This window comes from Papio anubis, chromosome 20 (assembly GCF_008728515.1).
Source record: "Papio anubis isolate 15944 chromosome 20, Panubis1.0, whole genome shotgun sequence".
Lineage (NCBI taxonomy): Eukaryota > Metazoa > Chordata > Mammalia > Primates > Cercopithecidae > Papio > Papio anubis.
The window spans coordinates 30,457,603-30,529,691 of NC_044995.1; the positions used below are offsets into that span (position 1 = coordinate 30,457,603).

At 39.6% G+C, this 72,089-nt stretch overlaps 1 protein-coding gene across 1 annotated transcript; it reads right to left on the reverse strand.

Annotated features, from left to right (window-relative positions):
* Positions 1–13,170: 13,170 nt before the first annotated feature.
* Positions 13,171–52,104, reverse strand: LOC101018793 (zinc finger protein 676). The gene is made up of 4 exons (XM_031660326.1): positions 51,471–52,104; positions 31,977–32,103; positions 27,106–27,201; positions 13,171–15,136 (listed from the first exon to the last, which is right to left on the reverse strand). Exons 1-4 carry the CDS (start codon positions 51,471–51,473, stop codon positions 13,284–13,286), a joined length of 2,079 nt encoding a protein of 692 aa, XP_031516186.1. The 5' UTR covers positions 51,474–52,104; the 3' UTR covers positions 13,171–13,283.
* Positions 52,105–72,089: the final 19,985 nt, after the last annotated feature.

Sequence of the window (72,089 nt, forward strand, 5' to 3'; positions counted from 1 at the left end):
AATAAAGTGAGAAGACAAGGTTAGGGGAAAAATAGTAAAAAGAAATGAACAAAGCCTCCAAGAAATATGGGACTATGTGAAAAGACCAAATCTACGTCTGATTGGTGCACCTGAAAGTGATGGGGAGAAAGGAACCAAGTTGGAAAACGCTCTTCAGGATATTATCCAGGAGAACTTCCCCAACCTAGCGAGGCAGGCCAATATTCAAATTCAGGAAATACAGAGAACGCCACAAAGATACTCCTCTAGAAGAGCAACTCCAAGACACATAATTGTCAGATTCACCAAGGTTGAAATGAAAGAAAAAATGTTAAGGGTAGCCAGAGACAAATGTCAGGTTACCCACAAAGGGAAGCCCATCAGACTAACAGCGGATCTCACAGCAGAAATCCTACAAACCAGAAGAGAGTGGGGGCCAATATTCAACATTCTCAAGGAAGAGAATTTTCAACCCATAATTTCATGTCCAGCCAAACTAAGCTTCATAAGTGAAGGAGAAATAAGATCCTTTACAGACATGCAAATGCTGAGAGATTTCATCACCACCAGGCCTGCCTTACAAGAGCTCCTGAAGGAAGCAATAAAAATGGAAAGAGACAACAGGTACCAGCCACTGCAAAAACATGTCAAACTGTAAAGACCATCAATGTAATGAAGAAACCATCAATTAACCAGCAAAACAAGCAGCTAATATAAAAAAGACAGGATCAAATTCACACAAAACAATATTAACCTTAAATGTAAATGGGCTAAATGCCCAATTAAAAGACACAGACTGGCAAATTGGATAAACAGTCAATACCCATCTGTGTGCTGTATTTAGGAGACCCATCTCACATTCATATACACACATAGGCTCAAAATAAAGGAATGGAGGAAGATCTACCAAGCAAATGGAAAACAACAAAAAAGCAGGGGTTGCAATCCTAGTCGCTGATAAAACAAAATTTAAACCAGCAAAGATCAAAAGAGACAAAGAAGGATATTACATAATGGTGAAGGGATCAATGCAACAAGAAGAGCTAACTATCCTAAATAGATATGCACCCAATACAGGAGCACCTAGACTCATAAAGCAAGTCACCAGAGACCTACAAAGAGACTTAGACTCCCACACAATAAAAATGGGAGACTTTAACACCCCACTGTCAACATTAGACAGATCGACAGAAGGCTAACAAGGATATCCAGGACTTGAACTCAGCTCTGCACCAAGCAGACCTAACTGACATCTACAAAACTCTCCATCCCAAATCAACAAAATATACATTCTTCTCAGCACCACATCACACTTATTCTAAAATTGACAACATAATTGGAAGTAAAGCATTCTTCAGCAAATATAAAATAACAGAAATCACAACAAACTGTCTCTCAGACCACAGTGCAGTCAAATTAGAATTCAGGAATAAGAAACTCACTAAAAACTGCAAAACTACATGGAAACTGAACAAGCTGCTCCTGAATGACTACTGGGTAAATAATGAAATGAAGGCAGAAATAAAGATGTTCTTTGAAACCAATGAGAAAAGACACAACATACCAGAATTTGTGGTGCACATTTAAAGCAGTGTGTAAAGGGAAACTTATAGCACAAAATGCCCACAAGAGAAAACAGGAAAGATCTAAAATTGACATCCTACAATAGCAATTAAAAGAACTAGAGAAGCAAGAGCAAACAAATTCAAAAACTAGCAGAAGGCAAGAAACAACTAAGATTAGAACAGAAGTGAAAGAGATGGAGACACAAAAAACCCTTCAAAAAAATCAATGAATCCAGGAGTTGTTTTTTTGAAAAGATCAACAAAATTGACAGAACACTAGCAGGACTAATAAAGAAGAAGAGTGAAGGATAAAATGGATGCAATAAAAAATGATAAAGGAGATATCACTACCGATCCCACAGAAATACAAACTACCATCAGAGAGTACTATAAACACATCTATGCAAACAAACTAGAAACTGTAGAAGAAATGGATAAATTCCTGCAAACATACACCTTCCCAAAACTAAACCATGAAGAAGTTGAATCTGTGAATACACCAATAACAGGTTCTGAAATTGAGGAAATAATGAATAGCCTACCAACAAAAAAGGTCCAGGACCAGATGGATTCACAGCGGAATTCTACCAGAGGTACAAAAAGGAGATGGTACCATTCCTTCTGAAACTATTCCAATCAATAGAAAAAGACAGAATCCCCCCTAACTCAATTTATGAGGCCAGCATCATCCTGACAACAAAGCTTGGCAGAGAAACAACAAAATAGAATTTTACACCAATATCCCTGATGAACATTGATGCAAAAACTCTCAATAAAATACTGGCAACCCAAATCCAGCAGCACATCAAAAAGTTTATCCACCACAAGTAAGTCAGCTTCACCCCTGGGGTGCAAGACTGGTTCAACCTGTGCAAATCAATAAACACAATCCATCACATAAACAGAACCATCGACAAAAACCACATGATTATCTCCATAGATGCAGAAAAGGCCTTTGACAAAATTCAACAGCCCTTCATGCTAAAAACTCTCAATAAACTAGATATTGATAGAATGTTTCTCAAAATAATAAGAGTTATTTATGACAAACCCACAGCGAATATCATACTGAATGGGCAAAAACTGGAAGCATTCCCTTTGAAAACTGGCACAAGACAGGGATGCCCTCTCTCACCACTCCTATTCAACATAGTGTTGGAAGTTCTGGCCAGGGCAATCAGGCAAGAGAAAGAAATAAAGGGTATTCAGTTAGGAAAAGACAAAGTCAAATTGCCCGTGTTTGCCGATGACTTGATTGTATATTTAGAAAACCCCATCATCTCAACCCCATGTCTCCTTAAGCTGATAAGCAACTTCAGCAAATTCTCAGAATACAAAAGTTTTCAATGTGTAAAAATCACAAGCATTCCTATACACCAATAACAGACAAACAGAGAGCCAAATCATGAGTGAACTCCCATTCACAATTGCTACAAAGAAAATAAAATACCTAGGAATACAATTTACAAGGGATCTGAAGGACCTCTTCAAGTAGAACTACAAACTACTGCTAGTGAAATAAGAGAAAACACAAACAAATGGAAGAAAATTCCATGCTCATGGAAGTTCTTGCCCATTCCTACATCCTGAATGGTATTGCCTAGGTTTTCTTCTAGGGTTCTTATGGTTTTATGGTTTTAGGTCTAACATTTAAGTCTTTAATCCATCTTGAATTAATTTTTGTATAAGGTGTAAGGAAGGGATCCAGTTTCAGCTTTCTACATATGGCTAGCCAGTTTTCCCAGCATCATTTATTAAATATGGAATTCTTTCCCCATTTCTTGTTTTTGTCAGGTTTGTCAAAGATCAATGATTGTAGATGTGTGGTGTTATTTCTGAGGCATCTGTTCTGATCCATTGGTCTATATCTCTGTTTTGGTACCAGTACCATGCTGTTTTCGTTACTGTAGCCTTGTAGTATAGGTTGAAGTCAGGTAGCGTGATGTCTCCAGCTTTGTTCTTTCTGCTTAGGATTATCTTGGCAATGAGGGCTCTTTTGTGGTTCCATATGAACTTTAAAGTAGTTTTTTCCAATTCTGTGAAGAAAGTCAATGGTAGCTTGATGAGGATGGCATTGAATCTATAAATTACCTTGGGCAGTATGGCCATTTTCACGATATTGTCTTCCCATCCACGAGCATGGAATGTACTTCCATTCGTTTGTGTCCTCTTTTATTTCATTGAGTAATTCTGCTTGAAGAGGTCCTTCACATCCCTTGTAAATTGTATTCCTAGGTATTTTATTCTCTTTGAAGCAATTGTGAATGGGAGTTCACTCATGATTTTGCTCTCCGTTTGTCTGTTATTGGTGTATAGGAATGCTTGTGATTTTTGCACATTGAAAACTTTTGTATTCTGAGACTTTGCTGAAGTTGCTTAGCAGCTTAAGGAGATTTTGGGTTGAAACGATGGGGTTTTCTAAATGTACAATCATGTCATCTGCAGACAGGGACCATTTGACTTTGTCTTTTCCTAATTGAATACCCTTTATTTCTTTCTCTTGCCTGACTGCCCTGGCCAGAACTTCCAACACTATGTTGAATAGGAGTGGTGAGAGAGGGCATCCCTGTCTTGTGCCAGTTTTCAAAGGGAATGCTTCCAGTTTTTGCCCATTCAGTATGTTATTGGCTGTGGGTTTGTCATAAATAACTCTTATTATTTTGAGATACATCACATTAATACCTAGTTGACTGAGAGTTTTTAGCATCAAGGGCTGTTGGGTTTTGTTGTATGCCTTTTCTGCATCTATTGAGATAATGATGTGGTTTTTGTAATTGGTTCTGTTTATGCAGATTAAGTCTGCAGAAGCTGCCTTTTGTTCAGCTATGCCCTGCCCCCAGAGGTGGAGTCTAAAGAAGTAGGCAGGCCTCTTTGAGCTGCGGTGAACTCCACCCAGTTTGAGGTTCCCAATGGCTTTGTTTACCTACTCAAGCCTCAGCAATGGCAAACGCCCCTCCACCAGCCTCACTGCTGCTTTGCAGTTCGATGTCAGAATGCTGTGCCAGCAGTGAGTGAGGCTCCACGGGCATGGGACTCTCTGAGCCAGGCATGGGATATAATCTCCTGGTGTGCCATTTGCTAAGACCATTGGAAAAGCACAGTATTAGGGTGGGAGTATCCCCATTTTCCAGGTACGGTCTGTCACGGCTTCCCTTGGCTAGGAAAGGTATTACCCCAATGCCTTGAGCTTCCTGGGTGAGGCGATGCCCTGCCCTGCTTCAGCTCACGCTCTGTAGGCTACACCCACTGTCCGACAAGCCCCAGTGAGATGAACCCAGTACCTCAGTTAAGAATGCAGAAATCACCCATTGTCTGAGTCACTCATGCTGGGAACTGTAGACTGGAGTTGATCCTACTTGGCCATCTTGGAACCTTTATCAACTAGTTATAAGTATTCTTAACTTACAACAATATAGTTGTTTGCATCAGTGAAACAAAAATCCATTTTCTATTTTTTTTTTTTTTTTCTGAGACATAGTCTCACTCTGTCTGTGGTTGGCACGCAGTGGCATAATCTCAGCTCACTGCAACCTCTGTCTCTCAGATTCAAGTGATTCTCCTGCCTCAACTTCCTGAGTAGCTGAGACTACAGGCATGCACCACCATGGCCAGCTAATTTTTATATTTTTAGTAGAGGTGGGGTTTCACCATGTTGGTTAGGATGATCTTGATCTCTTGACCTTGTGATCTGCCCACCTCAGCATACCAAAGTGCTGCAATTACAGGTATCAGCCACTGTGCCCAGCTGAAAAATCCATTTTCTTCTGCAGTGAAACACAATAGAAAAATGCTAGTTCTTTTACCACAGCTTTAACTGGAAGGACGTGTTTTCCTTTAAGAAATCAAGTTTGGCCGGGCGCGGTGGCTCAAGCCTGTAATCCCAGCACTTTGGGAGGCCGAGACGGGCGGATCATGAGGTCAGGAGATCGAGACCATCCTGGCTAATACGGTGAAACCCCGTCTCTACTAAAAAATACAAAAAACTAGCCGGGCGAAGTGGCGGGTGCCTGTAGTCCCAGCTACTCGGGAGGCTGAGGCAGGAGAATGGCGTGAACCCGAGAGGAGGAGCTTGCAGTGAGCTGAGATCCGGCCACTGCACTCCAGCCTGGGTGACAGAGCAAGACTCCGTCTCAAAAAAAAAAAAAAAAAAAAAAAAGAAATCAAGTTTAAGTTGCAAAGCCAGTAACAGCCTCTTGAGAAAGCTGTCTACACAGTCTTCATATAGAATTCCTGGCCTATGGTGAGTAAAAAAAATGTCACTTTGTAACAGAATCAGAAACAGTCTGCTCTTGGAGCCTCAGAAACACAGGAGTTTAACCAACTCACAGGTATTTAAGCGTACAAATCCATGGCTTGGCCCAGCTTTAAAAAGTCCTATCTAAGATTTCTTTCGGAACAGAGTTCCATCAAAGCCTATCAAAAAGGCCTATGGAGAGATAGTTATTCTTGCTGCACTATGGCCAAATAGGCTGAGTATAATACTAAAGTCTATTTTGCAAACAATTCAGACTCTTGTGAGTTGTTTTTAACAAAACAAAATCTAAAAAAAAAAATTATGCTTCAAAACTTATCATACATTTCTCGTGAACTTCTAGTCTCATTCATTGTTTTAAAGTTTTTGATGACATTTTAAACTAACCCTGCTTGTTCCTGTAAGCCAACCAGAAATCTCTGCCTGTGGCTCAGAAAAAAAAGAAAGGGATGGGTAATGTAAAAATCTAAATCAATACTCTAGTTCTAAGCAATTATTCTGCAAATCTGGCTGGGTGATGGTAATAAATAAGGTGCCAGTAACCCACAGGTTTCTTTTATGAGAAAGTAAGATCAAGGGAGCTAACCAAAGCCAAGTCTCATGTCCCCAAATCTTAGCAAACATAACTATAGCTACCAGTTATCGGGGTGTGTCAGCAGCCTCAACATTTTTAGACTTTTCCTACCCTCCTTATTTCATTTCATTGCATGTCCTCTACTAAACCAGATTGTTTATTTTTCCCTAAAAACTATCAAGTTCCAAGTGGTAATGCAAATGGAATGATGCCTAAACACACGTTTCTTTTAAGACACTTAAACCAGCCCTGGAAGAAATTCTAGCTGCTGTTTTCTACACAGCACCCCTCTCCAGCGAGGAATAGCCAAAAATATCAATGCCTATTCTCCCTAACAGCAGTAAGGGTCTCCACTCCTGAGAGGTAACTGAGAGGGATTAGCTAGCTAGCCTAAGGTAGACAGCGAGGGAAGGGTCCTCAGAGAGCCCCCAACCCATGAGTCAGTGCCTCATAACCACATACCTACCAACCTGGGCATAATGGCACACACCAGTAATCCCAGTGACTCAGGAGGCTGAGGTATGAGAATTGCTTGAACCTTGGAGGCGGAGGTGGCAGTGAACTGAGATCACACCATTGCGCTCCAGCCTGGGTGACAGAACGAAACTCAGTCTCAACAAACACACACACACAAAAACCTCATCTTTCATCAATATTTTAATAGTTTTATGTCTGAGTACTTAAGCCTCAAGGACAGGACCCTGGATGATGCTAAGAGCATATTTAAATTCATAAAGTAAAAAATGACCATCGGAGTCTAATAAGTGATGAATACAGCAACATAATACTTCACAAAATCTTTCCGGGTATGTTTGACAAACAAGAAGGTTGCACAGGACCTTCTTCTGCTACTCATGTGAAGTGTTCTTCTCTCTCACTTTAGTCTCAATTCCCAACCTTACAACTACCTCATACTCACATACACAGAATGAGAAAAATTAAGAAGGCCATGATTCACATTTTATTCTATTATGTCGTTTCCATATTGCTGTTATAATTGTGTTGAAGTGCACCATCTTTCACCAGAACACTTTTGTGAATGTGAATACACTGACACTGGAGAAGACCAGCTCAGCACACTCACCTGAACGATCCCTTTGCTTTACAGGCATTAAAAATGCCTTCGAGGAGTGAGAGTGACTGCGGATTGAGTAGAGTTATACATTGAAAAACATTTGTTGGCCGGGCGCGGTGGCTCAAGCCTGTAATCCCAGCACTTTGGGAGGCCGAGACGGGCGGATCACGAGGTCAGGAGATCGAGACCATCCTGGCTAACACGGTGAAACCCCGTCTCTACTTAACAAAGTGCTGGGATTACAACTTTTAAAATATAAAATGCATAGCATAAATACTGTAGAATAGAATAAAAATGAGGGAGTTGACCACAAAAGACAGCCAAAGCTGTATTATAGCAATATAGAAAAATATATATCTACTGTCAGAAGAAGGTAACTTGAAGTATTTCAGAGATGTTCTCTAACAAACTAAAAATATTTAGTTTTAGATTCTGTAAAAAATATTTAAGCATTTTTAATTTTCAAAAAAATGTGAGTGCATACTTTGTCAACTTAGTTTTTCTGAAGAATTTAAATAGAGTAAAATAATATATATTTAAAATACCTTTTCTGGCAATAGAGCAGTTTAAAGATTAAAAAAGTAAAATTTCACAAAATTATATGCTGACCAATTTAATCAGAAGCTTCTTACAACTGTGAGAAATGACACAAAGATTCAACTTTTATGTTGGGCAGAAGAGAAAATGATTACGAGGGGCTAGAAAATTGTTGTTTCACTAATCAATGTTGATTTTTATTGCTATAATGTCTCAGATCATGTTAATAATAAAGTAATGGCCGTGATCCAAAAATTTGTTTAAAAATTTATTGTTTCAATCAGCCAAAATATTAACCAAAAGGCATAGAAATAAAGGCATTTAACAGTCAGAATTTATAGTATAAAATTAAAATGTATCTAGAAATAAAAAGAAAAAAGAGATATATAAATAAGAAAAGGAAAAAAAGTGGATTACTTACAATAGCTAAGGTACGAAATCAACCTAAGTGTCCATCAACAGGTGAATGAACTTTAAGAAGTGGTATATTTACACAATGGAATGCTCTTTATTCCTTAAAATGAAAGAAGTCTTAGAGGTGGGCTCAGCAGTCTGTACCTTAGTAAGCCTTGCAGGGATTCTGATGCATGCTGAAGTTTGAGTATCACTGGAATGGATAGTGTCAATATGATTGCTGGGTTACCATGTCTGAATGTTAAGAACATCTGGAGTGAGACCAGTAAGTATATTGTAGCTCTTTCTCCAGCCACAACCATAAAGTCTTTGCTTTCCCTTTGCCTTGCACCATGATTGTAAGTTTCTTGAAGCCTCTGCAGCTGTGTGAAACTAGAAAAAGATGCACACCCAAAAGCCTCATTACAGTTTTAAACACAGTTGCGGAAAAGAAAGCAACCCAACCTGGTGTGAAGATGAGAATGAATACCTTTATGATGATCTACTTCCACTTAATAGTGATTCGAGAATCCTTAACACAGCACTCAGCTACCAATGCCAATGAATAAGATTTTGCATCAGTTGAAATCTGCTCACCACTCCTTTTGTAGATGTTCTGAATTGTGTACCAGAAGTCAATTGTTATTGGGGGATCCAACCCCCAATATTTCAATGTAGCTTCTATTTTCCCTAAGTGTCGGCCAGTCTGAGAAATAAAGAGTACAAAGAGAGGAATTTTGCAGCTGGGCCTCCGGGGGTGACGTCACATATTGGTAGGACCGTGATGCCCACCTGAGCTGCAAAACAAAGATCACATGCTTCTAAGGAAACAAGGCAAGGACAAAAGCAAATATCACAAGGCAAAGGGCAAAAATTAGAATTACTGATGAGGGCCTATGTTCAGCTGTGCACATGTCTTGATAAACATCTTAAACAATAGAAAACAGGGTTCAAGAGCAGAGAACTGGTCTGACCCGAAATTCACCACCATAGGTTTTTTCCCCACCCTAATAAGCCTAAGGGTACTGCAGGACACCAGGGCATATTTCAGTCCTAATCTCAACCACATAAGACAGACACTCCCAGAGTGGCTATTTATAGACCTCCCCACAGGAATGCATTTCTTTCCCAGGGTCTCAATAATATTCCTTACTAGGAAAAAAATTCAGTGATATCTTCCCTGCTTGCAAGTCCATTTATAGGCTCTCTACAAGAAAACTATGGCTCTATTCTGCCCAACCCCACAGGCAGTCAGACTTTATGGTTGTCTTCCTTTGTTCCCTAAAATTGTTATTCTGTTTTTTCAAGGTCCACTGATGTCATATTGTGCAAACACACGTCTTACAATCAATTTGTACAATAGTGATTCTGAGATGACATACATCCTCAGCTCACAAAGATAACAGGATTAAGAGATTAAAGACAGACAGGCATAAGAAATTATAAGAGTATTATTTGGGAACTGACAAATGTCAATGAAATCATCACAATTTATGTTCAGAGATTGAAGTAAAGACAGGCATAAGAAATGAGTATTTTTAGGGAAGTGTATTTTTAGGGAAGTGATAAATGCCCATATTAAAATGAAATCTTCACAATTTGTGATCGTCTGCTGCAGCTCCAGTCTGTCCCTCCACTGGGGGTCCCTGACTTCCCGTAACAAATTGTCTCATTATTAAGATGGCTTCTAAAGTGATTCATTTTTATGACACATAATAAGTGTTAGCTGAGGTCTAGCTGTATGGTGAAAAGTGCTGATGAAAAATATTGTCTACAGATAGTCAACTTTTATTAACTGTGAGTTATACTGGGAGCTATAACTCCCAGTATAAGACAGTATATAGACTTTATTTGGTCCGTTTTTTTATATTTCAACAAAAGAGAATTTTTTGAAAAGAAGTATTTTAAAATATATATTCTGCTCAAGTCACCATTTCTTTTTTCTGACTAAAAGGACTTTTTCATGATCTTTCAGGGATTATATTTTCTTTCACCTTCTATCTGCATTCTCTTTCTTCAGCCAATTGATTAAAAAAGAGACGCAGAGAAGACACATTTGCTTCTCATCCACACATCACTTCCACTTGCTATTAGCCAATGTGAGTAGAGCTGAGAATAGCAGTTTTCTAGCATGACAGCAACTTCTGAGAAATAAACACTCAGAAACAAAACTATAAATCTTTTCAAAAGCTAATGTATTTTAAGCAAAATAAACAGATGCATCAATAATAAAATGCTTGTGGTAAAATTGATTTATTTTGATTTCTATCGAGTTCAGATAAGATTTGACCAAAATCTAGCAAATAGAGCAGAAAAAATATTGTCTGAATTAAGAATATTGTAAATGAAGTTAATTTGTCAATAGAAATAAGATTATGACCTCATGCTAATAGTCTCCTCTACGGTTGTAAAACATCAAATGCTACTTTTTATTATAAACTGTATTTCCTATAAGTACTCCATTTATATCACCCTGTTTCACTATTTTCAATGCCTTCTCCCTTCATATCAGTGGAAAGCAGGCCAGCTAATTCCAGGAAAGCAGCAATGCTCTTTTCACTTGTTGATAATCAAGAGCACTTGTTTTGGTGATACTCCCGGCCAAAAACTGTTATTTTGCCTGAAGTACTGATTTTCTATTTTTCTCTATATTTATTAATAAAACAAAATTCTTAACCAAGAGGAATTTATCTCATTCAAGTTTTATGGAATTTTGTTTACATTTAAGTGTCTCTGACTTTCCTGGAATATTGAAATTGTTAGGAATCTAAATTGAGTACCATAAACAAACAATCTTTTACTAAAAGACTTTTGAAGTGGAGTGATATTTATAAAAACTTTTCATAACATTGAAGAAATGTTTTAACCATGTTCCCAATAATTACTCTGAACACAGAATTTTCAATTTTCAATATTCTTTCTGAGTCACTCAGGGGAAACTGATATCTTTCAAATTGGCCAAAAAAAAGGTGCTGAGTGGAGGTGCAACACATTGCACATCAATGTGTTTCACATGTACCTATTAGCGTCTTATTTAGTTGAACTGTCATTTGCATAGCTACACACTGAATCTAGTCATACTATTTTTTGGCAATGAATGCCATGTTTGTTACCCATTAGTTTTATACACTTATGTTCTCGGCTGAAAAAAATAAATCTTCTCTTAATTTACTCTACATTGAGAGACTAGATTCACAGTCTGGGGCTATAATAGTGGTTGACTGTTTTTAATACTATTCTTGGCAAATTGTCATATATTCACATTCAGAAGGGATATAAATTTTATGAAAAGAAAGGGAGCTGACAAAAAGTAAAAACTTTCAAATACGTTAGTTAAGTTTTGAGATCTATTGCAGAGGATGGTAACTATAGTAACTATAATGTATTGTATATTAATAACTAAGAGGACATTTCAAATGTACCACCACAAAAATGATAGGTAAGTTCATAGATATGTTACTAAACAAAACTTAATTATTCCATATTTTATACATATACTAAAACATCACATTGTAGCCCATAAATTTATGCAACTGTGATTTACCAATCAAAATTACTACTAATACTTTATATATATATATATATATATTTCAAATGGCTTGCTCATTTACAGATGTAGTAAGTACATCTAAGTGCTGAGAACCCAGCACTCAGAAATAGACTGTTGATTTTTAATGTTCAAAATAGTATAGTACTTTAAAAGACAGACTCTAAAGCAACTGTTTAGAGTAAAATTCTCTCTAAATTTTTAAATGAACGATTTCCTTCACTTTTTAGAAAAAATTTTTAATTTATATTTTTAAACTATATTGAAATTTGTCCAATTAATATAAATTCATTTCTGTAGTACAAAATGTGTACAATAAAATCTGTGATACAAGTAAATATACTACAACCCTCTTTATATTTGTAATGTGTTTCCTCAAAATTAATATTCTTCTGTACTTTAAGGATTTTTATTTTCTGAAAGATCTATTGACAGTAATTGCACCCTTAATGCTTTTATTTAGTATGAACTCTGATGTTTAATAAGATGTGAGAAGATATTAGTGGCATTCACAATTTTTTTTTTCCAGACAGAGTTGCCCAGGCTAGTATAAATGCTTTCCTTTGCAATAAGGCATGAGCATTGGTTAAATGTTTTGCCACACTGTTTATTATAGCAGTTTTCTTCAGTATGAGTTATTTTACCTACAATCAAGTGTGACAGCCACTTAAAGGCTTTATCACATTCTTCACATTCCTAGGATTTCTCATCAGTATGATTTCTTTTATATTCAGAAAAGTCTTGAGGTGTTGCCAAAAGCATTGTCACATCTTTCAGGTTGTAGAGTCTGGTTTGTAGAGTCTGTTAAGAATTGAGGATCTATTAGAGGCTTTCCCACATTCTTCACACGTGTATGGTTTCTCTAGAGTGTAAGTTGTCTTATATGTAGTAAGCCTTAAGGACTGGTTAAAGGCTTTGCCACATTCCACACAATTGTAGGAATTCCCTCCAGTATGAATTACATGAATGTTTAGTAAGGATTGAGGAACAGTGAAAAGGCTAGCCATATTCTTCACATTTGTAAGGTTTCTCTCCAGTATGAATTCTCCTGTGTTTAGTAAGGCTTGAGGATCAGTTGAAGGCTTTGCCACATTCTTCACATTCGTAGGGTTTCTATCTGGTATGAATTACCTTGTGTTTAGTAAGGACTGAGAACTTACTAAAGGCTTTGCCACATTCTTCACATTTGTAGTTTCTCTCCAGTATAAATTTTCTTATGATAACTAAGGTTTGAGGGCCACTTATAGGTTTTGCCACATTCTTCACATTTGTAGGGTTTCTCTCCAGTATGAATTTTCTTATGTAAGGGTTGAGAACCAGTTAAAGGCTTTGCCACATTCTTCACAATTGTAGGGTTTCTCTCAAGCATGAATTCTCTTGTGTTTCCTAAGGCTTGAGGGCCAGCTGAAGGCTTTGCCACATTCTTCACATTTGTAGGGTTTCTCTCCAGTATGAATTTTCTTATGTTTAGTAAAGATTGAGAACGTACTAAAGCCTTTGCCACATTCTTCACATTTGTAGGGTTTCTCTCCAGTATGAATTTTCTTATGATAACTAAGGGTTGAGGGCCAGTTATAGGCTTTGCCACATTCTTCGCATTTGTAGAGTTTCTCTCCAGTATGAATTTTCTTATGATAACTAAGGGTTGAGGGCCACTTATAGACTTTGCCACATTCTTCACATTTGTAGAGTTTCTCTCCAGTATGAATTACCTTATGGTTACCAAAGACTGAGAAAGAGCTGAAGACTTTACCACATTCTTCACATTTGTAGGGTTTCTCTCCAGTATGAATTTTCTTATGTTTAGTAAAGATTGAGAACGTAGTAAAGTCTTTGCCACATTCTTCACATTTATAGGGTTTCTCTCCAGTATGAATTACCTTATGGTTACTAAAGACTGAGAAACAGCCGAAGGCTTTACCACATTCTTCACATTTGTAAGATTTCTCTGCAGCATGAATTTTCTTATGAAAACTAAGGGTTGAGGACCACTTACAGGTTTTGCCACATTCTTCACATTTGTAAGGTTTCTCTCCAGTATGAATTTTCTTATGATAACTAAGGGTTGAGGGCCACTTATAGGCTTTGCCACATTCTTCACATTTATAGGGTTTCTCTCCAGTATGAATTTTCTTATGATAACTAAGGGTTGAGCGCCACTTATAGGCTTTCCCACATACTTCACATTTGTAGAGTTTCTCTCCAGTATGAATTACCCTATGTGTAGTAAGGATTGAGAACATACTAAAGCCTTTGCCACATTCTTCACATTTGTAGGGTTTCTCTCCAGTATGAATTTTCTTGTGACAACAAAGGGTTGAGAACCACTTAAAGGCTTCGCCACATTCTTCACATTTATAGGGTTTCTCTCCATCATGAATTCTCTTGTGTTTAGTAAGGTTTGAGGACCAGCTGAAGGCTTTGCCACATTTTTCACATTTGTAAGGTTTCTCTCCAGTATGAAGTACCTTATGTTTAGTAAGGCTTGAGAACACACTAAAGCTTTTGCCACATTCTTCACATTTGTAGGGTTTCTCTCCAGTATGAATTTTCTTATGATAACTAAGGGTTGAGCGACACTTAAAGGTTTTGCCACATTTTTCACATTTGTAGGGTTTCTCTCCAGCATGAATTCTCTTGTGCTTAGAAAGGTTTGAGGACCAGCTGAAGGCTTTGCCATGTTCTTTATATTTGTAGAGTTTCTCTCTGGTATGAATTACCTTGTGTTTACTAAGGACTGAGAACTTACTAAAGGCTTTGCCACATTCTTTACATTTGTAGGATTTCTTTCCAGTATGAATTCTCTTATAATAAGTAAGTGTTGAGGACCTGTTAAAGGCTTTGCCATCTTCTTCACATTTGTAGGAATTCTCTCTAGTACAAATTCTTTTATGGTGAGATAGGTGTGAACGCATGCAAAATGATCTGACATATTCTTTACATTTCAAAAATTTCTTTCCAGTATGTCTTGTCTTATGTCTGTTTGAATTTGAACGTTTATTAAAGACGTTTGCATATTTACCACATTGAAATACTTTGCTCTGTGTAGTTGTCAAACTCTGGTTAAGCCGATTATAACCTTTTTTGTGCACCTTACACTCATCCACATTGGTACAACCAATTTTTAACTGTAAATTCTGAGGTCCACATTTTTCATATCTTCTCAATGTCACTTTTTGGAGAGAATCTTCTATGCCCTGCTCTGGCCAAAGGTCTTGAGCAAAATGAGAACATATAAATGAAAAGAAATAAAAACAACAAATTAGTCCACTTATTAGACTCAGAAAAATATAGTTTCCAAATCTAACCTATAAATTATTCAAACTACATAAGCAAGATGACATTGCAAATGACACAGGCCCTAATTCTTCATAGACATATAAATGTAATGAAAACATACAGACCAAAATACATATGAGGATAATTTATATATGAGTCAAGTGTGTGCAGTGCCTGAATTAAGCCCAATGCAAAGAGCCACATAGAAAAAAGAAAAGTTTGTTAAATTTACCCAATACAACTCTTTCTGCTCCTCAATATTACCTAGTCCCTTCAGAAGTAAATTGTCAACTTGTTTGTTTGTTTGTTTGTTTAAGGAAAGTAAAATATTGGCACATACGATTTAATTTCTGTCTTCTACGGTCCTTACCACACACTGGTTTCTGTCTCCCACGACAAAAAGTGCTGACAGATATGGTGATATACTTTGAAATGACACTTTTGAGTCTGCTGAGACCAAAGGTAAATGCACTGCAGCAGAGCACTGCAGTGCTGCAGAGAGAGAACAGGTGTACCAAGTGATTACTTTTCAGAAGAAACATAAATAATCTCTCTTAACTAAAACTAAACACAAAATTTCAGACAAGACAAATCTGAAGACGTTTGAGAGACCCACATAATCTCTAGCCAAGATCATTATTTTCTGACTGTGCCAGGACAAAGCTACATTATAAACTCTGTGACAGGTAGCCTTTTTAAATATCCAAATCTCAAAGATTACAATCTATACAAAATAGGGCAATATAATCTCATCAAAAATATTATAAAATTTTCATAAAGAAACCATTAAAATGTATACACTAATTTTAAAAACTGAATAACATTCGGTGAGTGAAATAGGAAAACAAAAGAGTATAGAAAATCAGAAAAATGAGGATAAGAACAAAAATAACCAGTGAATTGTCAATAAAAGATTTGCAGGCCGGAAGAGAACTGCATGATATAGTCAAAGTCCTAAAAAAAAAAAAAGAAAAGAAAATAGCAAACAAGTGAGAACAATACCATCAGCAAATCTGTCGTGCCTAGTAGGAAAAAACAAACAAAAGAAAGAAACTTTCAAAATAACTAAATTCTTAAGAAGTACATTGGGACTGCATATGTCTTCCATAGGAAACATGCCGAAAGCAGTTCTTACCACTGAAAATAACATAATGCAAGAAAACAACACCTAATCATATAAAAATACATTATTTTCTAGAAAAGACATGCACATACAAAAAATTGAATTTCTAGCATTATTCTAATGGTACAGAAAAGATTTTTAATTATTCTCTACCATTTGAGAGATAAAAGCATAGGAATTATTATAAACATCTGTTAATGAATATACAACATAAATAGATAAACTTAGCAACATCAGAGACAAATTTAAGGGCAGACATAATCAGGAAGAATTTTTTATGCAACCAAAGTTAATTTTTCACCTGATTAAAATATGTTGTTGTATTTTTAGAGGTTTTATGTAATCCCCAAGATACCACACACATAAAAACTATATACATATACAAAAGAAAAATAAGAAAGTGAAAGCATATCTATACAAAAATCAGAAAGAAAGAAAGGAAGACAGAGAGAGAAAATGAGGGACAACCTGGAGGAATCAAATAGAATAGGTAATAAAATAAAAGTAATGCCTTCACTTTCCAAAACGTATTTAAATATATGGAAAATTAACTTTCAAATCAACAGATTTTTTATAGATTTATTAACATTTTTTCTTTTGAGACAAAGTTTTACTCTTGTCGCCCAGGCTGGAGTGCAATGAGACTACCTCAGCTCACTGTAACCTCTGCCTTTCAGGTTCAAGAAATTCTCCTGCCTCAGATTCCCAAGTAGCTGGGATTACCAAAGTCCACCAACACGCCCAGCTAATTTTTGTATTTTTAGTAGAGATGGGGTTTCACAATGTTGGCCAGGGTGGTCCGGACCCCCTGACCTCAGGTGATCCACCCACCTTGGCCTCCTGAAGTGCTAGGATTACAGGCATGAGTCACTGTGCATGGCCTATTAAATATTTTAAATATCAAGAACCAACTTGCCTTTCTACAAGGGTCAGTTGAAATCTAATATTAAAAAGGCTCAAAGTGGCAAGATGGAAGTAGACATTTCATGCAAATATTAATCAAATGAGAGTAGAATAAGTCAAAATAATATTACACAAGCTAAATTTTTAGTCAAGGACTCATATTTTATAAAATGCACTTGACAGTGAAACTCCAAAGAGACAAAGAAAGACATTAAAAATAATAGATTAACTGGGAACCTGTGAAAACTTTGAATATGTGTGTGTGTGTGTGTGTGTGCGCGCGCGTCACACAGGATTACAAATATATAAATCAAATACTGACAGAATAGAAGAAACACAAGGAGAGCAATATAATTATAGTAGGATATTATTATACTATACTCTCTGTAATAAAAATCAAAATAGAGGAGGCTGGCAAGACGGCCGAATAGGAACAGCTCTGGTCTGCAGCTCCCAGTGCGATCGACACAGAAGGTGGGTGATTTCTGCATTTCCAACTGAGGTACCTGGTTCATCTCATTAGGACTGGTTGAACAGTGGGTGCAGCTCACTGAGTAGGAGCCAAAGCAGCGTGGGACGTTGCCTCACTGGGGAAGTGCAAGGGGTTGGGGAACTCCCTCTCCTAGCCAAGGGAAGGGTTTAGGGACTGCACCATAAAGCACAGTGCTCTCCAGCCCAGATACTGTGCTTTTCCTGTGGTCTTCATAAGCTGCAGACCAGGAGATTCCCTCCGGTGCCTATGACACCAGGTCCCTGGGTTTCGAGCACAAAACTTGAAAGCACAAAGACTGAACTGGGTGGAGCCCACCGCAGCTCAGCAAGATCAGACTGTATCTCAAGATTCCTCCTCTTTGGGCAGGGCATCTCTGAAAAAAGAGGCAGCAGCCACAGTCAGGGGAATATAGATAAAACACCCATCTCCCTGGGACAGAGCACCTGGGGTAAGGGACAGCTGTGAGTGCAGCTTTAGCAGACTTAAACATCCCTGCTGGACAACTCTGAAGAGAGAAGCGGATCTACCAGCACAGCATTCAAGCTCTGCTAAGGGTCAGACTGCCACCTCAAGTCTCCTGATTGAGACTCCTGATTGCCACCCGTGTCTCCTGATTGAGAGACACCTCCCAGTAGAAGCTGATAGACACCTCCTACAAGAGAGCTCTAGCTGGCCTTTGGCGGGTGGCCTCTGGGACAAAGCTTCCAGAGGAAGGAACAGGCAGCAATCTTTGCTGTTCTGCAGCCTCCACTGGTGATACCCAGGCAACCAGGTTCTGGAGTGGGCCTCCAGCAAGCTCCAGTAGATCTGCAGCAGAGGGTCCTGACTGTTAAAAGGAAAACAAACAAACAGAAAGGAATAGAAGCAACATGTACAAAAAGGATGTTTACTCAGAGACCCCATCCGAACGTCATCAACATCAAAGACCAAAAGTAGATAAATCCATAAAGATGGGGAGAAGTCAGCGCAAAAAGGCTGAAAATTCCAAAAACCAGAATGCCTGTTCTCCTCCAAAGGATCACAACTCAGAACCAGTAAAAAATCGAAACTGAATGGAAAATAAGTCTGATGAATTGACAAATTCAAATTTGACAAATTTCAGAGGTGGGTAATAACAAACTCCTCCAAGCTAAAGGAGCATGTTCTAACCCAATGCCAGGAAGCCAAGAACCTTGGAAAAAAGGTTAGATGGATTGCTAATGAGAATAACCACTTCAGAGAAGAACATAAATGCCTGATGGAGATGAAAAACACAGCATGAGAACTTCATGAAGCATGCGCAAATATCAACAGCTGAATTGATAAAGTGGAAGAAAGGATATCAGAGATTAAAGATCAATTTAATGAAATAAAGCAAGAAGACAAGATTAGAGAAAAAAAGAATAAAAAGAAATGAACAAAGCCTCCAAGAAATATGGCACTATGTAAAAAAAGACCAAATCTATGTTTGATTGGGGTACCTGAAAGTGACAGGGAGAATGGAACGAAGTTGGAAAACACTCTTTAGGATATCATCCAGGAGAATATCCCCAACCTAGTGAGACAGGCCAACATTCAAATTCAGAAAATACAGAGACCACCACAAAGATACTCCTCGAGAAGAGCAACCCCAAGACACAGAATCGTCAGATACACCAAGGTTGAAATGAAAAGAAAACGGTAGAGGGCAGCCTGAAAGAAAGGCTGGGTTACCCATCAAAGTAAGCCCATCAGACTAACAATGGATCTCTCTACAGAAACCCTACAAGCCAGAAGAGAGTGGGGCCAATACTCAACATTCTTAAAGAAAGGAATTTTCAACCCAGAATTTCATTTCCAGACAAACTAAGCTTCATAAGTAAAGGTGAGAATCCTTTACAGACAAGCAAATGTTGAGAGATTTTGTCACCATCAGGCCTGCCTTACAAGAGCTCCTGAAGGAAGCACTGAACATACAAAGGAAAGACTGGTACCAGCCACTGCAAAAACATACCAAATTGTAAAGACCATTAACACTATGAAGAAACAGCATCAACTAATGGGCAAAATAACCAGCTAGCATCATAATGACAGGATCAAATTCACACATAACAATATTAACCTGAAATGTAAACATGCTAAATGGCCCAATTAAAAGACACAGAATGGCAAATTGAATAAAGAGTCAAGATCCATCAAAGTGATGTATTCAGGAGATCCATCTCACGTGAAGAGACACACAAAAGGCTCAGAATAAAGGGATGAAGATCTACCAAGCAAATGAAAACCAAAAAAAAAAAAAAAAGCAGGGGTTGCAAATCTACTCTCTGATAAAACCAGACTTTAAACCAGCAAAGATCAAAAGAGACAAAGAAGGTCATTACATAATGGTAAAGGGATCAATTCAACTATCCTAAATATATATGCACCCAATACAGGAGCATCCAGATTCACAGAGTAAGTCCTTAGAGACCTACAAAGAGACTGAGCCTTCTACATAATAAGGGGAGACTTTAATACCCTGCTGTTAGATCAATGTGACAGAAGGTTAACAAGGATATCCAGGACTTGAACTCAGCTCTGCACCAAGCAGACCCAATAGACATCTACAGAACTCTCCACCCCAAATCTACAGAATATACTTTCTTCTCAGCACCACATCTAAAATCACTCCTCAGAAAATGGAAGAGAACAGAAATTACTACAAACTGTCTCTCGGACCACAGTGCAATCAAATTAGAATTCAGGATTAAGAAACTCACTCAAAACTGCACAACTTACATGGAAACTGAACTACCTGCTCCTGAATGACTACTGGGTAAATAACGAAATGAAGGCAGAAATAAGATCAAGTCAGCTTCATCCCTGGGATGCAAGACTGGTTCAATATACATAAAACAATAAACATAATCAATCACATAAACAGAACCAATGACAAAAACCACATGATTACCTCAAAAGATGCAGAAAAGGTCTTCAACAAAATTCAACAGTCTTCATGCTAAAAACTCACAATAAACTAGATATAGATGGAACGTATCTCAAAATAATAAGAGCTATTTATGACAACCCCCACAGACAATATCATACTGAGTGGGCAAAAACTGGAAGCATTCCCTTTGAAAACTGGCACAAGACAGGGATGCCCTCTCTCACCACTCCTATTCAACACATCATTGGAGGTTCTGGTGACGGCAATCAGGCAAGAAAAAGAAATAAAGGATATTCAAATAGGAAAAGAGGAAGTCAAATTGTCTCTATTTGCAGATGACATGATTGTATATTTAGAAAACACCATTGTCTCAGCCCAAAATCTCCCTAAGTGGATAAGCAACTTCAGCAAAGTCTCAGAATACAAAATCGATGTGCAAAAATCATAAGCATTCCTATATCCTATACATCAATAATAGAGAGCCAAATCATGAGTGAACTCCCATTCATAATTGCTACAAAGAGAGTAAAATACCTAGCAATACAACTTACAAGGGATGTGAAGGACCTCTTCAAGAACTGCAAACCACTGCTCAAGAAAATAAGAGAGGACACAAAAAATGTAAGAACATTCCATGGCCGGGCGCAGTGGCTCATGCCTCTAATCCCAGAACTTTGGGAGGCCGAGACGGGCAGATCACAAGGTCAGGAGATCGAGATCATCCTGGCTAACACTGTGAAACCCCGTGTCTACTAAAAATACAAAAAATTAGCTGGGCGTGGTGGCGGGTGCCTGTAGTCCCAGCTACTCGGGAGGCTGAGGCAGGAAAATGGTGTGAACCTGTGAGGCAGAGCTTGCAGTGAGCTGAGATCGAGCCACTGCACTTCAGCCTGGGCAACAGAGTGAGACCTCGTCTCAAAAAAAAAAAAAACAAAACACACACACAGAAAAAAAATGCAAGAACATTCCATACTCATGCATAGAAATAATCAATATCATGAAAATGGCCATACTGCCCAAAATAATTTATAGATTCAGTGCTATCCCCATCAATCTACCATTGACTTTCTTAACAGAATTAGAAAAAACTGCTTTAAATTTCATATGGAATGAAAAAAAAGCTCATATAGCCAAGACAATCCTAAGTAAAAAGAACAAAGCTGGAGGCATCATGCTACCTGACTTCAAACTATACTACAAGGCTATAGTAACCAAAATAGTATGGTACTGGTATCAAAACAGAAATATAGACCAATGGAACAAAGAGGCCTCAGAAATAACATCACTCATCTACAACCACCTGATCTTTGACAAAGATGACAAAACCAAGCAATGGGGAAAGGATTCCCTATTTAATAAAAGGTGTTGAAAAAAATGGCTAGCCATATGCAGAAAACTGAAACTGGTCCCCTTCCTTACACCTTATACAAAAATTAACTCAAGATGAATGAAAGACTTAAATGTAACACCCCAAACCATAAAAACCCTAGAAGAAAACCTAGACAGTACTATTCAGGACATAGGCATGGACAAAGACTTCATGACTAAAACACCAAAAACAATGGCAACAAAAGCCAAAATTGACAAATGGAACCTAATTAACTAAAGAGCCTCTGAGGAAACTATCATCAGAGTGAACAGGCAACCTACGGAATGGGAGAAAAATTATGCAATCTATCCATCTGACAAAGGGCTAATATCCAGGATCTACAAAGAACTTAAACAAATGTACAAGGAAAAAAAAAAAAAAAAAAAAAAAAAACCACCACCCCACCAAAAAGTGGGCAAAAAGGATCTAGAACTAGAAATACCGTTTGACCCAGCAATCCCAATACTGAGTATATACTCAAAAGATTATAAATCATTCTACTATAAAGGCACATGAACACGTATGTTTTTTGCAGCACTATTCACAATAGAAAAGACTTGGAACCAACCCAAATGACCATCAGTAATATACTGGATAAAGAAAATGTGGCACATATATGCCATGGAATACTATGCAGCTATAAAAAAAAAAATGAGTTCATGTCCTTTGCAGGGACATCAATGAAGCTGGAAACCATCATTCTCAGCAAACTAACACAAGAACAGAAGCTGAAACACAGCATGTTCTCACTCGTAAGTGGGAGAGGAGCAAAGAGAACACAGGGACACAGGAAGTGGAACATCACATGGGGTCCTGTCAGGGGGTGGGGGACTAGGGGAGGGATAACATTAGGAGAAATACCTAATGTAGATAATGAGTTGATGGGTGCAGCAAACCCCCATGGCATGTGTATACCTATGTAAGAAACCTGCACGTTCTGCACATGTACCCCAGAATTTAAATTATAATAAAAAATCAAAACAGAATATCAATAAGGAAACAGACTAATTAAAAGTGGTATAAAACAACTATTTTTGACAGAGGTATAGAGAGCACTCGTACACACCTTTCTCAATAGTTCATACAATATATTTATTGATAGACCATCTCTTAGGCCAAACAAGAAGTCTCACCAAATTTTTTAAAACTGAAATTTTATGAATTATTTTCTATGACTAAACTCGAATGTGAGTATACAACAACAACAACAACAAAACCTGAAAAACAAACAAACGATCAAAAAAAAACCCAAATATGCCAGGCACGGTGGCTCATGCCTGTAATCCCAGCACCTTGGAAGGCCAAGGCAGGCAAATCACAAGGTCAGGAGATCAAGACCATTCTGGCCAACACAGTGAAACCCTGTCTCTACCAAAATACAAAAAACAAGCAAGGCTTGGTGGCACACACCTGCAGTCCGAGCTACTTGGGAGGCTGAGGCAGGGAAATTGCTTGAACCCAAGAGGTGGAGGTTGCAATGAGCTGAGATCATGGCACTGCACTGCAGCCTGGTGGTAGAGCAAGACTCCATCTCAAAAAAACAAAAACAAGGGCCGGGCGCGGTGGCTCAAGCCTGTAATTCCAGCACTTTGGGAGGCGGAGACGGGCGGATCATGAGGTCAGGAGATCGAGACCATCCTGGCTAACACGGTGAAACCCCGTCTCTACTTAAAATATACAAAAAACTAGCCGGGCGAGGCGGCGGGGGCGAGGCGGCGGGTGCCTGTAGTCCCAGCTACTCAGGAGGCTGAGGCAGGAGAATGGCGTAAACCCGGGAGGCGGAGCTTGCAGTGAGCCGAGATCCGGCCACTGCACTCCAGCCTGGGTGACAGAGCGAGACTCCGTCTCAAAACAAACAAACAAAAAAATATATACATATATATATGAATTTAACAAAACACTCGAGCATGGTCTTATGCAAAGGTTGTAATGTTAATATTGTAAAGAGGTTCTACAAATTTAATGAAATTTAATCAAATTTCTCATTGCATTTTTGAAAAAATAGAAACAGCACCCTAAAAGTATATAGAATCTCAAAAGACAATAAAGCACCCAACAATCTTAAAATAATAATAATAATAAAGCAATGCTGTAGGCATTAAAGTTCCTGATTTCAAAAGACATTCCAAGCTACAGAATTAAAACAATCTGGTATAAAGATGAAAAATTAGACTAATAAAATAGAATGCAACACATATATATACTTAAACATGGTCATATGAGGAGTCATTTACAGAGCAATAATTATTACTGCAATAATACGTAAAGGCAATGCAAATTTCTGTCACCAAATCATTCAGTAAATAAAATGTGAAATACAAAAATACTGGAGTATCACTCAGTTTTCAAAAAGCAGAAAATATTCTACCAATTGTGAAGATAAATCTTGATAACATTATGCAAAATGAAATGAGTCAGCCACAAGAAGACAAAGATTGTAAGAGATAGATAGATATAAAGCATTTACACTCTTAGAAACAGATAAAAAGAAAAAGGTTTCCTATTTGCTTAACCCCCAACACCAAGAAAGTCTGTCAGTCATCCATGACAAAAATGTCTTAATGAGAGAACCAGGCATCATGGTTAACATCTGTAATGACAGCTACATGGTACAGTAAGGTTGGAGAATGGCTTCAGGCCAAAATTAAGACCAATCTAGGTTATGTAGTGAGACGCCATCTCAAAAATAAGTACCTTTAAGAGAGCTTTGAGATCCAGGGAGGGAATTGCGAAACTTTGCTAAAGCCCAAGATTGAGGAGCACCGTTTTCAGAAGGCAAGCTTTCATTCAGGTGGCAAACGACAGGATCCCTGCTCTTGACTATAGACCAGAAAATGTCCCACCCAACTTGGCCCCACTGAGAATTTTGAACTTACTGTGTAATCATCCCAAACTCCTCCCAGCCACAGTCTGTGAGAGGTCTTGGTCTTTCAGAAGCCTGGAGAGAGATATCCATTTAGACCCATGATGGCAGGGCGGCAGACCCTGGTCCTTACTGTGGTCCTAATAGCAGTTCCAGCTTCCTAAGTCACAGTTCATGGCCACTTCTGCCCATGTAGAAACCCACAGTGACCTCAGAAATCCTCTCTAGTACTCGGTGAAAGCCATACTAATCCACATCCTAATATAAAGCCCACCATATGCAGACCTGACTGCAGAAACCTGCCCTACCGTCTACCCTACTGAGCAAAGTCCTGAAGGATATTTACTCTGTCCAAAAATAAAATGGGAATTACAATTACCGAAGCCCCTTCCAATAAGCCAACTCTAGTGCAGAGCCAGCTGCCTTGTGGCCAAGCTACAACCCCGCTCTACTACAAACCCAGAGGGCATTCTATTCCGCTGGAGGCCCAACAAAAGATTTTTATCCTTTGAAACTAATTTTTTTTTTTTTTGAGATGGAGTCTCGCTCTGTCGCCCAGGCTGGAGTGCAGTGGCACGATGTCAGCTCACTGCAAGCTCTGCCTCCCAGGTTCACGCCATTCTCCTGCCTCAGCCTCCCTAGTAGCTGGGACTATAGACGCCTGCCACCTCGCCCAGCTAGTTTTTTGTATTTTTTAGTAGAGATGGGGTTTCATGGTTTTAGCCAGGATGGTCTCGATCTCCTGACCTTGTGAGCTGCCCGTCTCGGCCTCCCAAAGTGCTGGGATTACAGGCTTGAGCCACCGCGCCCGGCCTCGTATAAAAACTTTAAAAGGTGTTTACTCCTTCAAATTCAGACACCAATGCAAAAGTATACTGTGCTCATTGTCAATGCTTCTATTTTAACACAACACTTGATGTGGAAGAAAAATTAGTCAAAAAAATTTTTAAGTCATTTAAATTGAAGACAAATAAGTAAAATGTTGCTGTTTGTAGATCATGCAATGTTCTCTACAAAAAACCATAAACAGTACATTAAAACCTTTTCAAACCAATAAATACACTCAGTAAATCAGCAAAATATAAAATTAACATACAAGTTATGATTCCATACACTTAAACTATCTGATAAAAGAGGAAGAAAACAATCTTATTTACAATAGCACTAAAATAATAAATATCTGAGAACAAATTTAACTGAGGAGCTGAAAAAGTTTTAAAGTGAAATATTTATCAATGAAAAATAATGAGAACACAAACAAATTTAAATATATTTTATGTCTATCAATTCAAAGAATAAACGTTAAAATGCCATATTATCCAAAATGATCTCCAGATTCAAAGAACTCTCTATCAATATTACAGTTTTTTTTTCACAGTAATAACAAATGCAATCATAAAATTTACATGAAACTACAAGAAAGTGAATAGGCAAAGCAATCTTGAAGAAAAAGAAAAAAGCAGGACATCATACTTTATACTTTCAAACTATATTTCAAGACTATAGGCCGGGCGCGGTGGCTCAAGCCTGTAATCCCAGCACTTTGGGAGGCCGAGACGGGCGGATCACGAGGTCAGGAGATCGAGACCATCCTGGTTAATATGGTGAAACCCCGTCTCTACTAAAAAGTACAAAAAAACTAGCCGGGCAAGGTGGCGGGCGCCTGTGGTCCCAGCTACTTGGGAGGCTGAGGCAGGAGAATGGCATGAACCCGGGAGGCGGAGCTTGTAGTGAGCTGAGATCTGGCCACTGCACTCCAGCCTGGGCGACAGAGCGAAACTCCGTCTCAAAAAAAAAAAAAAAAAAAGACTATAGTAATAAAAACAGGATGAAATGTGCAGAAAAATGAGCCAAAAAAACCTAATGATACAGAAACCACTAGTCTCACATTTCAGAGATGATGGAAAAAGAGAATGTAAAAGATAGTTTAACATGAAGTATCTTAAAATTATGCAGATATCTGTGTGTCCACAAACACAAACAAACAAAAGTCAGATTGTACACTCTCTTGTACGCCACGAACTGTACTTTGGCTGTCACTGTAAACTTGAAGATTACTGAAGGGAAAGAATTCTTAGAAATTTTGAAAGCATAAGACAGAAGATGCCCCTGTGTGAGAGAAAATGTAAAAAATAAAAATAAAAATTAGGCTTTCCAGAAACTATTTAGTTTGGAACACAGCTTCCGTATCACTTTAAGGACGGCTTTCTCCTTGACCTTGGACCTCTCATGCATGTCGTCTACTGTATTCATTCTCACCTACCTGGGGGTTCTTCCACCATCTCATGTCTCTTCACATTCCAGGGCTCTTTTCCTTGCTCCAGAAAAATGATCAGGTCTGGCTTAAAGGCAGCAATACCTGTTTTATTAAAAATGAACAACATGCATCTTGCTCATATTCTCCAACTACCAACTTGGTAATGTGCTCAGTAAAGAGGATGTAATAGAATATTCTAATACATTTATCCCAAAATACTAAACTATAAAACGTTGGGAAAAAGGTTTATGGGGTGCCTGTATAAACTGGCCACAAAAATATGGGACAATAAGTTGTGGAAAGACACAGGAGGTCTCTGAGGAAAGCCTCCTTACTACCGTCACGTTCCCATGACCACAGCGTGACCTGCTCTCTTACTTATAAACACCGTGCTCAAGGAGAAAGATGCTCCTTTGAAGCATTGGAATGTGGCCAGATATGCTGGCTCCCAGTTAGGCCCACTCCCCACAGCTGCTCTCTGATAAGTTAAAGAATAAATCAGTAGTTAAGTTTATGCTGCTTCAGCACAAAGAAAATTTACCCAAACTACCACTACTATAGATTAGGTGTATGACACACTGCCTCCCTTTCACCGTTTCACCCCTGAACATCTGCTTCTTAGACCTAAGTGACTGTACTCAATAAATAGTGTGGAGACCAGAACTTGATGCCTTTTGCAGCCTCCAAAAGTGCAACTGGCCTCCTGGCACCCCACCCTTCATGCACTCTTAACCTGACTCTTCTCATTTCTTCATCGCCACTGGACTTCATGTACCCTACAGGTGGTGTTGAAGCTGGTCCCCAACAGTAACAGAAATTTCTAAATATTTAGAAAATACTCTAATTTTGCAGGTTCTTAATTTTATCACCTGATACTACTGAATTAAAACTTGGTGGCTGCCAGTAAACATTTGAAATTACCATTAATCTAAAGTGAAGGACACAGATCAGCTCAAAAATGTGGTAAGTTCAGGTCAAGATGAAACATCTTGAAATTTTTTTCTATATGGAAAAATCCCCATGATTTTCTTGAAAACAGAAATCTGTAAGCATAAATTATCAAAAAGAAATTATACAAAAAAGAAATGGTATTGGGAGCTGAAAGCCGGAGGGTTGTGACCCACTCAGCACCGGAGGGTTGTGACCCACTCAGTATTCCACTGGAGGCTATATGATCAAACAGTAAACTGTTTATCATGAATGCAAAATGTGGGCAAACTCGCTTCTGCTCCTGCCACCAGAAGGTACACTGAGGGCAGTCACTCCCTGGTGCCATGCTTCTTGAGGTTATCTACTGTAACATCTGGAGACCACTGTTCAAAGAATGGAGTCATGCAGGCCTGCACTAAGTCAAGCAGCTGACCACAACCTCCCCCTTCTCCCTATCTCCTTGATTCAATAAATATGAAGCGCTATAGAGGCTCAGGGCCCTTATACTAGAAGCAAAGAGGCCCCTGACCCCTTCTTCCAAATATACTCTTTTGTCTTTGTCTTTATTCCCACATTCGTCCTCCTTTGTTCAGTCCAATAAGGTCTGCAGCAAAGTGGCATCCGAACACAGGGACTTCGAGGATGTGAATGAAGAAGGTCTGCTGGAGCAGAAGTGAAATTGAACGGATGAACGGGAACCCCGGGACAAAACTGCCAGCAGTGGATATAAGGTCAGTGCTCTAAAGAAATACTGGGAATGGGAACTTTCTGAATCAAGGTAACATGAGCAGAATTTGTCTGTTGAAGAAACACGTTATGTGCAGTTGCTTAAAGTTCTGTTGAGACAGTCTGGAGCTCAAGTTAATTCACAGGCATTAAGCTTCTGCAGGAGGTTATTAAGCATAACTTATGGTTTCTGCAGGCAGGCACTATCAATGAGGAAAACTGGAATAGAGTAGGAGACAGATTGAAATTGGCTCATCAAAAAGGTCTTAAAGTAGACCCTTCTGTTTTGTCTGCTTGGGGGTTTGGTTTGCACAGTCCTACTGCCGCTGTCTCCTTCTTATTCTGTCAGACAACAGGAGTCAGGTTCTGAGTCTCAAGAATTAAAAAGATTATTTGTTCCTCCGACAATGCCTATTGAAAATAATGAGCAAAAGAAAGGGGAGAATTGGCCACTTGCTAAGCAGGAAACAGGAGAGAATTGGTCTCTGCCACCCCCTGCAATAACAGAAGTAGAAACCCCCGTACAAAATAATTTTGCATGCTGCTGCTGTGGCTGGGGAGCCTTTAGAGCCTTGTGCTTTTCCTATTACTGTGAGGACTGATCCAAACAATCCGCAACATCTTTTACATGAGCACACTCCTGTACAGTTTAAATTACTAAAGGAATTAAAAGCTAGTGTGGTTAATTCACTATAGGGCTGTTAGCATCGGTGTTTAGTGTCATGCACCTCCCACCCTTTCATATAAAACATTTGGCTGCACTTGCTTATCCACCACTGCACAGCTGACATGGAGCTTAAATTGGCAAGAAATGTGTGCAGACCAGGCGAGGCAGAATCAAGCCGCTGGTCAAGGAAACATTACAGAAGAAATGATGACAGGCAGTGGCCCATTTTCAGATCTGGTACAACAACTAACATTCCCAGAGGCTGCCTGCCTTAGCCGCCAAGCACACTTGGAGAACAATTCCTGAAGAGGGAGTTCCAGTGCAGTCTTTCTACATATCACCCAGGGATCATGAAAGCCTTATGCACAATTTATTGCATGGCTGCTAGAGGCAGTGTGGCATCAGATCCCTCATGCCCCGGCTCCAGAAATGCTTACCATTGCTAACCTATGAAAACCCAAATGCAGATTGCAAGTGAGCAGTGGCTCCTGTGAGATTCACAAAAAGCTTGGGGAATTATCTTAAAGCTTGTCAGAATGTAGGAATTTGATTTCATTGTTCTACAATGTTAGCGCAAGTAATAGCTAGTTTAGCAGTTGACAGATCTAAAAGGAGCCAAGAGTCAAACCTTCAAGTGGAAAAATGTTATAATTGTGGAAAAACTGGACATTTCAAAAAGGGATGTCACCAGATCTCAGGAAAGAAAGGACCTCACAATGCAGTGCCCCCCACCCTGAGCAGAAAAAACACCAGGACTCTGTCCTCACTGTAACAAAGGGAATCACTCGGGTGTAACAATGTCAATCATTGGGCTAATCAGTGCTGCTTGAATGACAGGCCCCTCAAACAATGAAGGCATTCCCAGTTCAGACCACAACCCCATATAAAGGATTGGTCCCAGGAGAAACATTGATTTCCTCTCCCCAGGAACACCAGGAAGTACTGGATTAGATCTCCCAGTCAGAGAAACAATTACATTAGTTGCAGGAGACAAACCTACCAAAGTACCCAATGTTATTTGGGGACCTATACCAGCGGCATACATGGGACTAATTTTAGGCAAAAGCTGCCTTAACTTGCAAGGCATCACTATAGTCCAAGGAGTAGTTGACTCTGATTATGAAGGAGAAATTCAAGTAGTTTTAATGTCACAAGATCTTTGGGTTTTTGAACCAGGAGAATATATAGTGTAATTATTGCTTATGTCCTGCAAATTACACTCTTCTCCACAAAAGGAGAAATGAAGAAATAAAGGGTTTGGGAGCACAACTACATGAGAAACCCATCTATCACAACCCATAGTCTCTAATAGACCCACCTGTGTAGTGCAAATTAAAAGACATTTTATGGGCTTATGGAAACAGGAGCTGATGTGTCAGTAATATCCAGTAAGGACTAGCCCGTATCTTGGCCCATAATGGGATGCATCCCTGGGCTATGGATTCCTGTTAATCTGTCCGAGCCTTGGGCTGCCACCCCTAATCTGCACTTCATGAAACTTCTTCTAACTCAACTTAGTCATTGTGTCCATAGAGGCTTAGGCATAATAGTTTTTGCTATTGTTTCCTTGGTCACACTAATAACTTCTGTTGTGATATCCTCTGTAGCTTTGCATAGTTCTATTCAACAGTTCTACGGTGAGGAGAACAAGTACAAAGCTTCAATTGCAACAGCAATTGTGTTGTCATTTAAATCAAACTCATATTTGTGTAACCAACTTAGAATATAACCAAAGTGAGTATCCATGGGAATCTGTGAGAGCCCATTTGCAGGGAACTTTCACATCCAACATCACCTTTGACACTGGTGAATTACAAAACAAAATTCTTGATTTAAATAGGTAAACTCAAGAGTTTCAGCCTTCTTTAGAAGACTGGACCGAATTCCAGAAAGGCTTGGAGAGCCTCAATCCTTGGACCTATCTAAAGCACCACATTAAAATCTCATATGTAGTTCTTGGGGTAATGCTGTTCTGTCTCTGTTTTCTGTTCATAGTCTGTAAAATTGGATGGACCAGCAATCAGAAAATGACAGCTGCCCAACCTGACCTTACATTTATTCGATTAATGCATAAACAGAAAGGGGGAAATGTTAGGAGCTGAAATTCTGAGGGTCATTCCACTGAAGGGAATATGATCAAACAGTAAACTGTTTATAATGAATGCAGAATGTGGGCAAACTCGCATCTGCTCCTGCCACCAGAAGGTACACTGAGGGCAGTCACCCCCTGGTGCCATGCTCCTTGTGGTTATCTACTGGAACATCTGGAGAGTACTGTTCAAAGAATAGTCATGCAGGCCTGCATTAAGTCAAGCGGCTGACCACAACCTCCTTCTGCTCCCTGTCTCCTTTACTCCATAAATATGAAGGGCTATAGAAGCTCAGGTCGCTTGTTCACTAGAAGCAAGGAGCCCCCTGACCCCTTCTTCCAAATATACTCTTTTGTCTTTGCATTTATTCTCGCGTTCATCCTCCTTTGTTCAGTCCAATAAGGTCTGCAGCAAAATGAAACCTGTAGCGTATACTAGGAATTGCATATTAAAGTTATTCTCACCCAGGAAGACCAGGTTTCTGTAGTTCTCTAACATCACATTTCTATATAAATTCTGCTGTGCAGTGTCCAGGAATTGCCATTCCTCCAGAGAGAATTCTACGGCCACATCCCTAAATGTCAGAGATCCCTGGAAAACACAAACAAACACTCATACTTACCAATTGGTCATGGGCAGAATTTTTAATTTCACTCAAGGTAAAATGGAGAGAGTAAAGAGAGCTGGTTCTGACTCATAAGCAGGATGGAAATTATTCAATAAAATAGTTTTCAACACAGAAATATTCTCTAATGTTTTCTCTAACTCTGACAAAAGAAAGTGGTATAAGATCCATAACATCAGTGTATATGTAATATTTTTCTGGATAATAAAGTATAAATTGGGGAAATAAACACTAGCACATACAATTTTGAGTGCTGTATTTACATCATACAGAATTAATTGTGTGCCAGGCATGGTGGCTCATGCCTGTAATCCCAGCACTTTGGGAGGCTGAGGCGGGCAGATCACCTGACGTTGGAAGTTCGAGACCAGCCTGACCAACATGGAGAAAGTCTCTACTAAAAACACAAAATTAGCCAGTCGTGGTGGCATATGCCTGTAATCCTAGCTACTCGGGAGGCTGAGGTAGGAGAATCACTTGAATCCGGGAGGTGGAGGTTGTGGTGAGGCGAGATCACACCATTACACTCCAGCTCGGGCAACATTAGCGAAACTCCATCTCAAAAAAAAAAAAGGAATTAATTGTATTTTTCAGATGAAAAAGACATAGTTTTATATATTATTCAGATGGAATAGACATGTTAAGTTAGAAGGTATCAGTCCAATTTTAATGTGTACAATAAGGTAGAGATCCTGTTAACGCAGCTTTTTTTTTTTTTTTTCAGAAGTTCTAGGATAAAGTCTGAGTTGCTGAATTTCTAATAAGCTCATCAGTATGCCAATGATTTTGGCACAAAAAGATTATTTGGTCAAACATCCAGTAATTGAATGAGCCTGCGTTTTTCTCAATTTTTCTGGTTTGTAGACAAAGGTGAGAGCCTTCATTTTCCAAAAACAGACAAATGCAAAGGAAACCTAAGAAAGAAGGGCAGCTGCCAGATTAAATGTGGTGGTTTGTTCACATCAGCTGCATAAAGATACTTAATAATGAAGAGAGGCCGGGTGCGGTGGCTCACACCTGTAATCCCAGCACTTTGGGAGGCCGAGACGGGCGGATCACGAGGTCAGGAGATCGAGACCATCCTGGCTAACACAGTGAAACCCCGTCTCTACTAAAAAATACAAAAAAACTAGCCAGGCGAGATGGCAGGCGCCTGTAGTCCCAGCTACTTGGGAGGCTGAGGCAGGAGAATGGCGTGAACCCGGGAGGCGGAGCTTGCAGTGAGCAGAGATCACGCCACTGCACTCCAGCCTGGGCGACTGAGCGAGACTCTGTCTCCAAAAAAATAATAATAACTAAGAGAAAAATAATTCTATAGTGAAAAAATGTGTCAGAGACCTTATCGACTAAGTGATTTATTAACATCAACTACACTAGAACAAACTTTTATAATGTCCTGATGCACCCAGAAGGACACAGCATTACTGCTGAGATACTGCCCCCTGAAAGGTAAATTATAGTGTGAATTTGACCATAAGGAAACATTAGTTTTATGGAAAGTTCAAGATAGAGATATCTCCCATGTGCTGTAATGTTTAATAGTGATTTTAAGTAGTCTTTCTTTAGCACTGTAGAGAGCAGGTATCTCCTAACAATTTTTTAAGAATTTTCTGGGTAACAAATACCACACTGCTTCAATGAGTGTTTTCTTAATCCTGTACTGCATAGACATAATAAAGAACACAGATGAAACCTCAACATTACATGTTCTCTGTCTTCACTAAAAACACCAGGTTTTCCTCGATAGGAATTTGGAGTATCTACACCTTCCATGTTCATCAGCCACAAAAGGACATTTTTAATATTGCAGATTATAAATTCACAGTGAGATTTCTGCATGGCATATAAGAAGCCATAATATAGAGAAGGCTCTGGTATATAGAAAAAAATATATTTTTCAGAGACTTTGATTATTGTAAGAATTTTTTAAAGTAGTTAAGAAAAACTCATTAGGGAGTAAAAACACAAGTACAGAAGTACACGTTTGCAAGTACTAAACGCATGTTTCCTGGAGGAAGCAGAGTGGACACAGATCTTGATCTGAGACATGTTTAGCTGTAAAAGAAAAGGCCATTTTTTTTCTCTTTCTCCTCCTTCTCTAGGATTCTTTCTCAGATAAAATGTTCTGGACAAGTTACACCTGCATCTTGAGAATATGCCTTTAAAAGTGTCAGCACCACAGGTCTACCTGCTGTCACCACATCCACAGGCAGAAGGACCAACACAGAAAAACTCCATCCATTTGTGTCCTTTATAGCAGAAAAGACTAACAAAGAGTAGTTCCACAGAGATAAAAATATGCTTTTCTTTATTTTGTCCTCAGGAGCCATCCCCTGACACAGGCACCAGCAATTTCTGCTACAGTAATGGAAATACGGGCCATGCTGTACTGTTCCTACCAAATCCAAACAGAATAGGTTCTTGGACCACCCTTTAATGCAAAGATGGAACTTAACTCTCATGAATGTATTTTGAATTCCTCATACTTGATTCTGGCCTCACCTTAGAGTCACATGAGCCACTTAATTACAACAACATGGTGGCTTGCACCAGAACAATAAACAGAATCCATGGACAGGGCACAAGTAAAAAGAGTTCTGCAAAATGGCCAGGTGATACTAATTAGAAGCCTGGGCTGATAACCCCTTAATTAAGCATTTCCTCTCAAGCTCTAATGAGCTTATAAAATCACTTGGTAATTTTGGTCCCACTCTATGAAACGTAATTCTGAGGTATGGAAAGGGTCCATAAACGGTTCTTTTAAACAAGTGCCCTGTCAATCATGATGTTGCTCCCCCTGGGCTTATTATTAGCATTAGTTAGAGAAATGAGGCACAACAGAGTCCCTTACACGCAGCACTCTTGTCACAACACAAATACTTCTGGTACAAATGAAAACAATCATTCTTCATCCTAAAGTATTATATTCTTTGCTGTCTCTTTGAAGTTTACAGAGAAATAAAAAGCAATTTCTGAGTAAGTCTGCGTTTGGAGAACATGTGCACATGTACTAATGCAGTCTTTATTAAGCAGGTACTATGGGCTCAATAGGATGTTACAGAGCACTGTGATAGCACATTATGTGGTTTAATCCTAATAACACCCTGTGAGTTGATACTACGTGTTCAATAATTCCAAGGCTTTAAAGGACCCAGTATTTTTATTTCTATTTCTGTTGATCTGTCACTGATTTTTTTCAAAAAATGCATAGAATAAAAGCTAAATATACACAGATGAAAGGGATACAGATGGAAAGAGTTTAATAAAATTTAGATAAATTTTTATTGTGTTTATATTTACTTTCTTGTGACTTGTGAATCAACTACTAGATCTGCAGGAACAGAAAACAAGCTGCTAAATAATGTCTCTGCAAGCTCTCATTTTAATAAAAAATTTGAAAAGTAAGATCCTATAATGCATACTTTATATTTCCCATTTATCTGTTTTTAAGTTGCAGAAAATATTGAGCACCAGCTCTAAAAAGGCAACAGGATTCATGACCCAAAACTCTGATCTCTTCTAATCAGTTCTTTGAGGCAAGACTCCAGGGTAGAGCCAGACATAAATAAGGACTCCAAAAAGGGTGAATATGAACAAGGCTGGGACAGAGTGTACAGCCGATGTACAATTCTGTTCTCTATGCCACTGGGGGGTATTGTCAGTTCTTTTTTTTAAAGCTTACTTAAGTAAACTTAAATCTGAGTTTGTATAATTTTAATCTTTTTTAGCCACTGCCCTGTAAATTTTATATATAATATAATATACTTATACTAATACTAATATACTAATAGGCAGTTCAAAAAAAAAATCCCTTAAGGTTTTCTAGAATAATTTTTTTTAGAAGAAAAATAAGTATTCACCCAGGCTGGAGTGCAGTGGCCGGATCTCAGCTCACTACAAGCTCCGCCTCCTGGGTTTACGCCATTCTCCTGCCTCAGCCTCACAAGTAGCTGGGACAACAGACGCCCACCACCTCGCCCAGCTAGTTTTCTGTATTTTTTAGTAGAAACAGGGTTTCACCGTGTTATCCAGGATGATCTGGACCTCCTGACCTCGTGATCCGTCCGTCTCGGCCTCCCAAAGTGCTGGGATTACAGGTATGAGCCACTGCACCCAGCCTTTTTCATCTATTTTTTTATGACTATATAAAATGGAAACAATTAGTTTATCTGTTTGAGCCTCCAGCCCTCCTGATTTTTTACCCAAGTATCAGGGAACTGGAAAAACTCTCATCTGGGTACCAACCAAAGATACTTCTTGTATAAGGGGAGAAACAAACACAAGATGACTCATTTCTCTCACACTGGGACAGAAGTAGAATTATCCACTCTTATCAGCCTGACACAATTCTGTTCTGGACATCCTCAAATGTCTCAAAGATTCACAGGTGATTGTGAGAGGGTTCCCAGTGACCCTGGGCTGATGGTCCAACGATAAGCCAGGCACAGAAGACTCAGGATGATTCTAAATAAAAGATAGAACTACTTTGGCTGAACTCCAGAATCTGGATTGTCTGTCCTGATTTGCTAGCTGTTGGGTAAGTAGAAGGACAAGAATACTTTACTCCAGTATCACATTTTACAGGTAGGTATAGTTGTGGTCGTGGCTCTGGATACTTTGTGGCCTCAAGATGCTTGTTTACCCTTAGAGATGCTGCCATCAGATTCCATTTATTCCTGGAGCCTCTCACATAACTGTGGCAGGTTAATGACGAAGATGTGAAAAGGTCAAAAAGACACATCAAAAGAGGAATTTAAAAATGTCCATGTTGATATCTCACAATGCAGAAAATATCTCCTGTTGGTTTTCTGTAAATTCTCAATCCAAAGTCAGGCCCTGCCTTGTAAATCCCAGCAGAGGCCAGACCTAATTTGCTGATTCTAGCTGAAATCAACCTCACTCTGCATTTTTGGGTGACACAGCAAGTAGAGTGAAATCAAAGGAGAAATCTCCTCATAGAGGCTGCTCTAGAATATTCTAAATAATATTTTACCTTTAAAAGGCTGACACAAAATGAACATAAGAAGACAGTTTATTTGGGTCAAGCTTAAGGATTTTAACTTGAGACAAAATATTCAAATTGCCTGGAACCTACATTTTGATTAGCAGCACTTACAAGTGGATTTGTAAAGGTAAAAAAGAGGAACAGTGAGTGAGCTGACACAAAATTGGCTGTGAGAGATTCTTATTTATGCAAAATAACTTTAATAATTGATTGGATATACATCGTTAAGGTTAAGGATATGGAATATAGTGTCCAGTGTGGAATTATTAGTTTAATTTATAGCTACTTGTGGCAATAGTGAGCAGTCTCAAGAGATACATATATAGCTAAAAAAAAGGGGGTGAAAAACACAATTGTGCTCTCATTTTAATGTCTCTCTGAGTCTGATACCTAAAAGGACTTGCATTCCTCATATATAAAATTTTTTTTTCTTTTCAATTCTGAAGACCTAGATTTAGAATATGGAGCTGCAAATTCAGGCCCTGCATGGGTAAAGTAGCAGCAATGTTCAGGTAAATGTTACCTGAACATTTGTGGGCATTTTAGCATGAGAAGGGAGGGAGAAGTGGAGATTCTCATGTCTACAGGTCTACTCAATGCACATATTTTACTCTGATTGGGTTTCGGTGCCCCATGGTCACTGAATCAGTTTCAGGTCTGAAGACACAAGTCATGGAAAGAGGTAAAATGGTTAATATCTGACCTATGAAGTTTGTAGAAATCTGTTCTAGCTTCTCTAAAAGTGACTGTAGAGGATGATAGATAACAAGTAGGTACAGACACAATTCCACCTGCATATTTAGGGGACAGCATGCACTTCGCAGCACAATTGTGAATTGACTGGAAGCCTGAGCAGAAAAGGCCTATCTAGACTAAAGCTTAGTTGGCACCTTATGTGTTTACATTATGTCTGGTAATTCTAGACAAGGTTTGGAAAATATAATTAGAAGCAAACTTTTCTTCAGTCCCAGAGGAACTCCACAATAACAGAACAGAAAGAAAACTGTTTTATTACACAATTATATGTGAATGTAACATGTATTAACAGTCAATTTGCTCAAGAGATTGCAAAGACAGAAAGACAGTCACCATAACTCATCTACAAGTAGAATTTACAACACCATGTCATACATAGTTCATCCTAAATTCACCTGGTAGTTGGGAAGGCCATCTCTGTATGCTAATCGGTTATAATCAGTGACAAAATAAACTTTTCACATCTTCATGACTGGAGGTAGTTTTCAAGTTGAACCCCGGTGCCTGCTGAAGGTAGGCTTTAACTGTTCGACAAAAATTGTTGATTCCGGTGCTATCCTTTTGGCTATTTACATTTTAAAGCAATAGCTCTCTACTCCCTGAGCACTGGGCTAGAGCACTCCTGCTTTCCCTCTCCTGGTGGCTAGTGTACTCTCTTGACCCCATCATCTGCCACTGAGGAACAGCCCACAGCACAGGGCTCACAGCTGGAAACTGCCATCTTAGGTGAACCCCAACTGCCACAGCAGCACTCCGGTGCCACATCAGAGAGTGAAGCCTGAGCAGCAGGAGGAGAGCCTGCAGACCTCCTGGGTAGAATTGCACCTTCACAATAATAGAAAAGGGAGAAGTGTTTCAGCCTGAGTTTTTATTTAGAACGGTGACATGAAAAAATACTGCCGGGTTTTAGCATGAGTCCAGATAGAGATAGCTCTGAGAGTTCTCACTTTGACAGCCCACGTCTTTCACAGACACCATGGAATACTAATGGGGTTTCTGAAACAGACACACAACGCATTCGAGAGAAAAACAGCTCTCATTCTGAGAAAGATTATATTGAAAGAAAAATGTTACAGTGTCTTAAGAAAAAACTGAGATTAGATGTAAGATTGATCAAGTTGGCCAGAAAATATCTCCCAAAGAAGAACATCTTTCCAAACACCCAAAGTGCATAGCTACTCCCAGCAAGAGAAACATGAGCATTATTGAATAAAGGGGGCATATTCTCAGCAATTTTTTTTTTTTTTCTTTTTTGAGATGGAGTTTCATTCTTGTTGCCCAGGCTGGAGTGCAATGGTGTGATCTTGGCTCACTACAACCTCCGCCTCCGGGTTCAAGCGATTCTCCTGTCTCAGCCTCCTAAATACCTAGGACTACAGGCACACACCACCACAAACGGCTAATTCTGTTATTTTTGGTAGAGGGGAGGTTTCACCATTGTCCAGGCTGGTCTCAAACTCCTGACCTCTGGTGATCCACACACCTTGGCCTCCCAAAGTGCTGGGATTACAGGCATGAGCCACAACACCCAGCTCTCAGCAGAATTTTAAAAGATTTATCCTCCATCTCTGCTGTTCTCTTATTTCCTAACCATTGAATGTGAGATCTATATTGGAATATATCTGACAACTTTCACCAGCGCATTTTTATAAAAAATTGAAATCTCACTGTGTTAATACAGTAGAATATATTAGAGCTTGCAACATAGCTGACTGGAGAGCTATTACGGTTTCTGGGTAGCCATATCACCTGTCTTCATTTGTCCTGTAATAGCAGCACACTAATCTGGTAAAATATATGACACTAAAATTATGCTTACCTATAATTATTCCCACTGGATACATTAATAAGCATGTCAGACTAATATCTACTGTAACAATTTAATGGTAAACTTTTTGGATATCAGATATAAATATATAAGTATCAGTAATTTTATGTACTAGTCATAATGTATGTAAGATTTTAAAAAATTATCTTAACTATAATTCAGTTGAAACTATATTTCAAAAGTATGAATAATAATGTTAAAATAACTAAGGAATTCAATCAAAGTAAATATTGTGATCTTAAATTCATACTATTGTAGAAAATACTGTTTAATTTATATGAATGCAGGTTGCCTACAAACACTACACATAACTACACTAACTGTACTGAAGTAACCCAAGTACAACAGACTCCACTGTTCAGTTTATACACTGAACTCTTCTGGCTTTTGCAGTGTAAGTATGTCAGCCTGCAAATAATCACCTTGGATAACCAGGTTTCTGCCAAAGAACTTACTCAGTATCTTTTAGACTTTGTTATTCTGTATTGCTAAATTTATTCCTATCTTTGTGCTCAACTTTATTATGCTCTTGAAATGAACTTTACTCTGAACAAAGTTGTGTCTACTTTAAAGACTAAAGATAAAAAAATATATAATCTTTTGCCAAGACAAAAGGAAAGCAATGAATCTCAGGTCCCAGAAAAAGACAATTCTGAGTCAAAAAGAATGACAAAAGGTTTATTTCATTGCTAATATGATTTACATATATTTCAAAAAGCAGAAAAAATATATACATATAATCTAAACCTTTTATAAAAATCAGGTAGTTATCCTCCCTTATTTTCACATATGAGAATAAAGCCTCTTACTTATAATTTATATTTTCTCTGAAACAGCCAGGTCTCTGGACAGGTTCTTGAACTCTTGGACATCTGAATTTTGCACACTGTGTGCACTTGAAAGAATGCTTATGGGGGGAAAAGCAGAAGAGAGAAAGGTGTTATAAAAAAAATCCATGGGTTCACATGAATAAAACAAGTTCTTAGAGACCTATGAAGAGACTTAGAACCTGACACAGTAATAATCGGAGACTACATCTCATAGGCACTAACGGACAGATCATTGAAGAAGAAAATTAACAACAATATTAGGACCTGAACTCAACACTTGACCAGATAAATAGTCCTAATAGACATCTACAGAACTCTTCATCTAAAAATACCATAAAACACATGGCACATACTCAAAAACTGACCACACAATCAGAAACAAAACAATTCTCAGCAAATTCAGAAATCCCAAAATGATACAAACCACACATAGATTACAGCTTAAGAAAAATATGTTTCAATGCCAATAAAACAATTGGAAACTATACAATTAAATAAAATTAAATGGCCAACACTTGAATAACTTCTTGGTAAATAATGAAATTAAGGCAGAAACCAAGAAGTGTTTTGAAACAAATAAGAACGAAAATACAACACACCAGAACCCCTGAAATACAGCCAAGGCAGTGTTAAAAGAAACATTTATATAATTAAATCTTCACATCAAAAAGTTATAGAAAGATCTCAGTTTAACAACCTGACATCATAAATAAAAGACTGAGAGCAATAAAAGCAAATCGGCCCCTAAGCTAGCAAAAGACAAGAAATAACCAAAATCAGATCTGAACTGAAGGAGATTTAGACATGAAAAACTACCAAATATCAAGAAATCCAGGTATTAAATCTATTTTTAAAAAAGGTAAATAAACTACTAGCTAGATTAATGAAGATGCAAATAAACACAATTAGAAATGACAAAAGGAGACATTGCCACTGACCCCACAAAAATATACTGAAGTCTGCTATGCACATAAACAAAAATCTAGAAGAAATGAAAAACTTCTTGAACAAATACATCTTCCCAAGACTGAACACACACACACACAAATCAAAGCCCTAAATACATAGATAAGCTAAAAAAATTGAATTAGTAATAAATAGCCTACCAACTAAATGAAGTTCAGGACCAGACATATTCACAGCTGAATTCTGCCAGATGTACAAATAGAAGCTGATATTATTTCTACTAGAACAATTTCAAAAGATTAAAAAAGAAGAAACTCCTCTCCAACTCTTTATGTAAGAACAGCATCATTCTGATATCAAAACCTAACAGAGATAAAACAAAAAAAGGCAACTTCAGGCCAATATCCCTGAAAATTGATGCAGAAATCTTCAACAAACGGCTGGGTCTGGTGGCTCATGCCTGTAATCCCAGAACTTTGGGAGGCCAAGGTAGGCTGATTTCCTGAGGTCAGGAGTTCAAGACCAGCCTGGCCAACATGATGAAATCCCATCTCTTCTAAAAATACAAAAAAATTAGCTGGGCATGGTAGCACACACCTGTAATCCCAGCTACCCAAGAGACTGAGGCAGGAGAATCACTTGAACCTGGGAGTCAGAGGTTACAGTGAGCCAAGATCACACCACTACACTCCAGCCTGGATGACACAGTGAGACTCCATCTCAAAAAAAAAAGAAAGAAAAAAAAACCAGAAATCTTCAACAAACTACTGGCAAACCAAATACAGCAGCTTATCAAAAAGCTAACCCACTGTGATAAACTATGGTTTATTTTTGGGGATTCAAGGTTTGTTCAACATACACAAATCAGTAAATGTGATTCATTGCATAAACAGAATTAAAGAGAGCAACCACAAGATTATCTCAATAGATGCACAAAAAGCTTTCAATAAAATTTAACATTTTTCATGTTAAAAACCCTCAACAAACTGGGCATTGAAGGTACATACTGAATGGACAAAACCTGGAAGCATTCCTTCTTGATAACTGGCACAAGACAAGGATGCCTTCTCTCGACAGTCCTATTCAACATAAAATTGGAAGTCTTAGCCAGAACAATCAGGCAAAAGATGACAATAAAAGACATTCAAACAAAAAGAGAGACAGTCAAACCACCCCTATTTGGAAACAACATGATTCTACATCTGGAAACCCATATACTCTCAGCAGAAAAGCTCTTTAAACTGACAAACCTCAGTAAAGTCTCAAGATACAAAAGAAATGTACAAAAACTAGTAGCAACCCTATATATCAAGAACATCCAGGCCAAATCTAAATTGAAAACACAATTCCATTCACATCTGCCAAAGAAAAGAATAACATATCTAGAAATACAGATAGCCAGAGAGGTAAAAGATCTCTATGACGAGAATTATAAAACAATGCTTAAAGAAGCCAGAGATGACAGAAACAAATGGAAAACCACTTTATGCTCATGAATAAAAAAAATCACTATCATAAAAACAACCATACTGCTTAAATAAATTTACAGATGTAATGCTAACTTAATCAAACCACCAAAATATTTTTTAACAGAACTAAAAAAACAAACTATTTTAAAATTCACATGGAACCAAAAAAGAGCCTGAATAGCCAAGGCAATCATAAGCAAAAACAACAAAGTTGAAGGCATTACATTACCTGACTTCAAACTACACAACAGTGCTACAGTAAACAAAGCAACATGGTACAGGCACAAAAACAAACTCATAGGCCAATGCAACAGACTAGGAAGCCCAGAAATAATGCCACACACCTAAAGCCATCTGATATTCAACAAAGGTGACAACAGGAATGTGGGAAGAATTTCCTATTTAATAAATGGTGCTAGAATAACTAGCTAGCACTATGTAGCAGATTGAAACTGGACCCTTTTATAATACCATGTAAAAAAACCAACTCAAGGTAAATGAAAGACTTAAATGTTAATCCTAAAAGTTATATATAAAAAAGAAACCCTGGAAGGTAAGAAGTGCCATTCTAGACATAGAAACTGGCAAAGATTTCATGATGAAGATATGAAAAGCAATTGCAACAAAAGCAAAAATTGACAAATGGGACCTAATTAAACTTTTTCACAATAAAGGAAACTATCAACTCAGAAAAGAGATATCCTACAAAATAATAGAAATATTTGCAAACTGGCCGGGCGCGGTTGCTCAAGCCTGTAATCCCAGCACTTTGGGAGGCCGAGACGGGTGGATCACGAGGTCAGAAGATCGAGACCATCCTGGCGTAATTACCGTGAAACCCTGCCTCTACTTAAAAAATTAAGCAAAACTAGCCGGGCGAGATGGTATGGCGCCTTCGTAGTCCCAGCTACTGGGAGGCTGAGGCAGGAGGAATGGCGTGTAACCTGGGAGGGCGTGGAGCTTTGCAGGAGCTTGAGATCCGGCCACTGCACTCCAGCCCGGGCGACAGAGCGAGACTCCGTCCCCCCTCCCAAAAAAAAAACAAAAAAAACAAAAAACAGAAAGTTGATGCAGAAACAGAAAACCAAATGCATGTTATTATTTGTAAGTAAGAGCTAAATAATAACACAAGAACACAGAGGAGAAAAACACACTGAGGCCTAGTTGAGGGTGAAGGGTGGGAGGACTAAAAGGGTGAGAAAAAATACCTTTTTGGTGCTATGATTAGTACTGCAGGGACAAAATAATCTGCACACCAAACTCCCATGACACAATTTTAGCTGTATGACAAAGCTGAACGTGTACCCTTGAACCAACCAAAAATAAAAGTTAAAAGGAAAAAAATGTCCCTGCATTGGAGAGAGTACAAGGCAGGTAGAAGGACTGGTTTGTGCTATAGGTAGTGGCCCAGGTGGGGCTGTACTCTGATTTATTTCTGGGTCCATGCAGGCAGATAAGATTGCGAACCCTAGGCTGGTGGAGAAACAGGTGGCTACTGCAGATTCAGTGTCTGAAAATAGAGATATGCCAGGAGACTCGTAGACACTTTTGTAGGTTTCTGGCCAAAAAAACCACTAGGATCAAAAATGCTGTGGTAAAATTTCTGAGGGTGGTGCCTTGTCCTGAGAGGGGTGTGGACACATCAATTTCTAGTGGGTGTTTCTGAGTGGGTGGAAATCCTCTGCTGGCAGCTGTGGAAAAAGGGATTTGTCATCAGATCTCCTTTTAAGTTTTCAGTCCTCTGTCACCCTGGGAGGAATTCTGAAATTAAAGAACAAAGGACAGTGTGACAGCCTGTGTAGAGGAGAGCAGAGCCTCCCATTCCCAGACACCTAGAGTTTCATTCCAGGCCAGGAGTCTGTGCTATCTTTCTTCTGGCACCAAATCTGCAGTTTCATGAACACCAACAATTCTCCAACACCAACTCATTGTCTAACACTTGAATTCTGACACCACCCAGAGTCAGCATAGACCCTGATTCAGGGCTCAGTCCCACAACATTGTTCTCACTGCAGATGTCAGTCACAAACTCCACAGGCTCATCTATGCTTCTGACCTACTGTTTAAAAACTGGGGACTCTCCTTTTTGAAATCCAATAATCTGAGAGCTACTCACAGAACTCAAAGGAACACTGTAGTTATATTCACTGGCTTCAAATAAAATATACAAACCCCAAAAAGTCAAATGGAAGAAAAGTATAGAACCAAGGAAAGAGGTGGGAAAAGATGAAGCATACAGATAATAAACAGCTGTGATTAATAAAATTCTCTATCCTCTGTGTTCTCCAGGAACATTTTACGAAAAGACACACCCTTCCCATTATGACTTAGATGCTGCTCTCTTTACTTACCCAATACACAGCCAGGAAGACACTCTGCATATTTTCCTCTTCTCATTAAAAAAATCAGCTAAATTTGCCTTCAGTGGTCAACATAAAATACTTTTAAATCAAACTTAAGTTTATTTTCTTCCCACAGGATCCTGAAATCTAAGCTATGCTCAGTGTGAGTCACCATACAACCTCATTTTATGCTACTGCAGATTCAGTGTCTGAAGAACACTCCTAAACATTCTCTGGTCTAAAATCTGAGTATTTCACCCTTCATTTAAACATTCCCCTCACCTTCTTTCTATCTAATCTTATTTGCTTTTCCCTAGGAAAAAAAGTCCTTTTTTACCTAATCTTTGCAATCCTTAAAGATCTTATAGTTGGAGCTTCCTCCTGTTGCAATACTCCTTTGGAATTCAATTTTTTTTTTATGTACATCTAACTGGTTTATTTTAAAACCTCTTGATACTGCCACAAAACAGTAACAATTTTATCTTCAGGAAGACCCCCAAACCCCTTCTATCCTAATCTTAACTGCTTCTGCCTGTGGGGCCCCAGCTTTCCAGGGCTCTGTAGCTTCTCTCACTATGGAGGCTTCTTCCACCGCTGGGGTGAGCAGGCTGGGACATCTGCAGGAAAGGCTTTCCAGAAGGAACTAACGGGGCCTTTAATAACCTCCTTTTGCCGGCTCAAAATTAACCTCAGCTTGCAGTCATGGGGCTCAAGCTTTAATTACCATGTCAGTCATTCACTTAGTTTTTGAAAGTGTTTGAAAAATCCAGCAAAATGATTCAAAAAGTGTCCATATAAGAAAAATTTAAGGTGCTTACCTTTTGTACCTCAGTAAAAGAAGCAAATGCATTTTTTTGACAATAAAGCATTATTTTACTTTTTCTATTAAAAATCATGTGGTAAACAGTTATACGGGAACACTTCTAGGAGGTACCAAGTTTCATCACATAAAATTTACCATTAAATTCAGAAATTGAAATAACAGGATATAGAACAAAGATATTTATTTTTGCAAATTCACTGCAAAAAAAGAAACTGATGTTTCCACGAATCTATGTAACTCACCAATTATCTACCACATTTTCTTGTGGAAATATATTAATTCTCTATAGCCGAAATGGAAGAAAAATTTCGATTTTTTTCCTCGGTAGCTAACATTCTAAAAGCTAGATGGAATTCTGTTTGAAATCACTCAGAAATAAAAAAACACACCTGAGGGCCAGGCGCGGTGGCTCGTGCCTGTAATGCCAGCACTTTAGGAGGCTAAGGCAGGCAGATCATGAGGTCAGGGGATTGAGACCATCCTGGTAAACATGGTAAAACCCTGTCTCTACTAAAAATACAAAAAAATTAGCTGGGAAATACAAAAAAATTAGCTGGGCGTGGTGGCAGGCACCTGCAGTCCCAGCTACTCGGGAGGCTAATGCAGGAGAATGGCGTGAACCCAGGAGGCAGAGCTTGCAGTGACTGAGACCCCACCACTGCACTCCAGCCTGGGTGACAATGCTAGACTCTGTCTCTAAAAAAAAACAAAAACAAAAACAAACAAACAAAAAAAACAAAAAAAAACCCTGAAAAAACTCTTAAATTCACTGAGAAAAAAAAAGGTGAATGAGAACTTCAACAAATAAAATATATAATTAGATATATTTTTTTTGAAACTCACCTTTTTTACATCCTTTGTAAATATCTTCTTACCTTTCAAGACCTACTAATAAAATGCAATGTACAGTTAAAAAACTGAGGTCAGTCGGGCACAGTGGCTCACACCTGCAATCCCAGCACTTTGGGAGGCCAAGGCGAGGAGATTACTTGAGGTCCGAATTTTGAGCTCACACAGCCTGGTCAACATGGCAAACCCCCATCTCTACTAAAAATACAAAAAGTAGCCAGGTATGGTGGCAGACACCTGTAGTCCCAGCTACTAGGGAGGCTAAGGCGAGGAGATTACTTGAGGTCCGAATTTTGAGCTCACACAGCCTGGTCAACATGGCAAACCCCCATCTCTACTAAAAATACAAGAAGTAGCCAGGTATGGTGGCAGACACCCGTAGTCCCAGCTACTCGGGAGGCTGAGGCATGAGAATCACTTGAACTCGGAATGAGGAGGTTTCAGTGAGATTGCACCACTGCACTCCAGCCTGGGGGACAGAGGAAAACACTGTCTTAAAAAAAAAAAAAAAGGCCGGGCGAGGTGGCTGACGTCTGTAATCCCAGCACTTTGGGAGGCCGAGACGGGCGGATCACGAGGTCAAGAGTTTGAGAACAGCCTGACCAATATAGTGAAATTCCGTCTCTATCACAAATACAAAAATTAGCCGGGCTTTGTGGTGCACGCCTGTAGTCCCAGCTACCCGGGAGGCTGAGGCAGAAGAACTGCTTGAACCCGGGAGGTGGAGGTTGCAGTCAGCAGAGATCGTGCCACGGCACTGCAGCCTAGGTGACAGAATGAAACTCTATCTCAAAAAATAAAAAAAAATGACGGGCGCGGTGGCTCAAGCCTGTAATCCCAGCACTTTGGGAGGCCGAGACGGGCGGATCACGAAGTTAGGAGATCGAGACCATTCTGGCTAACACGGTGAAACCCCGTCTCTACTAAAAAATACAAAAAACTAGCCGGGCGAGGTGGCGGGCACCTGTTTTCCCAGCTACTCGGGAGGCTGAAGCAAGAGAATGGCCTAAACCCGGGAGGCGGAGCTTGTAGTGAGCTGATATCCGGCCACTGCACTCCAGCCTGGGCGACAGAGCCAGACTCAGTCTCAAAAAAATAAATAAATAAATAAATAAATAAATAAATAAATAAATAAATAAAATAAAAATTAAAAAAAAAACTGAGGTCAAAATAAGTGAACAAATCATTTAATCATTTCAAGGTACAGATATTTCTGACTCATGTGTCAAGTCAGGCCATCCAATTACTTTAGAGATTCTCCCACCCCATCCTGTTCACTTAAGAGCTCAATAATCATTCTCCCAACTCTGCCCCAGTGAGTGCCCCAGGTACATTTTAATTTGCAAGTTCTTGCACCATCTCACTGGGGTCAGTTTTTTTTTTTCTTTGTCTTTGGAGAGCTATTTTTTTTCACAAACTTTTTGTCATTTTTATTTCACTATTTTTCTGTCCCCTAAGAGAATCTAGGGGCAAAAATTATTTTGGTTTCCCCTTTAATACCAGCATCTGATTGTCTGAACAGCAACGTGTCTCCAAGAAATGGAAGCTGCGTTGGGTAAAGACAATATTAATATCTCAAGGGGGTAGCTTTCCAAAAAACAGCGCATTGGAGGATGCCTCTCAGCCCCAGGGCATTCACCTGTTCTCTTGAGAGGCTACACTCCATATCTCAGTTTGTGTTATGGGAGAAGACAGGCTACACTCTGTACCTCAGGGTGTCTTATGGGAGAAAATGATCCAGGAACTGATACTCACTAGGCGCTCTGGCAGACATAGCTATGGCGGGTACCTTGGTTTTTCCCCAGACAGTACTGAATCTCAGGTGCAAGAAAAAACTGAAGGGTGGCTGAGGACATAGCTCCCTATAAAGTTGCCAAAGGGAAACTTTGACCCAAAAACATTCTGATATCTGTCTCCAGGGAAAACAGAAGAAAAAATATCAACAAACAGAAAACAAATCTTTTTAAATGTGCCATCAAATGCTGTGTCAAAAAATGATTAAAATAGGTATCAAAATATACACTAAAGGACAAATAGTTGACAATGTGAATAAGGGAGGGGAAATTGGCTTTTGGGAATGTCAGAAGGAAGTGGAAATTAAGTATTTTACTGCAAGCCAGAGTCAGGCTGGAGAACTAGGGGTGTCAGGAATTTGAGGCCCCTGCTTGGGACTCATAGAAAATGCAAAGGAAACAGCGTTCCTTTTTGTGGGCGTGAAAATAAACTGGCTGGCAGTTAGACTGAGGAGGCTCTAGTTCCTAATTTCTACTTTAAAAAAATCTACTTCGGGCCGGGCGTGGTGGCTCACGCCTGTAATCCCAGCACTTTGGGAGGCCGAGCTGGTGGATCAATGCAGGCCAGGAGATCGAGACCATCCTGGCTAACATGGTGAAACCCCGTCTCTACTAAAAATACAAAAAACTAGCCGGGCGTATTTGTAGTCCCAGCTACCTCGAGGCTGAGGCGGAGAATCGGCGCGGAACCCGGGAGGTGGAGCTTGCAGTGAGCCGAGATCGCTGCCACCGCGACTCCAGCCTGGGCAGAGCGACTCCCTGTCTCAAAAAAATCTACTTCGGCCGGGCGCTGTGGTCGCTCAATCCCAGCACTTTGGGAGGCCGAGGGCGGTGGATCATGAGTCAGGAGATCGAGACCATCCTGGCTGCTAACATGGTGAAACCCCCGCCCTCTACTAAAATACAAAAACTAGCCGGGCGTGGTGGCGGTGCCCAGTCCCAGCTACCGAGGCTGAGGCAGGAGAATGGCCTGAACCTGAGGCGGAGCTTGCAGGAATGAGATCGCCACGCACTGCATCAGCCTGGGTGATTACGCCGGTGACTGGCCTCAAAAAAAAAAAAAAAAATCTACTTCGGCTATAGCGCCGGGCGGCTTACACACCTGTAACCCCAGCACTTTGGGGGAGGTCAAGCAGGTGGACTTGAAACGTGAGTCCAAGACCGCCTAACCAACATGGTAAAACCCCTCCCTGTTAAAAAATACAAAGTTAGTCACAAGATGGTGGCGCATGCCTCTAATCCCAGCTACTTGGGAGGCTGAAGCAAGAGAATCGCTTGAATCTGGGAGGCGGAGATTGCAGTGAGCACAGATGGCGCCATTGCACTCCAGCCTGGGCGACAGTGAGACTTGGTATCGTGGTTGACATCTAGGCCGGGTGCGGTGGCTTCGACGCCATCCAGCATTCTGGGAGACCCAGGAGGGCGGATCACGCAGGTCAGGAGATCGAGACCATCCTGGCTAAGACCTGGTGAAACCCCGCCTCTCTACTAAAAATTTAAAAATTAGCCGGGCGCATGGCGACTGTAGTCCCAGCTACTTGGGAGGCTGAGGCAGGAGAATGGCGTGAACCCGGGAGGCGGAGCTTGCAGTGAGCCGAGATCGCGCCACTGCACTCCAGCCTGGGCGACTGAGAGAGACTCCGTCTCAAAAAAAAACAAAAACAAAAACAAAACAAAACTAATACAAATACATTTTTTGTAAATTACTACTTTGGGGGGAAAAACATTCAGGCTTAACACACTGTAAACTGCCAATTAACCTCTGATTACATAACCAAGAAATTTCCATCTTGATGTTACAAATTAAGAAACTACAAGGCCAGGCGCGGAGGCTCACGACTATAATCTCAGCACTTTTCGAGGCCGAGGTGGGCGGATCACGAGGTCAGGAGATCGAGACCATCCTGGCTAACGAGGTGAAACCCCGTCTCTACTAAAAATATACAAAAAAAATTACAAAAAAAAATTAGACAAAAAATATACAAAAAAAATTAGCCGGGCGTGGTGGCAGGGGGCTGTTGTCCCAGCTATCGGAAGGCTAAGGCAGGGGAATGGGGTGAACCCGGGAGGCGGAGCTTACAGTGAACCAAGATCGTGCCACTGCCTGGGCGACAGAGGGAAGACTCGGTCTCAAAAAATAATAATAATAAAACAAAACAAGAAAATAGGTAACTGTACTTAACCAATTATTGAATGTGGTTTTCTTCATTATGCACCTTATAAAACTCTTTCCGTCAAACCCCTTCAATAGGCCATAAACTACAATGCATAGCTGGGTGCTCTACAATTTTGGAATCACTCTTTGATTAAATTCTTTTTTTTGCAGTGACTTCCATAAATTTTTAATAAGAGGAAACAGGAACTGGGAACCTCACGGACCAAAGCTCTTCCCATTCATGAACCCACACCCCGAGTCAGGATTCTCCTCTGACTACCCTCCCAGGGTCCCTGCACATCTGGGAGAGACTCCGCGCTGCGGGTGCAGAGCTACTCCAAGAGGGCTCCAGGCCAGGGCACAATTACAGCGCAGGGAAGAGACACGACGCCCGGGGCCGGCTGTCGGCGCTGCCGCCATCTTACTGCTGAAGGGGACAGGTCCAGCTAAGCAAGGAGAACTCGGGGCGCAGATGTGGAGCTGACTGCGGGGAGGCCAGAGTCCCGCCACAGCCACTTCCCGCCAGTTCCAACCAGCCCCGGCCACTCTCTCGGGATGTCGGACCCGGCACACTCACCATTTCTAGGCTTCCAGGGGGTCCTGGCGACTTAGTTGTGGATCTCCCAACACCTGCAGGTCACAGGGCCGCAGATCTGGACCTCTAGGAGCAGAGGATACACAGCAGTAAGGAAGAGACCTTGACCTGGGGCTGCAGGGAAAGCCTAGGGTTCCTACGTCCCCGGAAACCGCCCTGTCCGCTCCAGCTGCGTTCCTGATTGGACGTTCGCAGCCCAGAGTCCTTGATTGGATAATGTTTAAGGTCCCGTCCCTTCAGGCCCTGAGTGACAGAAGATGTGATCAGAGGCAGGGCTGAATGAAGCAAGAGTGCCAGCCTAGGCTGCAGCCTTTTCAGGCAGGGCTTCCTCCCTGAACTGAGCCAGGCCCACCCTAGAGCATGGGAAAATTCTCTCTCTTCTTTACTCTCTCTCTTTTTAAATGTATTCGAAATGTGAACAAATACATTGTACTGTCATGTTAATACATAAAACTTTTGTTCAAGAGTAAACCAATTTTTACTTTAGTAATAGTGTATTATCAATACTAAAGGCCGGGTGTGATGACTTACGCCTTTAATCCCAACAGTTTGGGAGGCCTAGGCGGGCGGATCACTGGAGGTCAGAAGTTCAAGACCAGCCTGGTCAACATGGTGAAACCCCTTCTCTACTAAAAATACAAAAATTAGTTGGGCATGGTGGTGGGCGTCTGTAATCCCAGCTACTCAGGAGGCTGAGGCAGGAGAATCATTTGAACCCAGGAGGTGGAGATTGCAGTGAGCCAAGATCTGGCCATTGCACTCCAGCCTAGGCAACACGAGGGAAACGCCATGTCAAAACCCAAAACAACAAAAAAACTAAACCTAATTTTAGTAAAACCTTATAAATCCATCAAACTTCTCATTTTTGAACACCCTAGATTTTCATATATATTTTATAATCTCACTTTTTGACTTTTTATATTTTAATTTAATAGACTTTTTTTTTTAACGTGAAACAACCTTAAATTTTTTTTTTTTTTTTTTTTTTTTTTTTTTGAGACAGTCTTGCTCTGTCGGCCAGGCTAGAGTGCAATGGCATAATCTCAGCTCACTGTAACCTCCGCCTCCTGGGTTCAAGTGATTCTCCTGCCTCAGCCTCCAGAGTAGGTGGGATTACAGGTGCCCGCCACCACACCCAGCTAATTTAGCATGGTGACCCGAACCTGTAGTACCAGTTATTCAGGGGCTGAAGTAGGAGGATTGCCTGAGCCCAGGAGGTTGTGGCTGCAGTGAGCCCTGATCAAGCCACTGCACTCCATTCTGGGTGACAGAGTGAGCCCTTTCTAAAAAAAAAAAAAGCCAAAGCATATAAACTTAAACTTATGGGAGTTTGGGGATTTTTTATTTTTGTCATAAATTATTATATTTCAATAGTTTTGGGGTATAGGTAGTATTTGGTTATATGGATAAGCTCTTTTGTGGTGATTTCTGAGATTTAGGTGCACCAATCTCCCAAGCAATGTTCGCTGTACCCATTGTGATGTAATACCTCACCTTGTTTTTCACTAACTTTGTTTTTAAACTCTCCCTTTCTTCCTTAATCACCTAGCCTTGTTTCCACATGAATAAGCTCTCCCTTAGCTGAAAAAGCCGGATGAACTCCATTTGGCTCCATCATTTGCAAGGCTTCAGGGACTCCTTACCCACCCCCTTCCTCAAGGAGTTAACTTGTATGAGCAGACTCAACATATCAAAAAGTCCAATGAACTGATAACGTACTGAAGCAAGCAATGTAGGAAGTTCCCAGGATTTTGCTGAAGAGATAACAACATAAAGCCTTGAGTTTGTGTCCGGCAGAGCCCACATATATAACATCTTATGAAAGATTTAGAGCCCCTGCACCTGGAAACTGTTTCTCTGTAACCATCTGTCTTTTTAACTTTTTCACATGTTTTTACTTCTGTAGAATTGTTGCAACTGAGCTCCCCGCTCCCCTTCCTAACCCTAAGTATAAAAGAAAATCAAGCCCCTTCCTCCGGCCGAGAGAATTTCGAGCGTTAGCCCTCTGTCGGTCGCCGGCTAATAAAGGACTCTTAACTTTGTCTCAAACTATGGCGTTTCTCTAACTCGCTCAGGTACAACAGTGTAGTCTTTCCTTTTTTTTTTTTTTTTTTTTTTTTTTTGAGACAGAGTCTCCCTCTGTCGCCCAGGCTGGAGTGCAGTGACCAGATCTTGGCTCACTGCAAGCTCTGCCTCCCGGGTTTACGCCATTCTCCTGCCTCAGCCTCCTGAGTAGCTGGGACTACAGGCACCTGCCACCTCACCTGGCTAGTTTTTTGTATGTTTTAGTAGAGACGGGGTTTCACCGTGTTAGTCAGGATGGTCTCGATCTCCTGACCTCGTGATCCGCCCGTCTCGGCCTCCCAAAGTGCTGGGATTACAGGCTTGAGCCACCGCGCCCGGCAACAGTGTAGTCTTTCATCCTTCACCCCCTCTCCCACCCTTCCCGCTGAGTGCCCAGAGTCCATTATATTATTTATTTATTTATTCATTTGTTTATTTATTTTGAGACAGAGTTTCGCTCTTGTTGCCCAGGCTGGAGTATAGTGGCATGATCTCGGCTCACCGCAACCTCCGCCTCCCAGGTTCAAGCGATTCTCCTACCTCAGCCTTCCCAAGTAGCTGGGATTACAGGCGTGCCCCAACATGCCTAGCTAATTTTGTATTGTTAGTAGAGACAAGGTTTCTCCATGTTGGTCAGGCTGGTCTTGAACTCCTGACCTCAAGTGATCTCCCGTCTTTGCCTCCCAAAGTGCTGGGATTCCACCCGGCCCCATTATATTATTTTCATGCCTTTGCATCTTCACAGCTTAGCTCCCACTTATAAGTGAGGACATACAATATTTGGGGTTTTATCCCCTATTTCTTTTTTTCTTTTCTTTTTTTTTTTTTTATTTTTTTGAAACGGAGTTTGCGGTGATTACAGACATGAGTCACCGTGCCTGGCCTATTTTTTGATGTTTTAATTATGATCTTTTCTGTTTGTTTGTTTGTTTGCTTGCTTGTTTGTTTCTGAGATGGAGTCTCACTGTGTTGCCCAGACTGGAGTGCAGTGGTGTGATCTCAGCTCATTGCAACCTCAGCCTCCGTGGTTCAAGCGATTCTCCAGCCTCAGACTCCGCAGTACCAGGGATTACAGACACATGCCGTCGCACCCTGCCAATTTTTATATTTTTAGTAGAGGCAGGGTTTTACCATTGGCCAGGCTGGTCTAGAACTCCTGACCTCAGGTGATTCACCCTACTCAGTCTCCCAGAGTGCTGGGATTACAGGCAAGATCCACCATGCCCGGCCACTCATGGTCATTCTTGCAAAAGTAAGGTGGTATCACATTGTGATTTTGATTTGCATTTCCCTGATTGTTAATCATTAGTGATGTTCAGTATTTTTTTTTTCTATGTTTGTTGGCCATTTGTATAACTTCTTTTGAGAACTGTTTAAGTCCCATCTGTCTTTGTGTTTGTTGCATTTGCTTTGGGGTTCTTGGCCATGCACTCTTTGCCTAAGTCAATGCCTAGAAGAGTTTTCTCAATGCTTTAGAATTTGGGTAGTTTCAGGTCTTAGTTTAAAGTATTTTTCACTCGCATCCCTGTGAAGAGACCAGCAAACAGGCTTTGTGTGAGCAACAAGGCTGTTTATTTCACCTGGGTGCAGGCGGACTGAGTCCGAAAAGAGAGTTAGCGAAGGGAGATGGGGTGGGGCCATTTTACAAGATCTGGGTAGGTAAAGGAAAATTACATTCAAAGGGGGGTTGTTCTCTGGCGGGCAGGAGTGGGGGTCACAAGGTGCTCAGTGGGGGAGATTTCTGAGCCAGGATGAGCCTGGAGAAGGAATTTCACAAGGTAATGTAATCAGTTAAGGCAAGGACCAGCCATTTTCACTTCTTTTGTGGTGGAATGTCATTAGTTAAGGCAGGAACAGGCCATTTAAATTGCACTTCTTTTGTGATTCTTCAGTTACTTTAGGCCATCTGGATGTATAGGTGCAGGTCACAGAGGTATGATGGCTTATTTGGGTTCAGAGGCCTGACAGTATTTGATCCATCTTGAGTTGATTTTTGTATAAGGTGAAAGATGAAGATCCCCTTATTTTATTTTTTTTATTTTTATTTTTTTGAGACAGAGTCTCTCTCTGTTCCCAGGCTGGAGTGCAGGGGCGCGATCTTGGCTCACTGCAACCTCTGGCTCCTGGGTTCAAGCAATTCTCTCCTCAACCTCCGAGTAACTGGGATTATAGGCACCCGCCACCATACTTGGCTAATTTTTTTTTTTTTTTTTTTTTTTTGTATTTTTAGTTGAGACGGGGATTCACCATCTTGGCCAGGTTGGCCTTGATTTCCTGACCTCATGATCCACCCACCTCAACCTCTCAAAGTGCTAGGATTACAGGTATGAGCCAATGCCCCCAGCCGAAGATCCAGTTTTATTATTCAATATGTGGCTTCCCAATTATCCCAGCACCATTTATTGAATAGGGTGTTCTTTCCCCACCTTATATCTTTGTTTACTTTGTCAAACATCAGTTGGCTATAAGTATTTGGGTTTATTTCTGGTTTTCCTATTCTGTTTCATTGGTCTACATGTCTATTTTTATACCCATACAATGCTGTTTTGGTAACTATAGCTGTATAGTGTAGTTTGAAGTCAGATAACATGATGCTTTCAGATTTTTTGGTCTGTGTTTTTGGTTTTGTTTTGTTTTGTTTTTCTTAGTCTTGCTTTGACTATGGAGGCTCTCTTTTTAAATTATATAAATTTTAGGATTTTTTTCTAGTTCTGTGAAGAATGATAGTGTTATTTTGATGGAAATTACATTGAATTTGTAAACTGATTTTGGTAGGTTGATCATTGTCACAATAGGATTGCTACCCATCTATAAGCATGAAATATGTTTCCATTTGTTTTTGTTGTCTATGTCAGGACTCTGACCCAAAGCTAAGCCGTCATATCCCCTGTGACCTGCACGTACACATCCAGATGGCCGGTTCCTGCCTTAACTGATGACATTCCACCACAAAAGAAGTGAAAATGGCCTGTTCCTGCCTTAATTGAAGACATTACCTTCTGAAATTCCTTTTCCCGGCTCAAAAGATCCCCCACTGAGCACCTTGTGACCACCCCCCCCCCACCCCTCCCCCCCAGAGAACAACCCCCTTTGACTGTAATTTTCCTTTACATACCCAAATCCTAGAAAACGGCCCCGCCCCATCTCCCTTCACTGACTCTCTTTTCGGACTCAGCCCACCTGCACCCAGGTGATTAAAAACCTTTATTGCTCACACAAAGCCTGTTTGGTGGTCTCTTCACAGGGACGTGCATGACAGTCTATGACTTCTTTCATCAACGTTTTGTAGTTTCCCTTGTAAAGATCTTTCACCACCTTGATTAGACATATTCCTAATTACTTTTTTTTGCAGCTATTTTAAAATACTGAGTTCTTAATTTAATCCTTAGTTTGGTCACTGTTGGTGTACACCAGTGCCACTAATTTGTGCACATTGATTTTGTATCCTGAAATTTTACTGAATTTATGTATCAGATGGAAAAAGTTTTTTTTGTTTGTTTTTTGTTTTTCTTTTTGAGACAAGGTCTTACTCTGTCACCCAGGCTGGAGTGCAGTGGCATGATCTCAGCTAACTGCCACCTCTGCCTCCCGGATTCAAGTGATTCTCCTGTCTCAGCCTCCCTAGTAGCTGGGATTACACCAGTCGCCAACACGACCGGCTAATTTTTGTATTCTTATTGGAGACGGGGTTTTACCATGTTGGCCAGGCTGGTCTTGAACTCCTGACCTCGGGTAATCCACCTGCCTCCACCTCCCAAAGTGCTGGGATTACAGGCTTGAGCCACTGCACCCGGCCCTAAAAGCTTTTTAGATGAGTGTTTAGGGTTTCCTAGTAAGGGAGGAGACAACCCCTCATATTGTTTTATGCCCAATTTCTGCCTCCAAAGAAAGAAGAAGTAAAAACTAAAAGGCAGAAATGAAATCCACAGGCAGACAGCCCGGCGGCACACCCTGGGCCTGATAGTTAAAGATGGACCCCTGACCTAATTGGTTCTGTTATCTATAGATTACAGACATTGTATAGAAATGCACTGTGAAAATCCCTATCTTGTTTTACTGGTGCACGCAGCCCCCAGTCAGGTACCCCTTGCTTGCTCAATCAGTCATGACCCTCTCGCATGCACCCCCTTAGAGTTGTGAGCCCTTAAAATGGACAGGAATTGCTCATTCAGGGAGCTCAGCTCTTAAGACTGAAGTCTTGCCGATGCCCCCGGCCGAATAACCCCTTCCTTCTGTAACTCCGTGTCTGAGGAGTTTTGTCTACCGCTCATCCTGCTACACTAGGTATACAACTATATCACTGGTACACAGTGACAATTTGACTTCCTCTTTACCAATTTAGATGCTGTTTAATTTATTTTATTTTATTTTATTTATTTATTTATTTGAGATGGAGCCTTGCTCTGTCACCCAGGCTGGAGTGCAGTGGCACAATCTCAGCTCACTGCAAGTTCTGCCTCCCAGGTTCATGCCATTCTCCTGCCTCAGCCTCCCAAGTAGCTGGGACTACAAGCGTCCGCGGCCACGCCCGGCTAATTTTTTGTATTTTTAGTAGAGACAGGGTTTCACCGTGTTAGCCAGGATGGTCTGGATATCCTGACCTTGTGATCCGCCTACCTCGGCCTCCCAGAGTTCTGGGATTATAGGTGTGAGCCACTGCCTCTGGCCGATGCTGTTCATTTTTTGCTTTACTCCGATGCTGTTCATTTTTTGCTTTACTCCGATTGCTCTGGCTAAGACATCCATTACTGTGTTGAATAGAAGTGGTGAGACTGCACATTATTGTCTTGTTCCAGTTCTCAGAAAAAAATCCTTTCAACTTTTTCCCGTTCAGTGTAATGTTGGCTGTTTATCATAGACGGCTTTTTTTTTTTTTTTTTTCAGACGGAGTGTCACTCTGTCATCCAGGCTGGAGTGCAATGTCAGGATCTCTGCTCACTGCAATCTCTGCCTTCCAGACTCAACCAATTCTCCTACCTCAGCCTCCCCAGTAGCTGGGACCACTAGGCACCCACCATCATGCCTGGCTAATTTTTGTATTTTTGAACAGATAAGGTTTCACCATGTTGACAAGGCTGATCTCAAACTCCTGACCTCAGGCGATCTGCCCACCTCGGCCTCCCAAAGTGCCGGGATTACAGGTGTGAGCAACCGTGCCCGGCCTGTCATAGATGGCTTTTATGACTTCACAATATGTTCCCTCTATCCCAATTTTGCTGAGGATTTTAATCATAAAGGGATGCTGGATTTTGCCAAATGATTTTTCTGTGTATATTGAGATATTTATATAATCTTTGTTTTAATTCTGTTTATTTGGTGTATAACATGTATTGACTTGCCTATGTTAAATCATCTCTGCATCCCTAGCATAAAATGTTCTCGATTATGGTGTACTATCTTATTAATATGCTGCTGTGTTTGGTTAGCTAGTATTTTATTGAAGATTTTTGCATTTATGCTCATCAAGAATATTGGTGCATAGTTTTTTTTTATTATGTCTTTTCCTGATCTCGGTATTATAGTGATATTGGCTTCTTAGAATGATTTAGGAAGGATTCCCTTTCTCTCTATCTTTTGGAATAGTTTCAGTAGGACTGGTACCAATTCTTTGAATGTTGCATAGAATTGAGCTATGAATCCATCTTGTCCTGGACGTTTTTTGTTGGCAGTTTTTTTTTGTTTTTTTTTTCTTGAGTCTTGCTCTGTTACCCAGGCTGGAGTGCAATGGTGCAATCTTGACTCACTGCAACCTCTGCCTCTTGGATTTAAGTGATTCTCCTGCTTCAGCCTCCCAAGTAGCTGGGATTACAGGCACAAACCACCATGCCTGGCCAATTTTTGTATTTTTAGTAGAGATGGGGTTTTGCCATATTGATCACTCTGGTCTCAAACCCCTGACTTCAAGTGATCCACCCGCCTCATCCTACCAAAGTGCTAAGATTGCAGGCATGAGCCACTGCACCCAACTGGCAATTTTTTGTTACCAGTTTAATCTTGCTACTTGTTACTGGTCTGTTCAGAGCTTTTATTTCTTCTTGGTTTAATCTAGGAGGTTTGTATATTTCCAGGAATTTATCAAACTCCTCTAGGTTTTCTAGTTTGAACACGTAAAGGTATTCATAGTAGCTTTGAATGATCTTTTATTTCTAATTGATCATATTTGGATCTTCTGCTTTTCTAGGTTAATCTCACTAATAGTCTATCAATTTGATTTATCTTTTCAAATAACTACCTTATTGTTTTATTTATCTTTTGTATTTTTTTAATTTCAATTTTATTTACTTCTGCTCTGATCTTTGTTATTTATTTATTTATTTCTCCTGGGTTTGGGTTTGGTTTCTTCTTGTTTCTCTTGTTCCTTGAGGTGTAATCTTAGGTTGTTTTTTGTGCTTTTTTGAACTTTTTGATGCATGTATTTAATGCTATGAATTTTCCTCTTAGCACCGCTTTTGCTGTATCCCAGAGGTTTTAATATGTTGTGTCACTATTATTCAGTTTAAAGAATTATTTAATTTCCATCTTGATTTCATTGTGGAACCAACAATCATTCAGGAGCAGTTTATTTAATTTTCATGTATTTGTACGGTTTTGAGTGTTCCTATTGGAATTGATTTCTAATTTTATTCCACTGTGGCCTAAGACAGTACTTGATATAATTTTGATATTCTTGCATTTATTCAGGGGCTGAGCATGGTGACTCATGCTTAATCCCAGCACTTTGGGACACCAAAGCAGGTGGATCACCTGAGGTCAGAAGTTCAAAACCAGCCTGGCCAACATGGGGAAACCCCATCTCTACTAAAAATACAAAAATTAGGCAGGCATGCCTGTAATCCCAGCTACTCAGAAGGCTGAGGTAGGAGAATCCCTTGAACCTGGGAGGCAGAGATTGCTGTGAGCCGAGATTGTGCCATTGCACTCCAGCCTTGGTGACAGAGCAAGACTGTCACACAAAAAAATTCAGACATGGCCGGGCGTGGTGGCTCAAGCCTGTAGTCCCAGCACTTTGGTAGGCCGAGACGGGCGGATCACGAGGTCAAGAGATCGAGACCATCCTGGCTAACACGGTGAAACCCCGTCTCTACTAAAAAATACAAAAAAAACTAGCCGGGCGAGGTGGCGGGCGCCTGTAGTCCCAGCTACTCGGGAGGCTGAGGCAGGAGAATGGCATAAACCCGGGAGGCGGAGCTTGCAGTGAGCTGAGATCCCGCCACTGCACTCTAGCCTGGGCGACAGAGCGAGGCTCTGTCTCAAAAAAAAAAAAAAAAAAATTCAGACTTGTCTTGTGGCCTAACATGTGGTCTATCTTGAAGACTGTTTCATGTGCTGATAGAAAGAATGTGTATTCTGCAGTTGTTGGGTAGAATCTAAGGGACAACTTAGGTGAAACAAGAAAATTTATATTTCTCGAGCACTGAACTAACAGTTCAGGCTAAAAAAATTTTTTTTCTTTGAGATGGAGTCTCACTGTGTTACCCAAGCTGGAGTGCAGTGGCATGATCTTGGCTCACTGCAACCTCCGCCTCCCAGTTCAAGTGATTCTCCTGCCTCAAACTCTTGAGTAGCAGGAACTGCAGGCGCCCACCACCACACATGGCTAATTTTTCTGCTTTTAGTAGAAACAAGGTTTCACCATATTGGCCAGGCTGGTTTCAAACACCTGACCTTGGGTGATCTGCCTGCCTTGGCCTGCCAAAGTGCTGGGATTACAGGTGTGAGCCACCATGCCTGGCCTTAAATGTACTGTTTTTTTTTTTTTTTTTAATATATAAGATTATATGATTTGCAAACAGAAACTTTTTACTTATTTATCTTCAATTTCAATGGCTTTAAACAATTTTTTTGCGTAATTCTTCTGCCACATACTTCCAGGGTTATGTTAAAATAGAAGCATTGACAATGGAGATAATATAGTTTTGCATTACATTGGTTTTTGTAAATTTCATGGAGTAAAAACGTCTTCAAGTTTATATAAACTGCTTACAAGAGGTCAAGATCTTCTTTTGTTGGGCCTCCATATTTATAAAATGCCCTCTTTATTTGTAATAGAGAGAAGTGGTAGGTTGGTCACAAGGCTGCTGCCTCTGTATAGGATTTACCTTTAGTTCGCTTCTTACAGAAGACTTGGGTAGTGGTAATTCCCATTTTATTATTGGAAGACTGAATATCTTTCAGGACTTTCACCTGTAGAGCAGGCACTAGAGGAAGTTGTTGCAGTCATATCTGCATATGGTGGGCCTTACATCAGGATGTGGATGAGGATACCTTTCACTGAGTACTAGAGAGCATCTTCCCAGGTCACTGTGTGGGATTCTACTTCAGCAGAATTGGCCATGAACTGTGGCTTGGAGTTAGAACTAAAACAGTAAACTATGGCTACAAATGGGTGTCTTCCTCCAGGCCTCTGGAAGGGCAGGAGCTCTCCCAGGCTGCGGCTGGGAGGAGTTTGGAATGGTTACAGGGTAAGTTCAGAATTCTCAGTGGGAGCAAGTTGTTTTGGCTGTTTTTTGGTCTGTAGCCAAGAACAGAAGTCCTGTAGTTGCCATCTTAATGGAAGCCTGTCTCCTGAAAAGAACGTTCCTCAATCTTGAGCTTTAGCAGAGTTTCACAACTCCATCCCTGGATCTCAAAGCTCTTTTGAAGGTACTTGTTTTAGAGATGAAGTCTTTCTACATAACACAGTCTGCTCTTGAAATCCTGGCCTGAGGAAATTCTTCAACCTGAATGTATTATGTAGCTATCATTGCAGATATGATTCAGGATACCTGGATCTCTCATAAAGACATTTTTGTCCAGGATGGCTCACAGTTTTCTTGCTGTCGGGGGATAAGAAAATAGGTCACCTTTTTAAAAAAAATTTTACTGCTGTCGCTCTCCCTATACATTTTTACTTTCTATTTTCTATTTCAAATTTCTCTGTTATTTTAGATTCAGACATTTAGGATAATATGTTAGAATTTACATGTTATGCCTGAAGTAAATTAGATGATTAGTAGGCATTCTATATTTACTAAAATATTTAGTTATAAATTTAAGTTTGCTGCAGGCAGAAAGGAATTATCTGATTTCCATTCACTTTCTTCTGCCCATATTTAAATAATAAAATAAGTTCTTCCCAGATCCTGGTTTTATATATCAGAGGCTTTAATTATATTCTGCAAGACATTTTTTTTTTTTTAATTTAGCAAGGTAAGACTATTCTTTGCTTCTAAAGTTAAATTACAGCAGTTTCATTTTGTGTAAGAATAGCATAGATTCTTTAAGAATATTGGCCGGGCGCGGTGGCTCAAGCCTGTAATCCCAGCACTTTGGGAGGCCGAGGCGGGTGGATCACGAGGTCAGGAGATCGAGACTATCCTGGCTAACATGGTGAAACCCCGTCTCTACTAAAAATACAAAAAATTAGCCGGGCACGGTGGCGGGCGCCTGTAGTCCCAGCTACTTGGGAGGCTGAGGCGGGAGAATGGCGTGAACCCGGGAGGCGGAGCTTGCAGCGAGCCGAGATCAGGCCACTGCACTCCAGCCTGGGAGACACAGCGAGACTCCATCTCAAAAAAAAAAAAAAAAAAAAAAAAAAAAAAAAGAATATATGTAGCATATATTGTGTAAGAACACCATATATAAAGATGAAATTTACCTCTAGTTTTATTTAATCCTTATTTATTAAAAGCTTATCATTAGAATCTTCTGTTTCTGATTATACTGCAATTTCTCTTAAATTTTACTGCCATGCAGTGCATGCCAATGACTCAAAATACCTGCCTTCCATGAGTACACAGATACAGTCAAATATTGCAGTTATCTAGGCAAATTTTTTTAATGGTACATCAATGTTGCATACCAGATCTTATGAGTAAACATTTCTCTTATTATTATTTGCAGTTCTGTATGTGTGCTTTTTAGTGTCAGTTTCTTAGTATCAATGTATTGGGGTTTTTTGTTTTACTTGTGTATTATAATTCTAGACAATTTGCAATTCTGTTTGTACACTTTAACTCAATGTGGGGTTTAATTAAGAAATAAATTAGCCATATGTCTATCACAATCAGATTATATATTTGTGTGTTTTTATCTATAAATATCATCCCAATTATGGTTATGGCTTATCTTGTGTATATTCTTTCTTAGCAGATTTTCAGTGGTTTTATCTTGTCTAAGTAAGCAGTTGTGGAAATAACCTTATTTTCGCCCTGTGTTTAATAATGAATATATACTTCCTTTGTGTGAGGGAAACACTTTTGTGATTTGAAGGTAATTCTAGAAAATATTTATAATTCTGCATTTAGTTTTTCTTCTAAAATAATTTTTGTAGAAACAGATAACATAAAATTAATTATCTAAAATCTATTTAAGTGTGCATCTTATGACCAGGCATGGTAGTGGCTCACCTCTGTAATCCCAGAAATGTGAGAGGTCAAAAATAGAAGGATTACCTGAGCTCAAACGTTTGAGACCGTCTGGGAAACAAACACCTGTTGTATCCAAAAAAAAATTTTTAATAACAAGCCATGGTGGTGTGCACCTGTGGTTCCAGCAACCTGGGAGATTAAAGGACAAGGAGTACTTTATCCTGGGAGTTTAAGGCTGAAGTGAGCCATAATTTTGCCACTGCACACCAGCTTGGGTGACAAAGTGAGATCCTCTGTCAAAAAAAAAACCGTGGATTTCAGGCATGTTAAAGTATATTCACCTGGTTATGCAAAAGGCTTCTAGAGGTTCTACATCTTGTAAAACTAAAACTCAATACTCACTAAGTAACAACTGCCCATTTTACCCTCTCTCCAACCCTTGGCAAACACCTTTCAGCTTTTTGTTTTTATGAGTTTGACTATTTAACTTCTCTCATAAATGGAATCGTGTAGTATTCATCATTTTCTTACTGGTTTATTTCATGTGACATAATATTTTCAAAGTTCATCTTAAAATGTGACAAAATTTTCTCTTTTAAGAATGAATAATATTCCATGTATGTATATGTTAAATTTTTTGTTGTATTTATAAATCAAGGGACATCTAGGTTGCCTCAGACATTTCGCTTTTGTGAAATCTGGTACAATAAGCATAAACGTTTACATATCTCTTCCAGGTTCTGCATTACATACTTTGGAAATCAATTTATAAATAAGATGGCTGTAGTTGATTATAATTTTACTTTTAATTATCTGAGGAACATTTATAACATTTTAAAATAATGGCTGCATCTTTGTTTTCTACCAAAAATCAACATAGGCTTCATTTTCATAGCATCATCAACAGATTTGGTTTTCTGAAAAAAATTGATAGTGGCCGTTCTAATGGGTGTGAAGTTATTTTGTATTTCATTGTGACATTTATGCATTCCTCTACAAATTACTAATTTTGTGTGTCCTTTCAAATGATCTTACAATTTATACTTTTGATAAAAGTTTAGTTTAACTAGTTTTCCATTTCTAAATCCTGTTATTCAACGTTATTGTTCAGTTTTAAGAGTTGCTTATATGTTCTGAATATTAACTTCTATCACATGTGATTTGCAAATATTTTCATTGATTTCCTAGGAGGAATTGTCACTCTCTTGAATTTTTTTTTTTTTTTTTGATGTGCAAAAATTTTGGCATGTATTTCAGTTAAATTTTTCTGTTCTTTCCATTGTTGCGCATACATTTAATGTTATCTAAGACAATGATTCCAAGGCCAATGTCATGTTTTTCTCCATTTTTTTAAAGAGATTTGTGAGCTATTTTTTATATCTAAGTATTTAAAAATTTTTTGCATAGGGTTCAAGGAAAGAATTCAACTTTATCAGTATAGATATTCAGTTTTCAGCATTAATTTTTGAAGATATTATCTTTTCTCTATTGTGTGTTCATGGTAGCTTTGTGGAAGATCACTTATTTACAGAAGGGTTCATTTCTGGGTTCTGTATTCTGATTTATCATCTGTTTATCTGTCTTTGTGTCAGTACTACATTGTTTTTATTATACTTTTTAATATGTTTTGAAATGAGAAAGTATATTGCCTCCTCTTTTTCATGGGTGTTTGGCTAGTTATAGTTCATAATCAAATTTTAAAATGTTAAAGAAGATTTCTGGGCCGGGCGCGGTGGCTCAAGCCTGTAATCCCAGCACTTTGGGAGGCCGAGACAGGCGGATCACGAGGTCAAGAGATCGAGACCATCCTGGCTAAGACGCTGAAACCCCGTTTCTACTAAAAAAAATACAAAAAACTAGCCGGGCGAGGTGGCGGGCGCCTGTAGTCCCAGCTACTCGGGAGGCTGAGGCAGGAGAATGGCGTGAACCCGGGCAGTAGATCTTGCAGTGAGCCGAGATCGTGCCACTGGGCAACAGAGCAAGAGTCCGTCTCAAAAAAAAAAAGAAGATTTCTGTTTAAAAATCCTGTGCTATTAGGATTTTTATGGAAATTATGTCGAATTTGTTTTTCCACTATAGGTTGTACTGACATCTTAACAAAATTAAAATTTTTCACTCTTAAGAATATGTTAAAGAGTGTTTTATTTTTATTTCATTTTATTTTTGTTTTTTAGAGAGAGAAAGGATCTTGCTTTTTTTTTCTTTTTCTTTTTCTGTGAGATGGAGTCTCTCTCTGTCATCCAGGCAGGAGTGCAGTGGCATGATCTCGATTCAACACAACCTCCACCTTCTGGGTTAAAGTGATTCTCCTTCCTCAGCCTCCTGAATAGTTGGGATAACAGGCATCCACCACCATGCCCGGCTAATTTTTTTGTATTTTTAGTAGAGACAAGGTTTCACCATGTTGGTCAGGCTGGTCTCAAACTCTTGATGTCAGGTAATCCACCTGCCTCAGCCTCCCAAAGTGCTTGGATTGCAGAGGTGAGCCACTGCGTCCAGCTCGTGTGTTTAATTTTTATATGTTTTTGGATTTTCCTGTTTTACTTTTACTTTAAGTCAGAATAATAGCATCAGCAAATGTGTCCTTCCAAATCAAAAGAGGGAAATCTTTCAAAATAGCCAAATTTTGAAAAAGCATACTGACACTGTATATACCTTATAAAGAATGCTGAAAAGTATCCCACTTATTCTGAAATTGACCACTTAATTGGAAGTAAAACACTCCTCAGCAAGTGCAAAACAATGGAAATCATAACACACAGTCTCTCAGACCACAGTGCAATCAAATTAAAACTCTGGATTAAGAAACTCACTCAAAACCACACAACTACACGGAAATTGAACAACCTGCTCCACAATGCCTACTGGGTAAATCATGAAATGAAGGCAGAAACAAATAAGTTCTTTGAAACCAATGAGAACAATGACACAATGTACCAGAATCTCTGGGACACACACAAAGCAGTGTTTAGAGGGAAATTTATAGCACTAAATGCTCACAAGAGAAAGCAGGGAAGGTATAAAATTGACACCCTAAAATAATAATGAAAAGAACTAGAGAAGCAAGAGCAAACAAATTCAAATGCTAGCAGAAGATGAGAAATAACTAAGATCAGAGCAGAACTGAAGTAGATAAAGACACAAAAGACCCTTCAAAAATCAATGAGGCTGGGTGCAGTGGCTCACCCCTGTAATCACAGCACTTTGGGAGGCTGAAGTGGGCGGATCACGAGGTCAGCAGATCGAGACCATCCTGGCTAACACAGTGAAACCCCGTTTCTACTAAAAATAAAAAATAAATAAATAAATAAAAATAGCTGGGCATGGTGGTGGGTGCCTGTAGTCCCAGCTACTCAGGAGACTGAGGCAGGAGAAAGATGTGAACCCGGGAGGTGGAGCTTGCAGTGAGCGGAGATCACACCACTGCACTCCAGCCTGGGCACAGAGAGAGACTCTGCCTAAAAAAAAAAAAAAAAAAAATCAGTGAATCCAGGAGCTAGTTTTTTTGAAAGATCAACAAAATAGATGGACCACTAGCCAGACTAATAAAGAAGAAAAGAGTGAAGAATCAAATAGATGCAATAAAAAATGATATTGGCACTGATCCCACAGAAATACAAACCACCCTCAGATAATACTATACACCTCTATGTAAATAAACTAGATAATCTAGAAGAAATGGATAAATTCCTGGACACATACACCCTCCCAAGACTAAACCAGGAAAAAGTCAAATCCCTGAATAGACCAATAACAAGTTTTGAAATTGAGGCAGTAATTAATAGCCTACCGACCAAAAAACAGCCGGGACCAGACAGATTCACAGCCAAATTCTAACACAGTTACAAAGAGGAGCTGGTGCCAATTCTTCTGAAACTATCTCTAAGAATAGAAAAAGAGGGACTCCTCCTTAACTCATTTTATGAGGCCAGCATCATCCTGATACCTAAACCTGGCAGAGACACAACAAAAAAGAAAACTTCAGGCCAATATCCCTGATGAACATGGATGCAAAAATCCTCAATAAAATACTGGCAAACCAAATCCAGCAGCACATCAAAAAGCTTATCCACTACGATCAAATTAGCTTCATCCCTGGGATGCAAGGCTGGTTCAACATACACAAATCAGTAAATGTAATCCATCACATAAACAGAACCAATGACAAAAACCACGTGATTATCTCAATAGATGCAGAAAAGGCGTTTGACAAAATTCAACACCCCATTCATGCTAAAAACTCTCAATAAACTAAGTATTGATGGAATGTATCTCAAAATAATAAAAGCTGCTTATGACAAACCACAGTTAATATCATACTGAATGGGCAAAACCTGGAAGCATTCACTTTGAAAACTGGCACAAGACAAGGATGCCCTCTCTCATCACTCCTATTCAACATAGTATTGGAAGTTCTGGCCAGGGCAATCAGACAAGAGAAAGAACTAATGGGTATTCAAATAGGAAAAGAGGAAGTCAAATTGTCTCCATTTGCAGATGACATTATTCTATGTTGAGAAAACCCCATCATCTCAGCTCCAAATCTCCTTAAGCTGATAAGCAATTTCAGCAAAGTCTCAGGATACAAATTCAATGTGCAAAAATCACAAGCATTCCTATACACCAATAACAGACAAACAGAGAGCCAAATCATGAGTGATCTCCCATCACAATTGCTAGAAAGAGAATAAAATACCTAGGAATACAATGTACAAGGAATGCGAAGGACCTCTTCAAGGAGAACTACAAATCACGGCTCAAGGAAATAAAAGAGGACACAAACAAATGGAAAAACATTCCATGCTCTTGGATAGGAAGAATCAATATCATGAAAATGATCATACTGCCCAAAGGATTGTATAGATTCAATGCTATCCCCATCAAGCTACCATTGAGTTTCTACACAGAATTAGAAAAAAAATGACTTTAAATTTCATAGGGAGCCAAAAAAGAACCTGCATTGCCAAGACATTCCTAAGCAAAAAGAATAAAGTTGGAGACATTACGCTACTTGACTTCAAACTATTGTACAAGGCTACAGTAACCAAAACAGCATGGTATTGGTATCTAAACAGATATATAGACCAATGGAACAGAATGGAGGCTTCAGAAATACCACCACACATCTACAACCATCTGATCTTTGACAAACCTGATGAAAACAAGCAATGGGGAAAGGATTCCCTATTTAATAAATGGTGTTGGGAAAACTGGCTAGCCATATGCTGAAAACTGAAACTGGACCCCTTCCTTACACCTTATACAAAAATTAACTCAAGTTGGATTAAAGACTTAAATGTAACACCCCAAACCATAAAAACTGTAGAAGAAAACCTAGGCAAAGGCATTCAGGACATAGACATGGGCAAAGACTTCATGACTAAAACACCAAAAGCAATGGCAACAAAAGCTAAAGTTGACAAATGGGACCTAATTAAACTAAAGAGCTTCTTCAAAGCAAAAGAAACTATTATCGGAATGAACAGACAACCTATGGAATGGGAGGAAATATTTGCAATCTATCCACCTGAGAAAGGGCTAATATGCAGCATCTACAAAGAACTTAAACAAATTTACAAGAGAAAAACAAGCAACGCCATCAAAATGTGGGCAAAGGATATAAAGAGACACTTCTCAAAAGAAGACATTTGTGCAGCCAACAAACATATGAAAAAAAGTTCACTATCACTGGTCATTAGAGAAATGCAAATCAAAAGCACAATGAGATACCATTTCACAACAGTTAGAATGCAATCATTAAAAAGTCAAAAAACAACAGATGCTAGAGAGGATGTGGAGAAATAGGAACACTTTCACACTGTTAGTGGGAGTGTAAATTAGTTCAGCCATTGTCAAAAACAGTGTGACAAGTCCTCAAGGATCTAGAATCAGAAATACCACTTGACCCAGCAATCCCATTACTGGGTATATACCCAAAAGATTATAAATCATTCTACTATAAAGACACATGCACATGTATGTTTATTGCAGCACTATTCACAATAGCAAAGACTTGGAACCAACCCAAGTGCCCATCAATGATAAACTGGATAAAGAAAATGTGGCACATATACACTATGGAATACTATGCAGCCATAAACAGGGATGAGTTCATGTCTTTTGCAGGGACATGGATGAAGCTGGAAACCATCATTCTCAGCAAACTAATACAAGAACAGAAAACCAAACACTGTATGTTCTCACTCATAAGTGGGAGTTGAACAATAAGAATGAATGGACACAAGGAGGGGAATAACACACACTGGGACATGTCAGGTTGTGGGGGGCTAGGAGATGAATAATGTTAGGAGAAATACCTAATGTAGATGACAGGTTGATGGGTTCAGCAAACCATCATGCCACATGTATACCTGTGTAACAAACCTACACATTCTGCACATGTATCTCAGAACTTAAAGTGTAATAATAAAAAAGAAAAAAAAAAGAATGCTGAAGGCAGCTTCTTTTACTGAAAATAAAATGACTCAAGAAAATGACACATAATCATATAAAAATATATATATATACATATATATATTTTTTGAGATGGAGTTTTACTCTTGTTGCCCAGGCTGGAGTGCAGTGACCTGATCTCAGCTCACTGCAACCTCTGCCTTCTGGTTTCAAGTGATTCTCCTGCCTCAGCCTCCCAAGTAGCTGAAATCACAGGTGCCGCCACTACGGGCTAATTTTTTGTATTTTTAGTAGAGATGGCATTTCACCATGTTGGCCAGGCTGGTCTCGAACTCCTAACCTCCTCATCTGCCCACCTCAGCCTCTGAAAGTGCTGGGATTACAGGCATGAGCCACTGCGGCCGGCCAAAAGGGGAAAAAAAAAGAAAAAGATTATTTTCTTCTATAGATATGCACATACCAAAAAAATGAAATTTCTTAGCATAATCATAATGGTGCAGTATCCGGAGAACCTGCTCCCGATGTTTGACATGAGTTCTTTTCTATTTCCCAAGTGTCTCCGCTGGGTTGAGAAATAAAGGCAAAGAGCACAAGAGAGAAATTTAAAGCTCGAGCAGTAAAACCAGCAAGTTTTTATTAGCGATTTTCAATAGGGGAGGGAGTGCAAGAATAGGGTGTGGGTCACAGAGATCACATACTTCACCAGGTAATACAATATCACAAAACAAACGGAGGCAGGGCGAGATCACAGGACCACCGGATGAGGGGAAATTAAAATTGCTAATGAAGTTTCGGGCACGCATTGTCATTGATAACATCTTATCAGGAAATAGTGTTTGAGAGCAGGTAACCTGCCTGACCACAATTTATTAGGTGGGAATTTTCCCATCCTAGTAAGCCTGGGAGCACTATAGGAGACCAGGGCTTATTTCATCCCATTGGCTTCAACAAGGGACACCTTAAAAGGGGCCATCTATAGGCCTACTTTCAGGGCGCATTCTCTTTCTCAGGGATGTTCCTTACTGAGAAAAAGAATTCAGAGATATTTCTCCTATTTGCTTATGAAAGAGGAGGAATATAGCTCTGTTCCATCAGGCTCACCTGCGGCCATTTCAAAGTTACCTCTCTTGTTCCCTGAACATTGCTGTTATCCCATTCTTTTTTAAGATGCCCAGATTTTACATTGTTCAAACACACACGCTGTACAAACAATTTGTGCAGTTGACACAATCACAGGGTCCTGAGGCGACATTCATTCTCCTCAGTTTACAAAGAAGACGACGGGATTAAGAGATTAAAGACAGGCATAGGAAAACACAGGGGTATTCACTGGGGAAGTGATAAGTGTCCATGAAATTTTCACAGTTTATGTTCAGAGATTACAGTAAAGACAAGTGTAAGAAATTATAAAAGTATTAATTTGGGGAACTAATAAATGTCCATGAAATCTTCACAATTTATGTTCTTCTGCCGCCGCTTCAGCTGGTCCCTCCATTCCGGGTCCCTGACTTCCCGCAACAGTGCAGTAAACATTTTTAAGTATTGTCTATAATTTTTAAAAATGTAGAAAATTATTAAAATTTTGAAAGTAAAATATTTGTATGCAACTTAAGTTCATCTTCTATCAGATTAAAATATATTGTTATATCTTTTAGAGGTTTTATGTAATTTCCAAAGTACCACAAGGTACCACAAAAAAAAAAAAAAATCTGTATAGATACGCAAAACAAAGTAAGAAAAAATTAAAAGCACATTGTCATGCATGTCCATGTGA

Bases quoted from the DNA above. Each gene is read 5' to 3' on its own strand.
- LOC101018793 (XM_031660326.1), bottom strand. The intron at 27,202-31,976 runs GTGAGAATAACT...TTAATAAAACAG, and splicing joins CAGAAACCTGGTCTTCCTGG to GTATTGCTGCCTTTAAGCCA. The intron at 15,137-27,105 runs GTAGGTGAGAAT...ATTTTGCTCAAG, and splicing joins GATGGTGGAAGAACCCCCAG to ACCTTTGGCCAGAGCAGGGC.